The 71432-nt window shown below is 43.3% G+C and overlaps 5 protein-coding genes across 5 annotated transcripts in view; 3 read left to right on the plus strand and 2 right to left on the minus strand.

Annotated features, from left to right (window-relative positions):
• Nucleotides 1-6537: 6537 nt before the first annotated feature.
• Nucleotides 6538-17296, plus strand: LOC141651908 (uncharacterized). Its single transcript, XM_074459599.1, has 2 exons — nucleotides 6538-7501; nucleotides 16614-17296. Exons 1-2 carry the CDS (start codon nucleotides 6538-6540, stop codon nucleotides 17294-17296), a joined length of 1647 nt encoding a protein of 548 aa, XP_074315700.1.
• A 1405-nt stretch (nucleotides 17297-18701) lies between these two features.
• On the plus strand, nucleotides 18702-21004 carry LOC141651909 (uncharacterized). Its single transcript, XM_074459600.1, has 3 exons — nucleotides 18702-19632; nucleotides 19813-20471; nucleotides 20804-21004. The coding sequence occupies exons 1-3, from the start codon at nucleotides 18702-18704 to the stop codon at nucleotides 21002-21004; spliced, it is 1791 nt and encodes a 596-aa protein (XP_074315701.1).
• A 7358-nt stretch (nucleotides 21005-28362) lies between these two features.
• Nucleotides 28363-29159, minus strand: LOC141651910 (uncharacterized). Its single transcript, XM_074459601.1, has 2 exons — nucleotides 28866-29159; nucleotides 28363-28563 (listed from the first exon to the last, which is right to left on the minus strand). The coding sequence occupies exons 1-2, from the start codon at nucleotides 29157-29159 to the stop codon at nucleotides 28363-28365; spliced, it is 495 nt and encodes a 164-aa protein (XP_074315702.1).
• A 6606-nt stretch (nucleotides 29160-35765) lies between these two features.
• Nucleotides 35766-36854, plus strand: LOC141651911 (uncharacterized). Its single transcript, XM_074459602.1, has one exon. It carries the CDS (start codon nucleotides 35766-35768, stop codon nucleotides 36852-36854), a length of 1089 nt encoding a protein of 362 aa, XP_074315703.1.
• A 30429-nt stretch (nucleotides 36855-67283) lies between these two features.
• The window catches only part of LOC141653796 (protein IQ-DOMAIN 22-like), a 6120-nt gene continuing 1971 nt past the window's right edge, over nucleotides 67284-71432 (minus strand). Inside the window, exons 2-4 of the mRNA XM_074461649.1 lie at nucleotides 68802-69002; nucleotides 68301-68381; nucleotides 67284-68227 (exon numbers count right to left, since the gene is read on the minus strand). Of these exons, the coding sequence (XP_074317750.1) occupies nucleotides 67484-68227; nucleotides 68301-68381; nucleotides 68802-69002 (1026 nt within the window). The 3' untranslated portion in view covers nucleotides 67284-67483. The remainder of the gene's footprint in view (nucleotides 68228-68300; nucleotides 68382-68801; nucleotides 69003-71432) is intronic.

A 71432-nucleotide genomic window follows, 5' to 3' on the forward strand; every position in this document is an offset into this window, starting at 1 on the left:
ACCCAATAATAACATATTGCAAGATTAAACATTCACTACTCAATAATTAATCTTTGAAATCGGAAAATAGGCGAAAATGGTTGCCTAGGACTCAATGATTTTCCGCGTTTTGGAGAATATGAGAATAAAAGAATATCTATGGCGTATTTGGTGTTTTGAAAAATAAAGTAAAATAATGGTGTTTATCTAAAGTAGACGAGAACAGGAGAAAAAGAAAAAGCAACCGGTTCAACAGGTAGCATGTTCACTTGTTTTAATATAAGAAGAAGGGTGTAAAAGTTGGGTATATTGATAGTTAAAATAAGGTTTGGAGTATTTTGAGAAGCACCCCAATAGTTTAGAGTATTCTCATTAAATAATTCTAATTTAAACGAAGCACAGACATTTTAGTTGATAGATTTAGTGTTATTTATTTCTTGATAAAGTTTCTATCATTGTTGTGACGGATATATCGATCACCACAAGTTTGTCTTAGTTGAGTTTGTGACGGGTGAAGAACAAAAATAATCTAAATATTCCACGTAGCTTCAAAACTAAAGGATCCACTTCACAGCTGTTGGAAATTCCAAAGAGCATGCATGATATCATTCTCCTCACCGCGTGGCTCTTCACACCTCCTATCTTCAACTTTGTCTGTTTCTATCTGACAACTCAAAGTAATCTCAGAAAAGCATATTAAAAAATGAAGAGTGGCAAAAAAGTAAATAGTGACGTAATACAAGGACATATGCCATGCAAATAACTGTCAGGATATCTATACTACTTGAAAAGCATATTAAAAAATGAGGAGTGGCAAAAAAGTAAATACTGATGTCATACAAGGACATACGCCATGCAAATAACTGTCAGGAGACTATCCTCTTTTATAAATAGTATAGAAATGGATCAGTGTTCTAAAAGTTGGATCATTGCGATTGGCCCATCCTTAATCTCAAGGCAGTTTGAATTGAATTTAGTGGCCTTCTATCTGATGATCACAAAATCTGATGATAACACTGTAATCCGTAGTCCCTGATGTGTTACCCACTTACCCTTTCTTCATACGTTATCTATCCGTAACATATTCAAGTAAACCACATCTTGGGAAGATTATTGATTATTGTGTGATTTGTGTCCGTTGTCGGACCGCCACTGTAGTTAATCATGCATTCATGTCCACTACCACCGTACAAATTCTCAATAACGGCGCATATCCGTCTATAATTATAGACGGCCAAATATCCACCAACTTTAAGCAAAACGGTCAAATATCACCACCTTAACGCCAAATGTCACCAGTGCCATTTCCTAAGCTACAACAGGTAGTTTATCACATAGAAATGGTACTGGTGACATTTGGCGTTAAGGTGGTGACATTTGGCCCGTTTTGCTGAAAGTGAGTCGATATTTAGCCCGTCTATAGCTATTGACGGATATCCCCGTCTATAATAAGACGCTTTGCTACCACCGACAGTCATATAGATAAACGCAACTTAGATTTTAGTGGTCATTTTATGTTAAATAGTGATCATTTATTTTTGGAATTAGTCTTTCATTTACGAATTTTACTCTTTAACATACATTTTTCCATAAAAATTCCATAAACTACCCTTTACCTAAAAAAAGAAAATTCATTCCCTCTCTTCATTTCATCTCAAAATCTAATCAATTTTTATCCCCAAATACCAATCAAATGTTAGACTTTGTTAATTAAATTACACACAAGTTGATTTGTTATTTATGTTCAATTAGTGTTCTAATTCTATCCAAATTGATTTTTAATTAGGAGTGTTGGTGATGAATTATGAGTTTCCAAGTGTTTGTTGTGCGAATGTTTAGAAGGGAGGCTCCATTAATGGTGATGTTGTTAAGGACGAAGGGTAGGCAGATCTGGGGAAGGAAGGGTCAGATATGGGTCGTTGGATGGACGGTAGGGTAGTGGTCGGTGTTGGTCGGAGTAGGGGGTGCGGGGGAAGCGTGATGTAGAGGGAGGGGAAGTGTGGGGCAGGGGGAGGTCGGCCGAGGTCGGTCGGAGCGAGGTTTGTCGGAGACTGATCAGAGATGTTGAACGGAGGTAGTGATGGGGATGAGGGAAGGAGGAAAAAATTAATTAAGGGAATAAAAAAATGACAAGATAATATTGTAAAAGTTGTATGTGAAAGAGTAAAATTCGTATGTGAAAAAGTACGTCCCTTTATTTTTTGTTAAAAAGTGAAAAAATGATCGGTATTTACTTCATCATATTTTCTAAGATCTTTCACATTTCCTAAAACGATAAATTCATAAAGATGTGTCACTTTTCTTATTTGTCTATTATTTGTAGACTTGTGGTTATCAGGGTGTCTAAAAGTAAATGGAGGTCCGGTGCACCACATAAAAATGAAGTAGAGCTGATCAAATGGCCCAAGCCCATTGGCCCTACCCGGCCCGGCCCGGTTTTTTGAAGGGCTTGGGCCTTTAGTTTTGGCCCCAAAAAGCCCATGGACCGGCCTAAAAAGGCCCAAAATATTTTAGTAGGGCGGGTTTGGCAAAGCGTTTGGCCCAAATTTTGGCCCTTCTACCCGCCCATATTTATTAATAATGAATATTTTTCTAATAAAACCTATTAAAGTAGCGTTAAAGTTATACTCAACTCTTTACAAACTCAAGTATATTTTTTTAGATTTATAAAACAAAGTATACATAACATAAATCATATATAAGAATGCATGATTAAGCATTCTAAAGTGGCGATTTTTGTCATTATTTTATTTTAGAGAGCAATTAATATGCATTTCATCATATTTTGTGCAATTTTATACACTATGTATGTTTTAAAAGTTGTAACTGAAGGTATTACGCTAATTATTTCCTAGGGTAAGTCGTAAATTTTAGGGCCCGAAAAAGTCCATTTAGGCCCAAAGCCCGCATTAGCCCATAAGGGCCGGGTTTGGGCTCGCTAAATAAGCCCACGCATTTGGGCCGGCCCGGCCCGGCCCACACAAATGGGCCGCTTTTATTAGAAGGGCCCGGCCCAAGCCCGCATTGGCCCGGCCCATGATCACCTCTAAAATGAAGCGCCAAATATAAATGTATAAGTGTACTCTACACGTCGATGTTTGTATTGAATTTTATTAGTAAAGCCTATAAATTCGGTGGTCAAAATTGGAGGCCCGATTCCGCTGCCCGTGATCCCCGGGGCATTAGACGCCCCTGATGGTTATAATAACTTGTGACCCTCTTTCTTTCACTCTCATTTACATCGATATATCATCATACCACTGTTTTTTGTCCTAAACAAACGTGTAAACTCTTAGGAAATAGGAGCTAAGAATAAATAGAGAACATTTTACCATAAAAAGTGACTTCTTTTTTTCTTTATTAAAAATTGCACTTTTAAGTCACTTTTTGACATAAAATTGTCACTATTTATCATAATTTCTTTACTTTTCCTCCATCACATCATACAATAATGGCAAACAAGACCTACTGGCAAACTTTAGTTCATCAATATACACACTCGCTACCGAAGACGTCTTGATTTCGTGTTTAAGATGGAGGTATTGTCAACAATAGGTCTCAGGTTTGAATCTCCCCTACCCTCTATTATAATGCTACTAAGTGCGCGTTACATCAAAAAAAAAAAAAAAAAACGCTCGCTAAAAATGCTACCCCCTCCAAGTTTTTTTATCTTCCTCTTTCAATAAAATACTGCTCGCATATATTAGAGAAAAAGGAAGATAAAAAAAAATTTGAAGGGAGTATTATTTAATTAATAATCCTTTCATACCACACCAATGGTAACATTGACTTTTTCACACTTGTCGAGACACGTTTTGTAACGTGAATATCTTTCGTTATACATTACTAAAATTTATAAAAATTTGATATTCTTATAACATTCATAACGATAAATCAAACAAGATCTCACATGAATATATTTTATCTTATAGATTAAGAATAATATCGAAAATTCTCTACGACCATAAATAGTGTCAAGATTCTCAATGTTACCATGTTACCATTGATGTGATATGAAGGGAGTTGTTAGGGGGAAAATTTACAATTTTTCTGGGACGACACGTGGCAAGCTTCGATAGGTGAAGGTCAAGTTGAAAGGATGGGTGACGTGGCAAGAGCATGACCACAAGATTGAAAGCAAGGGAATATGCGCAGGAATAAAGAGAAACACAAGAACAAAAAAGGGAAACAACAACAAACAGGAGAGAGAAAGTCAATGCTCTTGAATGTCCTCTTGATTTGAGGAGCCGTTACCGCTGACCAGGGAGAAAAATCCGGAGGAGCCTGCTGGAAGAAACCCTAGGAAAGCAGCTATAAAAAGGAAAAAGATATACTAAAACGGATATACACAGCTAGTTGAAAAAACGCCATTGTATCACCTCACCTGCCAAATTACTCCGTTTATAGTGCAATTATTGGTGGGATACCGACTCCCCCCGCGGGTGTTCCCACAACGGGTTTTCCACGTCACCAAAGTTTCATCGTGTCATTTTTCTCTTTCGTCGTCTTTATTCATTTTCTCGCACGTAAATTTCTTATTTCATTAGTAGCAGGAAACGATCACTTTGACCCGTCAGACTAACATCTACTAGGTAAATTTTTACCAAAACAATTTGGCGCCCACCGTGGGGCCTCAGTGATCAATCTTTCATAAAATCAAAGTTCAGCAGTCCGCCCGTCACCATGTCGGGAGCCAGTTCAAGCTCATCCAGCACCCAGGGGGTGTCCTCCCAATCTTCTGGGGGAAGACCCCTCCCAGCAACCACAGGACCGGTCACCGCATCACCAGCAGCCAGCCAGATGGCCCCTGTCACCGCATCACCGAAAACCATGCCGCCACCTTTCAAGCCACCGCAAGTGCCTAAAGCATTAGCAGCACCCAGTGTGACGAGATCCAGCAGGGAAAGCAGTCCCAGCAGGATCCAGATTCAGGAGACTGCATCAGGGGGAATTCCCAAGAAATCAGGAGCCTCATCACCAGACCCAATGCGAGTGGTGTTAGAAGGAATGGATACTGTTAGGCCCAAAATCTGGATATGGGCTGACTTAGGGCAGCAGGCCTGGAGGCGTTACGGGATGCAGGATATCAGGGAGTCAGGGTACCAGCATCAGCGAGCAGCGCAGGAAGTGGGCTTTGGTCTACGCGGGAGAAGCTTGTGAGAGTCCAACATCTTGCGAGATCCGAAGAAGGAAAGTCCTACCCAGTGTTAAATTAGGAATAACTTGGTGGAGAAGTAAGAAACCCTAGCTCATCGACCTCCCCTATATAAGGAGCCTCAATGCAAAGAAGAAGGATCATCAGAGAATACGAGAATTACACCCTAACTTCCATAGCAAGCACACGAACTGTATTTCCTCTCAAATTATAGTAAAAATATTGGTGGGATTCCGTCTCCCCCCGCGGTTGTTTCCCACATTGGATTTTCCGCGTCACCAAAATCGCTTGTGTTGTTTATTTGCATTACTCATACAGGTTAACATACGACGCTCAAACAAATCATAATACAGACCTAACGCTAAGACCACTTTAACCCTAAATTGGTAGAAATTTACCAAAACAGTTTGGCGCCCACCGTGGGGCATAGTGGTCGTCTTCGTTAGATAGTCTACTCAAAGAATCGAAACATGTCGGGACACAAGGAAACCAACTCAGCAAAGACAGGCGGTGCCCCCAAAGAATACAGTACCGCCCCCAAAGAACAATACCATCTCCCTCGGCGGCAGCGGCAGCACGTGCAACTACGGTCCAGACCACCATTGCTTCTCAGATACCAACAGTCAAGCAGAGTCAAAGTCCCCAGGCAGCAGCAAGCCCATCTACGGGAGGAATCCAGACTAGAGATCCAGGAATCGATCAGGGACGGCAGGGAGTCACACCGTCTGACAGAAGAGCACAGTCCAAGCAGCAGGTTCAGGCACCTCCGAGTCCCACCAGCATCATGATAAGCGGGTTGGACACATTAGCCAGACCATCGGGACTATGCGGAACGAAAATAGAAGCATGAGATCCCGGATGGAGGAGGACAACAATCTCCTCCGAGCACGATCAATGAGTTAAGGAACAAGGCCGCTAGCTCGACCCCTTGGATGCAAGAAGACAGATCTGGAAGGCCGCCAGGAGGCGGGGATCGAAGGCGGACACGGGTATTACCACGCGAAGTAGCACTCAGCCGGGACATGGATGGAACACCACGCCCAAGAGGAGGCCTGGTCCCAACAGATCGGGGCATTAACACCGGACGAGGAGCCAAAGACGCAAGAGCCTACACCCACATCGGGCGCGGTGGGGGGACAAGCAGAGAAGCGGGGCTACGATTGCGGTCCCAATAACCGGGATGCCGATTCGAATCAAGTTGAGTATACCGGGAAGGCACTCGGTGGCGGCAACATCGCAGCGCGTCAAACGTAAGTCTGGAACAAAGCAAAACTTCGCACGAGGAGCGAACGTCAATCACGGGAGCATCTCGCGACCCACCGGAAGAGAGACATACATAGAAAGCCAGTGCCGGGAACTACGAAGCCTCCTCCGGAGGGTCCCCGCATGCCTCGCCTATGGAGATGGCTGCGCCAGAAAGCTACGCTGACTCACCGTTTACTGACGATATAGCCACAGTGGCCTTACCAAAAGGATTTAGCATCCCAACAATGACCCTCTTCGACGGAACCACGGACCCCTGTGATCACATCAGTCAATTCAAGCAGAAGATGATGGTTACTACAGCCACGGGAGCCTCAAAAGAGGGATGTATGTGTAAGGGATTTGGTTCAACCCTAACCGAAGCAGCATTACAATGGTTCGTCGGTTTACCTAACGGGACCATATCTTCATTGGCCGATTTGGTCAACGCTTTCAACCAACAGTTCTCCAGCAGCCGGAGAACACCCAAGCAGCCGAGTGATCTGTACAGGATCGTTCAGGAGATAGGTGAATCAATCAAAGACTACGTCACTAGGTTCAATGCAGAAAAAGTCTCAATACGAGGCTGTGATATGTCCACTGCCATCAACGCCTTCAGGCAGGGCTTGGATAAGGAGTCAAACCTCTACAAAGAATTAACAATGTATCCTTGTGAGAGATTCAAGGAAGTCCAGCAGAGAGCTACTGCAGCGTTAAGGTTGGAAGAAGATATACAGGCTAGAAAAGGTACAGCAAGCTTCGACAAGACAAGCAGGAAATTCGCACCAGAAAAGAAAGACGACAGAACTAAGCCATACAGCAGACCCAATATCAGCAGGGTAGCAGAAAAAACTCAGCAAATTGATGATTCTCCCCATCCTCCTAAGCTATCTGAATACGGATTCAACACGGGAATGGAAGGGTTGTTAAAAGCACTCAGAAGCTTGGGTGATCAGGTAAGGTGGCCAAAGCCTCCCACTCAGGATCGACCAAACGACGACAGAGACAGCAGCAAGAGGTGTGAATGGCATCAGGACATAGGTCACAGGACAGAAGACTGCTACAGGTTGCGAAGGGAGGTGAAGTTCCAGGTACGCAAGGGAAACTTGGACCACCTGTTATCAGGTGGGGGCAATGTAACGCCCCGTAATTTCGGACCGTTAATATATTTCGAAAATAATTAATTAATCAAGTAAAATTTGACATTATTGTATTTAAAGTAAAAATAATTCAAAGAAATATAATTTTATTATATTTTGAAGAAAAGTATTTATTTTGATAGTTTCGAGATGTTTAAAAATAGTTTAAACCGTGTAAAACTTTTTATTTCGAAATAAGGGCGTATCAGGGGGGAAAATGACAATTCTTTTGAACATTGGGTAAACGAATTTGGAAATGGGTCGTATGAGTATTCAATTTTCTTGTAATCTCGTGTTTAAAAACTTTGGTCTTGTCGGAATTTGCATTTGACTTACGGTTTTAATTATTATCGAAACGAGTCAAAACCGACTCGAAAAATCCCGACTCAAACCCGCTCTTTCCTTTCTTTCTCTCCTTTCTCGCGGACCAGTCCCCCTTCCCCTTCATTTTTCTGGTTTTCTTGTTCTTCATCCTCTAACATTTCCCAAATTTATCAAAACACCATTTTCATATACAATTCCTAGCTAAAATCGTCACATCTCCCTCATTTCTACTCGGATTTTCACGAAATTTACATTTCTGGAATCCCCTCGTCGAGATCTACAACCTTGTATGTTTTAATTTCAGTTTTCTTGAAGTTGTTTTAAGACGAATTTTGGGTAAATTTCGGTATTTGTGCTTATTTGTGTGTTTCTATTGTTTATTTAGGTGAAGAATTGGAGGACGAGTTTGGGGACTCGTATATTGTCGAGGATAGCGGCTAGTGCTTGTTAGGGTTTGGGTTTAAGGTGCTAATTGCTCTTTTTCTAGCTTAAGGTAACATATTTCGAGTTACTCGACGAAAGATCGTCACATGCTTTGTTGTTTTTGGATGTTTTGTGAGTTTTGGTTTGAGTAGAAATTTTCACATGTTAAAGTTTGATGCATGCATGCTTAATTTATGCCTTTTGTTATTTTAAGTTAACAAAGTTGAATTGGGAACGATTAATTAGTGTTCAGACGATGTTATAATGAACAAAAATGGAAAAAAAAGAGAGGTGTAGGGGGGCGGCAGCAAGCCCGGCAGGCCCACGGCTGGCCCGGGTCGGCCCGTTGCTTGTTTCGCGGTTTTTCGTACAATATTGGTCATTTCGGGTTAATTGATGTTAGAGTTGTATAAGTCACATATGAGTACACTTTTAAATTGAATCATACTAGTAGTAGAAATTATTCTTATATTGGTAGTTAGCATATGTTAGTATAGGTTATAAAATGAAATGGTAATAAAATGGCTTAAAATGAATAATGTTAGTAGTATAGATAGTGAGGTTGGTAAAATTTAGCTTATATTGATAATTATCACATGTTAGGATAGTTTATAAGATGAAATTGTAATGATTAGGCTCAAGGTAAATTTTATAGTAATAATTGCCATGTTTTGATGATTGTGCCGAAAATTGAGCCTTAGTCCCTTTGACTGATTCGATGTCAGTTAATTGAGCGATTGGTCAGCCGCAATTTAACCCGTACCTGTCGCAGGGCTGGGGTTGCGGGTAAAAATTCGGTTGGATGAAATTTTATATGAATTAGATAATCGGCCTTTTTCTTGTTTTAGGCCATTTATCAAGTTTTAGTTCACATGTATAGTTGATTGTATTTAATAGTATCTTATATTGTAGAAATGGCCCTAGATTCCCTGAAGCGTTTAACATGGTTAATATTGTTAGAAGTGGAAATTAGTATTGAATACTTATCGAGGATATTGTTGGATTGTTTGCTGAATAGACATTTATATAGCCTTTCACATGATAGAATGTTAGAATTTATGTTGGTAAGTAGGACTCTTTGCCCTCTTATGGTTAAGTGGGTGTCTTACTTGACTTGTGTGGTGAGTCTTGTGTGGTGTGGGCTAAAGTATTCAAGCTGGGACTAGCTGGGACTAGGTCCTAGGTGAGTATTTCGGCCTTCATCATAGATAGGTCTTTATAGTCTTTGACGAGTATATGTTCACTGCTTGGTAGCCTTTGTGTTCCTGACTAGTGGATTTATATCCAAGTTGGGGCATGACCTCGTTACTTATTTTGATAGTAAGTGGTCAGCTTATGTACTAGCCAACCCTTTGGTGGACTCCTTAGGGTACTCACTTTATTTTAGAAAAATTGTGGGTCTTGGGTGCGGTGGTGTGTATCCGCATGTCTAGGTCTGCGCAGATTTTAGGCTAGGGTTGTGTTGTGTCTTGGCCATGTTTTATTAATATTAACCGCTGAGCCAAGATACCGGTTCGATTACCTTCCTTACCTCGTGGTATAAACTCGAGTTACAAAGTGACTATTGGCCGTACTAAGAACTTATGCCTGTCTTTGATATATTGCCCTTTCTTGTATGGTGACTTTATGAATTGTAATAGGTGAGATGTAAGCCGGTTACAATTGATAAAGTTTGGATTATGCTTGTTATATGTTTCACATGATAGTCTAGTTTGGTGGTTTAGGGCTCGTATGTTAGAATACTTGATAATTGAATTGTTTATCAAATTGTTTACATGTTACATTACATGTTACATTAATTTTGACGATTCGTGGCTGGGAGGACTCGAAGTTACTCCCCACTGAATTGTGGCTTTCGTGTTTGTATAAAATGCGATTGACAGGTTGTTGATGCTATGTTGGGGTCACAGACGAGCTAGTGAGCATAAGGAACCTTGGACCTAGTTTTGGCTATTCTATTAGTAAACCTTTTAACTTTTGGTTTTGTATATAATTTGAAGGGACATATGTCTCCCTTTTCTATTTTGGGTTTGTATCATTACATTTTCTTATCGTTAGCTATGGCATGTAAATTAGTTCGTTAGCATTGCAGGTTTTGGCACTCGCCTCTTGGGAATGTTGGAAATGTTGTGATTGGTTTAGAAAATTTTTTGAAATTACAGGTTTTTATATAGTTGGACCAATTACAAACATATCCTACCAGTTTTTCTGTAGAATTTAAGTAATTAGATAACGCTAAGTTTAAGGGTGTCACAGTTGGTATCAGAGCTTGTTGCTCCCGACGCACGTTTGTGCACCCCACTTAAAACCACTTGACCTTTAAATAACAAACTTGAGAGATGGGTAGGATGGGTAGATTTAGGATTTTATGTGGTAGTCTGTTTGTGATTGCTAATTGTTAGGTACTAATTGATTTTCTCTTTTGTAAGATGGCTCTCCAATAGATGTAGATAATGCAATCTTACCTTAGTCTTCCAATCTCGTTGTTTATTCGTCTTTCAAATTCCTCTTCTCTCGCCTTGGTAACTACCTTTCAATTATTTCTCCCGATTCATCTTAGGTTCGTTTTCTTCTTATAATAAAGCCCATGTGAACATCTTCCTTTTATTCCGCAGGATAGTTCCCTTGTTCAAGAGAACCCGGTTTTGAGAGAATGTATCATTGGAGGGCGTGAACGAGTTGAGAAATTGATTGGTTAAGGTTTGAGTGGTATAGGAGAATATAACTTGGGATCCTTTGGTTAGACTTGTTAGTTGTGCATGATATGAGAGCCTAGTGAGTTGAGGAACACCTTTGGATTTATGTCTATTGAGAGCTTGTTTGTTATAGATGATTGAGCATGGGTACTACCTTAGCACATAAGATGGAATGAACCTGAGCTACTTCATTTGAGAGTCTCGATGTTTCTTATGGAGAATTAAAGGAATGATAGTTAGCCCTAATCCTTGTAGGCCTTGAAAGGAATACAATAGGACATTGACGTTGCTTAATGGTTTGGTATCGTACTTTGGAATTAGTTAGTTTGTTAAACCTTTTGAGTTGACCAAATTTAGTATAGAGTAGCCCTTGTTGACTTTATTAATCATATCTGAATTTGGGAATTTTGGTGGAAAGTTGTTCGATGTAGTTCGTGAGTTCAAAGATGCGATTCTAATTCATGGTATCGGAGACTAGAAGTATTAAGTGGTGAGATGAAGGAGTAAACAAGCCATGGTACTTGGGGATGACATAGCAAGTGAAGTTCGATGACGAGAATTGTAAAGGAGATACCTTGGGACTTGGATGGTAACAAATGAATATGTGTGGTGAATTGATTTTGGCTCTTGGAACCAATTGAGTTGAGGAAAACCTACCATTGTGAGTCCTTGTTAATCCTATGATATGGTAGACTTTTGAGTCTTTGTTGAGCACCTTAGTGATGTAACTTTATCATAGCAATCATAAGCTTTGAGGAGTGTTTGGGCTAAGCGGTAACCCTTTCATTATGCCGCTGTTGTTCTCCTCTCCTTCTCTTTAGCATTTGTTGAACCCTGTTTTTATGCCGAAGTTTACGTATCTTCTTCTTGCCCGAAATATCTTCTTAACTCGAGTACCTCTTATTTCTGTCAACCGTTATTTTTACGGTCCGACTCCTTAGTTTCCTAACTTGTCATGCTCATGCATCCTTCGAAAATATTTTACCGTTTCTCTATTCCGTTATAACTCCTTATCTACTTAGTATAGTTGGTACCTTGTTGACCATGTTTACAGAGTTAGTGGGATGTGATTTGAGGATTTTTGTATTTTGATTTTTGTCGGGAATTAGTGTACGAGTTTGTGTCTGTATTGGACCATGTGATATGAGAGCTAGATTTTTGGTGGAATTCTTATGATGGCAATGTTGTAGTCTCCTTGCGAGTTAAGGTTCGCGTGTTTTGGTGGTATAAGACCCACTTTGGTTTCAATTTGATGATGAGACTAATGGGATTAGTTTACCTGGGTGGAGTATTTCTATGGTTATTTTGGAATTGTTTTGGGGATTGTCGTTCGGGGATTGTCGTTTGTCATTTGATCCTTACTTCATGGAATTGGGGATTTATAGTTAAGTCTGTGGATTGTTATTGTAAATTTGGACCTTATATTTAATCCTTTGAGGAATCTTTCTATTGGAATTGGAATATTGTTGGGAAGTAGGATAGTGAACCTTGAGTAAACCGATCAGATGATTTGTGTGATGAACCCATTTACCTTATAGTTAGTGCTAATTATGGATTGGATAGTGCAACTTGTTGCTTGTGGGTTGGTTTCAAGCATGAATGCGTTTGAGAATATTGAATCTTGGTAAGGGTATAATATTGTTACTAGTTTCGACTTTGGATTTTGCGTTTGTTTGATGGAGAATACTGGTGGAAACATTTTGATTGGGAAACTGTTAAGTTATAATTGTAGAGGATAGGATTGTCTCAAGGATTAGCTTATGAGTAGACTTGTCGAGGAGTGGTTCAGATGGCTCTTTGGATTAGTGTGGCCTCTGGTTGTTGCCCTGTTGATGTTCGGAGGACCTAGTAGGATGACTCTGTGGTTGGATAATTGAGTGAACCTTTCTCGATGTACCGATCTTCCTAATTCCGATCTCCGACAATTGTCATTCTTGCTATTCTGGCTTGTTCCGTTGTGCTCGCCTTTATGGAATTCATTTGACCTCTTGAGTAAAGCGTCTTGTTCGTTGACATCTTTATTGACTTCATCCAAAAATTCCACCTTTAAAAGTTCAATTCCTTCTTGTGTCATTGGGTGTGAGTTCCCTATCGCGACTTGCACTTCTCGTTCCCGAGTTGTTTTCCGTCTTGCATAGATTCTATATAGTTTGAGTAAACTTTTGGTTCATTTACTTGGAGTAAATTTACAAATTGACCTTTTTCTATAACATTTGAAAATGATTTCTCACTCTCTTTCAACCCTAGTGTTCGATTGGACATCTAAGCTATTTCTCGTTTTGTGTAATGATTCCTTTTCTTACTCTTTTTCCGAGTTACTAAGCCTTATTTAATCATAATTAGTAAAGATAGTATTCTTACTATAGAACTCTAAACTAAGATTTTGGAAATACTTATATGATTTTTAAGGGTTTTAACATTAATGAGTGTTTAATCTCGTTGTTGGTGACGTCCCAATAATGGGTTTTCTCATTTATTGGTGTAGAAATATTTTTATATCTTGATATGAATATGGATGTTCTTGTCTGATCAACAAGAGTATCACCGTTTCATTGAAAAGATACCTATACTTTCTTATAACTATAATTTCTCCTTCTAAGTTTCGAGGGCGAAACTTTTTAAAAGGAGGGGTGATTGTAACGCCCCGTAATTTCGGACCGTTAATATATTTCGAAAATAATTAATTAATCAAGTAAAATTTGACATTATTGTATTTAAAGTAAAAATAATTCAAAGAAATATAATTTTATTATATTTTGAAGAAAAGTATTTATTTTGATAGTTTCGAGATGTTTAAAAATAGTTTAAACCGTGTAAAACTTTTTATTTCGAAATAAGGGCGTATCGGGGGGAAAATGACAATTCTTTTGAACATTGGGTAAACGAATTTGGAAATGGGTCGTATGAGTATTCAATTTTCTTGTAATCTCGTGTTTAAAAACTTTGGTCTTGTCGGAATTTGCATTTGACTTACGGTTTTAATTATTATCGAAACGAGTCAAAACCGACTCGAAAAATCCCGACTCAAACCCGCTCTTTCCTTTCTTTCTCTCCTTTCCCGCGGACCAGTCCCCCTTCCCCTTCATTTTTCTGGTTTTCTTGTTCTTCATCCTCTAACATTTCCCAAATTTATCAAAACACCATTTTCATATACAATTCCAAGCTAAAATCGTCACATCTCCCTCATTTCTACTCGGATTTTCACGAAATTTATATTTCTGGAATCCCCTCGTCGAGATCTACAACCTTGTATGTTTTAATTTCAGTTTTCTTGAAGTTGTTTTAAGACGAATTTTGGGTAAATTTCGGTATTTGTGCTTATTTGTGTGTTTCTATTGTTTATTTAGGTGAAGAATTGGAGGACGAGTTTGGGGACTCGTATATTGTCGAGGATAGCGGCTAGTGCTTGTTAGGGTTTGGGTTTAAGGTGCTAATTGCTCTTTTTCTAGCTTAAGGTAACATATTTCGAGTTACTCGACGAAAGATCGTCACATGCTTTGTTGTTTTTGGATGTTTTGTGATTTTTGGTTTGAGTAGAAATTTTCACATGTTAAAGTTTGATGCATGCATGCTTAATTTATGCCTTTTGTTAGTTTAAGTTAACAAAGTTGAATTGGGAACGATTAATTAGTGTTCAGACGATGTTATAATGAACAAAATTGGAAAAAAAAGAGAGGTGTGGGGGCGATAAAGAGCCCGACAAAGAGCCAAGAGCCCACGGCTGGCCCACGGCTGGCCCGGGTCGGCCCGTTGCTTGTTTCGCGGTTTTTCGTTCAATATTGGTCATTTCGGGTTAATTGATGTTAGAGTTGTATAAGTCACATATGAGTACACTTTTAAATTGAATCATACTAGTAGTAGAAATTATTCTTATATTGGTAGTTAGCATATGTTAGTATAGGTTATAAAATGAAATGGTAATAAAATGGCTTAAAATGAATAATGTTAGTAGTATAGATAGTGAGGTTGGTAAAATTTAGCTTATATTGATAATTATCACATGTTAGGATAGTTTATAAGATGAAATTGTAATGATTAGGCTCAAGGTAAATTTTATAGTAATAATTGCCATGTTTTGATGATTGTGCAAAATCGAGCCTTAGTCCCTTTGATCGATTCGATGTCGATTAATTGAGCGATTGGTCACCGCAATTTAACCGCACTGCCGCGGGTGGGGTTGCGGGTAAAAATTCGGTTGGATGAAATTTTATATGAATTAGATAATCGGCCTTTTTCTTGTTTTAGGCCATTTATCAAGTTTTAGTTCACATGTATAGTTGATTGTATTTAATAGTATCTTATATTGTAGAAATGGCCCTAGATTCCCTGAAGCGTTTAACATGGTTAATATTGTTAGAAGTGGAAATTAGTATTGAATACTTATCGAGGATATTGTTGGATTGTTTGCTGAATAGACATTTATATAGCCTTTCACATGATAGAATGTTAGAATTTATGTTGGTAAGTAGGACTCTTTGCCCTCTTATGGTTAAGTGGGTGTCTTACTTGACTTGTGTGGTGAGTCTTGTGTGGTGTGGGCTAAAGTATTCAAGCTGGGACTAGCTGGGACTAGGTCCTAGGTGAGTATTTCGGCCTTCATCATAGATAGGTCTTTATAGTCTTTGACGAGTATATGTTCACTGCTTGGTAGCCTTTGTGTTCCTGACTAGTGGATTTATATCCAAGTTGGGGCATGACCTCGTTACTTATTTTGATAGTAAGTGGTCAGCTTATGTACTAGCCAACCCTTTGGTGGACTCCTTAGGGTACTCACTTTATTTTAGAAAAATTGTGGGTCTTGGGTGCGGTGGTGTGTATCCGCATGTCTAGGTCTGCGCAGATTTTAGGCTAGGGTTGTGTTGTGTCTTGGCCATGTTTTATTAATATTAACCGCTGAGCCAAGATACCGGTTCGATTACCTTCCTTACCTCGTGGTATAAACTCGAGTTACAAAGTGACTATTGGCCGTACTAAGAACTTATGCCTGTCTTTGATATATTGCCCTTTCTTGTATGGTGACTTTATGAATTGTAATAGGTGAGATGTAAGCCGGTTACAATTGATAAAGTTTGGATTACTGCTTGTTATATGTTTCACATGATAGTCTAGTTTGGTCAGTTTAGGGCTCGTATGTTAGAATACTTGATAATTGAATTGTTTATCAAATTGTTTACATGTTACATTACATGTTACATTAATTTTGACGATTCGTGGCTGGGAGGACTCGAAGTTACTCCCCACTGAATTGTGGCTTTCGTGTTTGTATAAAATGCGATTGACAGGTTGTTGATGCTATGTTGGGGTCACAGACGAGCTAGTGAGCATAAGGAACCTTGGACCTAGTTTTGGCTATTCTATTAGTAAACCTTTTAACTTTTGGTTTTGTATATAATTTGAAGGGACATATGTCTCCCTTTTCTATTTTGGGTTTGTATCATTACATTTTCTTATCGTTAGCTATGGCATGTAAATTAGTTCGTTAGCATTGCAGGTTTTGGCACCCGCCTCTTGGGAATGTTGGAAATGTTGTGATTGGTTTAGAAATTTTTTTGAAATTACAGGTTTTTATATAGTTGGACCAATTACAAACATATCCTACCAGTTTTTCTGTAGAATTTAAGTAATTAGATAACGCTAAGTTTAAGGGTGTCACAGGCAAGCAGGATAGAAGAGAAGCAGCAAATCAAGTGCTTCCTTCTGCTCCACCCATATGCACGAAAATTATTAACGTGATAACAGGCGGATCTGAGCTGGCAGGTTTGACATATTCCGCTGCCAAAAGGAAAGCCACCGGAAGTAAAGGGGATCATCCAGAAACTTCGTACAGAGTAAGCCAGAGCAATTTACCCCCGGTAACTTTCGATAAGACTGACATAGAAAGCGGCGCAGAGCAGCACGACGATGCTCTAACTATAACGTTATCCATTGGCAACTGCACCGTACGGAAAGCATTGGTAGATACAGGGAGCTCTGTGAACCTCATCATGCTCGAAACCCTCAAAACCATGGGTTTTGATAAAGAGAACCTGATGAAGAAATCTGTGCCCCTGGTAGGATTCAGTGGTGAAACCGCACATTCAGTAGGCGAGATAACTATCCCAACATATATTGAAGGGGTGAATAAACTAGTAAGATACCTGGTCATCGAGGGTCCAACCACCTACAACGTGATACTAGGAAGATCTTGGCTGCATCAGATGAAGGCGGTGCCATCAACATATCATCAATGTCTCAAATTCCCAACACCATGGGGTACAGTCACAGTAAAAGGAGATCGAGAGGAATCCAGAAACTGCTATGCTCAAGCTCTCAAAGCTACAACTAAGCTCCCCTCATAGCAATTACAGAACCGGGGCACCTCGACAGAATATAAGGAGCCTCCCTCAGAAGAACTGGACCAGATACACCTGGAGGAGGCACACCCGGATAGGACAGTATTGATTGGGGCAACTTGCAGTGAAAAGCTGCGCAGCCAGCTGATTCAATTTCTCAAGAACAACATGGACTGCTTCGCTTGGTCTCACAATGATATGGTAGGCATAGATCCATCCGTTATTTCGTATAAATTAAGCGTGAACCCAAGCTGCACCCCAGTACAGCAGACGAGAAGAAAATTTGCGGCAGAAAGAAATGAGGTCATTAACAGAGAGGTAGACAGTCTCCTGACAGCAGATAAAATTAGAGAAGTCAGTTACCCTGAGTGGCTCTCTAACGTAGTAGTGGTGCCCAAGAAGAACGACAAATGGAGGGCGTGCGTGGACTTCACAGATCTAAACAAAGCTTGTCCCAAGGATCCCTTCCCACTGCCACATATCGATGCAATGGTGGACGCTACTGCAGGGCACGAGGTACTCACTTTCCTCGATGCCTGGAGCGGTTACAATCAGATCAAGATGCACCCACAAGATCAAGAGAAAACAGCATTCATGTCAGAAAGAGGCCTATACTGTTACAAGGTCATGCCCTTTGGCCTAAAGAACGCCGGATCCACTTACCAACGGTTGGTAAATAAAATGTTCAAGCAGCAAATAGGAAAGACCATGGAAATATACATAGACGACATGGTGGTGAAGTCCAAAAAAGCAGGAATGCACATGGAGCACTTAGCGGACACCTTCCAAACGTTAAGGGAGTTTAAAATGAAACTTAATCCGTCCAAGTGCTCGTTTGGGGTATCTTCAGGAAAATTCCTAGGGTATATGGTGACCCAGAGGGGAATTGAGGCAAGAAAAGAACAGATAAGAGCAATACTCCAGCTGGAATCGCCCCGGAAGCCAAAAGACGTGCAGAGGCTGGCAGGGAAAGTGGCGGCCCTAAACAGGTTCATATCACGGGCCTCGGATAGGTGCAAATTGTTCTATGATATATTGAGGAAGAGCCAGAAATTCGAATGGACTGAGGAGCATGAAAAAGCATTCGCAGAACTCAAGAACTACCTAAGCACGCCACCATTACTCGCGAAACCAGAGCAAGGGGAACCACTATTCTTGTACCTGTCAGTCACAGAAGCAGCTGTAAGCGCGGTCTTGGTCAAGGAACAGGAAGGAGTGCAGCATCCCGTGTATTACATTAGCAAGTCTCTGCTTCTTGCAGAGACCAGGTACACTTCCTTTGAAAAACTAGCGTTGGCTTTGGTTACTGCTTCTTATAAAACTGCGACCGTACTTTGAATCTCACACCATCCATGTAATAACCAACTACCCGCTAAAGACTATTATGAGGAAGCCCGAACTTTCGAGCAGAATGACTAAATGGTCAGTACATCTTAGTGGCTATGACTTGCAATTCGAACCCAGAACGGCGATAAAATCCCAAGCCCTAGCAGATTTCGTCTCTGACTTCTGCCCTGCTACCCGTGGGGAGGCAGAAGAAGGAATACTGACAATGATGGGAAGTCAGGATGGTGAGATATGGACCCTGTATATTGACGGAGCCTCAAATGCAAGAGGGGCTGGTGTGGGTTTGGTTCTGCGATCTCCTAAAGGGGATATGATAGTGCAAGCCATTAGGTGTGAGTTCAAGGCAACCAACAACGAGGCCGAGTATGAAGTCCTTATACTTGGGATGCAGATGGCGTCAGGGCTCAAGGTGAGGAACCTGAGGGTGTACAGTGTCTCCTTGCTTGTGGTAAATCATGTAAACAACGAGTATGTAGCGCGTGATTCGAAGATGATAGCTTACTTGAAGATAGCCACAGAGCAAAAATCAAAGTTTAGAACATTCAAGATAACTCAGGTGTCGCGGGAGCAGAACGTGGAGGCAGACGCTCTGGCCACATTGGGATCCACCTTCCAGCCCACAGAACTATCGAACATACCAATTACCCATGTGTTGACCTTAGCCATCCAGAGGGAGCCAGATCAGGGTCCAATGGAAAATAATGTACACCTACAGTGTACGCAGGGAGCCAGAACGCTGGTCTCCACAATAGGACAGCAGGATGCGGATTGGAGGGTTCCATACCTAAATTGGCTAAGGGATGGGACACTCCCTGAAGACAGAAAGGAAGCACAAAGTTTCAGAATAAAAGCTTCCAGATATATCATGATTGATAATATTCTCTTCATAAAGTCATTAGCAGGACCATGCCTCAGGTGCTTGAGCAAAGAGGAAGCAGAAACAGTACTGCAGGACGTGCACAGCGGAGAGTGCGGGAACCACGCTGGAGGGCGAAGTCTGTCAAACAAAATTTTGAGACAGGGGTATTTCTGGCCCACCATGCGCGCAGACACTGTAAATCATGCCAAACGTTGTGAATCATGTCAAAAGGCGGCTCCAGCAATCCACCAGCCAGCAGAACCAATGCATCCGATTATCTCTCCATGGCCATTCATGATGTGGGGCATGGACATAGTGGGTAAGCTGCCCAGGGCTCCGGGAAACAGAGTATATATGCTAGTTATGACCGACTACTTCTCAAAATGGATTGAAGCAGAGGCGATGACAGAGGTGAGAGAACAGCAGGTGATCTCCTTCATCAAACGCAACATCATAAGCAGATTTGGGATACCATCCGAGATCATATGCGATAATGGGTCCCAGTTTATATCAGATAACACTGAGGGCTTCTGTGCACGATGGAACATAACACTGAGAAAGTCAGCCCCCAGATATCCGCAAACTAACGGCCAAGCCGAATCCAGCAATAAAATCATTGTAGAGAACCTCAGAAAACGGCTGGAAGAGTTGGGGGGAAAATGGGCAGACGAACTACCACTGGTACTCTGGTCAGATAGAACAACACCGAAAATGGCAACAGGTCAAACTCCGTTTAGCCTGGTATACGGAGCGGAGGCAGTGATACCCTCAGAAGTTCTGGTACCCACACACAGATACGGTTGTCAGACGGCAGAACAGAACAAAGTCGAAATGGCTAGGAGCCTGGATACAGTTGATGAGCTGCGAGAAAGCGCTTACATACGTATGGCATCGTATAAACAATCCGTAGCAAGGACATATAACAAGAATGTCAAGATCAGGACCCTTGAAGTAGGGGACCTAGTACTCAGAAGGGTATTTGAAAATACCAAGAACCACAAAGCAGGCAAGTTTGCCTACAAATGGGAAGGGCCATATCAGGTCGAAAGCGTTATTAAGAACGGGGCATACAGGTTGATGACCATGCACGGTCAGATCCTGGACAAACCCTGGAACATCCGTCACTTGAAACGGTACTTTGTCTGACAAAGTGCCAAAACATTAGTGTACAAAGGACCTTTCGAAAGTCCGTGAAGCAAAAAATAAAACGTTTTCAAAAAAAAAAAAAAAAAAGGGGGAGGGGTTAGTATATGCTTTAGGTGTTAGTGTGTTTTAAAACTTTTTTTCTTTTCGTTTCTTCTTTGAAGTCAGAAGGAGTCGTTTTTAAACCGAGTAGTCCAGGCTGTGGCTTCCTAGATCCAGGTGTTGCCCTGGAACACCATGAGATAGCACCAGGTAATCTGCACTACTTTGGACTTTATAATGCTTCTACGAATAAAGGCTTTGGCACTAATGTTGGTTACTTATCAGATGAGGCACACTTTGAGGGTCCAACCCCTGCCATGTGAGGCTACGAAGACGCTTATCTTAAGTCAAGCCACATGGAGAGCATACGCCGAGGTAGCGCGCAGGGTTCGGCATACTAAGACCACCCATACCTTAACGTTAACTCAGTAATCCCATAGCTATGTCGTAGATCAATGAGTGCACGCACCGATTTCAACGTACGGAACCACAAGGAACGCAACATTCCTTGTTAGTCAGAAACATTCAATGAAGGTACGCTCTAATCAGCTAACCCTAGTGATAAGATATTTTACGTCATGGGTAAAATATGTTATCAAAAATCTGTCGCCAGAAACAGGAGCTGTGCACCTGGAGCCAGGTCAGCTTCCTGGGTATATCTATGTGGAATCTAAACTCCAGAAATCCAGGGCAAACACGCAAGTATAACAAAAGTAGGGCCTGGAAACCTGGGCCCAGAGCTACTTTAAAATAGGGCACCTTCTACCTTTAGCAGGCGCCATCAAAAGTTCAAAACCTGCACACCGGCAGGCACAAAACGGACCAAAGTAAAAAGAGTTTTTTACAAAACTTGCGCCACACAGGGCCAAGTCCCCAGATAATCTAAATTAAAATTTAAGAGAGGTCAATCCTCTCGACAACTGCACCCTGACCATTGCTCTGCTCCCCATGCTCTGTTTGCTTCTCCATTGCAGTGCCTGAACAGCCTCGGGAGTTGCGGTGGCATCATCACCGATCTCCCCCCGGGATCTCCTCGGCGGTCCCGAGAGATGGCTCCGAAATGTCCATGGCTGTGTACTCAGGCTCCGGGTTAGCAGCTTCAGCCTCAGGAGGAAACAGGGCACTCAGGTCCATGCCATTGGGAAATGCACGAGCAAACTCTGCCAGCTCCTCTTCCAGGTTCCAGGACGTGTGCCTCCCCTCGGTATAAGCACGGATGCAGTCAATCCGCCCCTCAAAAGCAGTATAGGCTCCCACATTCTTGGCCAGTTCGGCCATCTCTTCAGCACGGGCCTCTGCCTTTGACAGCCCAGAAGTCATAACGCAGTTAGCCTCCTGGGTCCTCGCCAGCTGGTCTTTAGCTGCCTCCTTTTCCTTAAAAGCCGCATGGAGCTGCTCCCTCAACTTGGCACAGGTGGCAGTGAGCTCCTTGTTCTTCCCCACGGAAGCCAGGCATTCAACCTTAGCCCTCTGCAGCATCTTACGAAGGTAGAGGGATGATTGAAGAGCCTGCAATAAAAACAAAAAAGAAGGAAACCGTTAGTCAGGGAAGCGCAGGGGCAAAGAAAGAAAAGAGACAGTGAAAGCAGGCTCACAAGGAAGCAGTGTTCAGCAGCCAGGTCGGTCATCTCTTGGGGGGCAGTCGAATCAAACGCCCTGGAACAAGCTGGAGTTAGGAGCCTCTCCAATGTAGGCCAGTAGTTGGCACGATCAGCGTCCCCAAAGTCAGCAGGGAGGCGTAGCAGCAATTCATCGGTATGGACAGGGGATCCAGGCGCTCGCGATATTGGAGTCACCTCGATAGGCTCAGGAGCAGGCCTCGAGGTGGACCTCCTTCTTGAGGAGACTGGGGAGCTGAAGGAGTCATCAGTTCTTTTCCTAGCATGACGCATCAGGATATCAGAGGCAGACGGTTTAGCACTTCCTGTAGCGACACACGGAGGCAGGAAATCAGAATGGAGAGCTAGTGAGGGAGAAATCCTTATGCAGAAATGGTGCTTACCAGAAGACATGGTTTCCTCGGTGGCAGAATCGTCTAAACCAGCAAGCAGGAGGGGAAATAGTCTGCGATCTTCAGGGATGGAAAAGAGTTTGGCAACAGAAGTATCCTCGTCCTCTGATTTCTCAGGGTTCTTGAGTTCTGCATCAAATCAAAGAGTAAGAACAGTGAGTGACGGGGGCAATTAGGAATGAACATGCAAATACACTTACTCTTGGCGAAAACCCAGTGCTCAAACAGGTATTCGGCACGAATGGGAAGAGATTCAAGCTTGACATAGAAGAAGTCCTCGTACCACCCATCGTCTTTCCCTTTTGCCGCCGAGAGAAGGAAGTTCTCAGTCTTCTCCACAGACCTAAAAATGTATTGGCCGTGTCCCAGTGACCGACACTCGAACCTATGGGCCAGGTCTGACAAACCAATCTCGGCGCCCATACTCTTGTTCAGAGCAACAGTGGACAGGAGAATCCTCCATGCATAAGGGGCGATTTGGGCCATAGGGAGAGAGTTCAGGCGGATGAACTCTTGGATCATCGGGGGGAAGGGAAATTTGAGACCAAGGACGAAGGGGTAGGTGTACAAGCAGATCCACCCCGAACGAAAGGCGTCTGCTTTCTGACCGGGTTTGGGGATGAAGATCACTACATCATCACCCAGGCCAAGCAGAGCTTTGATTTTGGGGATGTCCTCTTGGGTTAGGTGAGAATCACCGGAATGTGGTCTTTTGAGAACTCCCTGTGAAGGGAAGTCGTCGTTTTCAAGGTCGATGGGGGTAGAGGAGGATGCTGTGAAACGGTTTTTTGCCATGATAAACAAAGAGAGGAAAGCAAGAGTACCTGAGAAGACGGGAGAAGGCGGCGCTGACAGTGAAAGGACGCTGAAGGAAGAGGATTTGGGGAGACGGAAACTTGAGAGTTTTGAGGAGTTGAAATGATGATGAAAGAGAAAAAGGTGGACGGGTGAGATTAAATAGGAGAGGGTAGTTGGGGTTTTGGAAAATGTGAATCGAAATGGAGTATGCGAGAAGTCACTCAACGATACACTTCAATTTCCCGCTCAAATAATTAGGGTTGCGCTTTCGCGGAAAATTGGGGGCAAACTGTTAGGCCCAAAATCTGGATATGGGCTGACTTAGGGCAACAGGCCTGGAGGCGTTACGGGATGCAGGATATCAGGGAGTCAGGGTACCAGCATCAGCGAGCAGCGCAGGAAGTGGGCTTTGGTCTACGCGGGAGAAGCTTGTGAGAGTCCAACATCTTGCGAGATCCGAAGAAGGAAAGTCCTACCAGTGTTAAATTAGGAATAACTTGGTGGAGAAGTAAGAAACCCTAGCTCATCGACCTCCCCTATATAAGGAGCCTCAATGCAAAGAAGAAGGATAATCAGAGAATACGAGAATTACCCCCTAACTTCCATAGCAAGCACACGAACTGTATTTCCTCTCGAATTATAGTAAAAATATTGGTGGGATTCCGTCTCCCCCCGCGGTTGTTTCCCACATTGGGTTTTCCGCGTCACCAAAATCGCTTGTGTTGTTTATTTGCATTACTCATACAGGTTAACATACGACGCTCAAACAAATCATAATACAGACCTAACGCTAAGACCACTTTAACCCTAAATTGGTAGAAATTTACCAAAACAGACACCGACAAGGGCTATGTCGTCCACGAAAGGAGAGTCCGCGTAGCTATCACGTGTTGCCTTCTCCAGGGGTCGTGCTACACCCGGAATTCTGTACATCAGGTCCCTCAACTCCTGGTACTGCTGTTCCAGCAAGCTGCTTGTTCCTGCAAGAGGGTTAGAGACAGGCGGACAAAGGCCAACAGGTGTACCTCCAAGCCAGGCTCCTCCTGGTAATTGAATGCCTGGCTGGTTTGCCAAAGGTGTTGCATGGATGATGGTTCCTGGTTGCCATTCTGGGACCTGCTGAGAAGAGGCTCCTCCTAGCCAGGTACCTCCAGATAAATGGCCGCTTGCTGGGTTCAGCATGTTGGTGCTGGGTCCTGGGTTCCATCCTGCCACCTACTAGGCGGGTGTTCCTGCAAAAGACTGCAAGTTAGTCCCTGATCGACTTTTAGACAAGGTACTACCTGGGGTTGGCTGCAAGCTGAGTGGTCGATCGAAAGACAGGAACCCCAATCCACTGGGCTCGGTAGCTCCTCTGGGTGGTACTCTTTCAAGATCCAGTCTGGTGATCAGTTCTGATGGAATCTGCCGGGAGCCTGTGCTGGTGGCTGAGACTGGGGCCTCAGAAGGTGGAGGCAGCGCAGCTTCCGTGGTCCTGGACCAGGTTACCGTTGCTATCTGGTTTCTGAGATCTTGGTTGTCCTTCCTCAAGCTTTCGATGGCCCGGTGCAGGGTATCTGTTTTGGTAAATTTCTACCAATTTAGGGTTAAAGTCGTCTTAGCGTTAGGTCTGTATTATGATTTGTTTGAGCGTCGTATATTAACCTGTATGAGTAATGCAAATAAACAACACAAGCGATTTTGGTGACGCGGAAAACCCAATGTGGGAAACAACCGCGGGGGGAGACGGAATCCCACCAATATTTTTACTATAATTCGAGAGGAAATACAGTTCGTGTGCTTGCTATGGAAGTTAGGGTGTAATTCTCGTATTCTCTGATTATCCTTCTTCTTTGCATTGAGGCTCCTTATATAGGGGAGGTCGATGAGCTAGGGTTTCTTACTTCTCCACCAAGTTATTCCTAATTTAACACTGGTAGGACTTTCCTTCTTCGGATCTCGCAAGATGTTGGACTCTCACAAGCTTCTCCCGCGTAGACCAAAGCCCACTTCCTGCGCTGCTCGCTGATGCTGGTACCCTGACTCCCTGATATCCTGCATCCCGTAACGCCTCCAGGCCTGTTGCCCTAAGTCAGCCCATATCCAGATTTTGGGCCTAACAGTTTGCCCCCAATTTTCCGCGAAAGCGCAACCCTAATTATTTGAGCGGGAAATTGAAGTGTATCGTTGAGTGACTTCTCGCATACTCCATTTCGATTCACATTTTCCAAAACCCCAACTACCCTCTCCTATTTAATCTCACCCGTCCACCTTTTTCTCTTTCATCATCATTTCAACTCCTCAAAACTCTCAAGTTTCCGTCTCCCCAAATCCTCTTCCTTCAGCGTCCTTTCACTGTCAGCGCCGCCTTCTCCCGTCTTCTCAGGTACTCTTGCTTTCCTCTCCTTGTTTATCATGGCAAAAAACCGTTTCACAGCATCCTCCTCTACCCCCATCGACCTTGAAAACGACGACTTCCCTTCACAGGGAGTTCTCAAAAGACCACATTCCGGTGATTCTCACCTAACCCAAGAGGACATCCCCAAAATCAAAGCTCTGCTTGGCCTGGGTGATGATGTAGTGATCTTCATCCCCAAACCCGGTCAGAAAGCAGACGCCTTTCGTTCGGGGTGGATCTGCTTGTACACCTACCCCTTCGTCCTTGGTCTCAAATTTCCCTTCCCCCCGATGATCCAAGAGTTCATCCGCCCAAACTCTCTCCCTATGGCCCAAATCGCCCCTTATGCATGGAGGATTCTCCTGTCCACTGTTGCTCTGAACAAGAGTATGGGCGCCGAGATTGGTTTGTCAGACCTGGCCCATAGGTTCGAGTGTCGGTCACTGGGACACGGCCAATACATTTTTAGGTCTGTGGAGAAGACTGAGAACTTCCTTCTCTCGGCGGCAAAAGGGAAAGACGATGGGTGGTACGAGGACTTCTTCTATGTCAAGCTTGAATCTCTTCCCATTCGTGCCGAATACCTGTTTGAGCACTGGGTTTTCGCCAAGAGTAAGTGTATTTGCATGTTCATTCCTAATTGCCCCCGTCACTCACTGTTCTTACTCTTTGATTTGATGCAGAACTCAAGAACCCTGAGAAATCAGAGGACGAGGATACTTCTGTTGCCAAACTCTTTTCCATCCCTAAAGATCGCAGACTATTTCCCCTCCTGCTTGCTGGTTTAGACGATTCTGCCACCGAGGAAACCATGTCTTCTGGTAAGCACCATTTCTGCATAAGGATTTCTCCCTCACTAGCTCTCCATTCTGATTTCCTGCCTCCGTGTGTCGCTACAGGAAGTGCTAAACCGTCTGCCTCTGATATCCTGATGCGTCATGCTTGGAAAAGAACTGATGACTCCTTCAGCTCCTCAGTCTCCTCAAGAAGGAGGTCCACCTCGAGGCCTGCTCCTGAGCCTATCGAGGTGACTCCAATATCGCGAGCGCCTGGATCCCCTGTCCATACCGATGAATTGCTGCTACGCCTCCCTGCTGACTTTGGGGACGCTGATCGTGCCAACTACTGGCCTACATTGGAGAGGCTCCTAACTCCAGCTTGTTCCAGGGCGTTTGATTCGACTGCCCCCCAAGAGATGATCGACCTGACTGCTGAACACTGCTTCCTTGTGAGCCTGCTTTCACTGTCTCTTTTCTTTCTTTGCCCCTGCGCTTCCCTGACTAACGGTTTCCTTCTTTTTTGTTTTTATTGCAGGCTCTTCAATCATCCCTCTACCTTCGTAAGATCTTTGCAGAGGGCTAAGGTTGAATGCTCGGCTTCCGTGGGGAAGAACAAGGAGCTCACCGCCACCGTGCCAAGTTGAGGGAGCGGCTCCATGCGGCTTTTAAGGAAAAGGAGGCAGCTAAAGACCGGTGGCGAGGACCGGGAGGCTAAGCTGGCGTTATGACTTACGGGTCATCAAAGGCAGAGGCCCGTGCTGAAGAGATGGCCGAACTGGCCAAGAATGTGGGAGCCTATACTGCTTTTGAGGGGCGGATTGACTGCATCCGTGCTTATACCGAGGGGAGGCACACGTCCTGGAACCTGGAAGAGGAGCTGGCAGAGTTTGCTCGTGCATTTCCCAATGGCATGGACCTGAGTGCCCTGTTTCCTCCTGAGGCTGAAACTGCTAACCCGGAGCCTGAGTACACAGCCATGGACATTTCTGGAGCCATCTCTGGGACTGTCGAGGAGATCTGGCCGGGAGACTGGTGATGATGCCACCGCAACTCCCGAGGCAATTTTTGGGCACCGCAATGGAGAAGCAAACAGAGCATGGGGAGCAGAGCAATGGTCAGGGTGCAGTTGTCGAGAGGATTGACCTCTCTTAAATTTTAATTTAGATTATCTGGGGACTTGGCCCTGTGTGGCGCAAGTTTTGTAAAAAACTCTTTTTACTTTGGTCCGTTTTGTGCCTGCCGGTGTGCAGGTTTTGAACTTTTGATGGCGCCTGCTAAAGGTAGAAGGTGCCCTATTTTAAAGTAGCTCTGGGCCCAGGTTTCCAGGCCCTACTTTTGTTATACTTGCGTGTTTGCCCTGGATTTCTGGAGTTTAGATTCCACATAGATATACCGGAAGTCGACCGGCTCAGTGCACACTCTGTTTCGGCGACAGATTTTTGATAACATATTTTACCCATGACGTAAAATATCTTATCACTAGGGTTAGCTGATTAGAGCGTACCTTCATTGAATGTTTCTGACTAACAAGGAATGTTGCGTTCCTTGTGGTTCCAGACGTTTGAAATCGGTGCGTGCACTCATTGATCTACGACATAGCTATGGGATTACTGAGTTAACGTTAAGGTATGGGTGGTCTTAGTATGCCGAACCCTGCGCGCTACCTCGGCGTATGCTCTCCATGTGGCTTGACTTAAGATAAGCGTCTTCGTAGCCTCACATGGCAGGGGTTGGACCCTCAAAGTGTGCCTCATCTGATAAGTAACCAACATTAGTGCCAAAGCCTTTATTCGTAGAAGCATTATAAAGTCCAAAGTAGTGCAGATTACCTGGTGCTATCTCATGGTGTTCCAGGGCAACACCTGGATCTAGGAAGCCACAGCCTGGACTACTCGGTTTAAAAACGACTCCTTCTGACTTCAAAGAAGAAACGAAAAGAAAAAAAGTTTTAAAACACACTAACACCTAAAGCATATACTAACCCCCTCCCCCTTTTTTTTTTTTTTTTTTGAAAACGTTTTATTTTTTGCTTCACGGACTTTCGAAAGGTCCTTTGTACACTAGTGTTTTGGCACTTTGTCAGACAAAGTACCGTTTCAAGTGACGGATGTTCCAGGGTTTGTCCAAGATCTGACCGTGCATGGTCATCAACCTGTATGCCCCGTTCTTAATAACGCTTTCGACCTGATATGGCCCTTCCCATTTGTAGGCAAACTTGCCTGCTTTGTGGTTCTTGGTATTTTCAAATACCCTTCGAGTACTAGGTCCCCTACTTCAAGGGTCCCGATCTTGACATTCTTGTTATATGTCCTTGCTACGGATTGTTTATACGATGCCATACGTATGTAAGCGCTTTCTCGCAGCTCATCAACTGTATCCAGGCTCCTAGCCATTTCGACTTTGTTCTGTTCTGCCGTCTGACAACCGTATCTGTGTGTGGGTACCATAACTTCTGAGGGTATCACTGCCTCCGCTCCGTATACCAGGCTAAACGGAGTTTGACCTGTTGCCATTTTCGGTGTTGTTCTATCTCGACCGCAGTACGGTGGTAGTTCGTCGCCCATTTTCCCCCAACTCTTCCACCCGTTTTTCCGAGGTTCTCTACAATGATTTTATTCTTTGGATTCGGCTTGGCCGTTAGTTTGCGGATATCGGGGTGACTTTCTCAGTGTTATGTTCCATCGTGCACAGAAGCCCTCAGTGTTATCTGATATAAACTGGGACCCATTATCGCATATGATCTCGGATGGTATCCCAAATCTGCTTATGATGTTGCGTTTGATGAAGGAGATCACCTGCTGTTCTCTCACCTCTGTCATCGCCTCTGCTTCAATCCATTTTGAGAAGTAGTCGGTCATAACTAGCATATATACTCTGTTTCCCGGAGCCCTGGGCAGCTTACCCACTATGTCCATGCCCCACATCATGAATGGCCATGGAGAGATAATCGGATGCATTGGTTCTGCTGGCTGGTGGATTGCTGGAGCCGCCTTTTGACATGATTCACAACGTTTGGTATGATTTACAGCGTCTGCGCGCATGGTGGGCCAGAAATACCCCTGTCTCAAAATTTTGTTTGACAGACTTCGCCCTCCAGCGTGGTTCCCGCACTCTCCGCTGTGCACGTCCTGCAGTACTGTTTCTGCTTCCTCTTTGCTCAAGCACCTGAGGCATGGTCCTGCTAATGACTTTCTGAAGAGAATATTATCAATCATGATATATCTGGAAGCTTTTATTCTGAAACTTTGTGCTTCCTTTCTGTCTTCAGGGAGTGTCCCATCCCTTAGCCAATTTAGGTATGGAACCCTCCAATCCGCATCCTGCTGTCCTATTGTGGAGACCAACGTTCTGGCTCCCTGCGTACACTGTAGGTGTACATTCTTTTCCATTGGACCCTGATCTGGCTCCCTCTGGATGGCTGGGGTCAACACATGGGTAATTGGTATGTTCGATAGTTCTGTGGGCTGGAAGGTGGATCCCAATGTGGCCAGAGCGTCTGCCTCCACGTTCTGCCTCCGCGGCACCTGAGTTATCTTGAATGTTCTAAACTTTGATTTTTGCTCTGTGGCTATCTTCAAGTAAGCTATCATCTTCGAATCACGCGCTACATACTCGTTGTTTACATGATTTACCACAAGCAAGGAGTCACTGTACACCCTCAGGTTCCTCACCTTGAGCCCTGACGCCATCTGCATCCCAAGTATAAGGGCTTCATACTCGGCCTCGTTGTTGGTTGCCTTGAACTCACACCTAATGGCTTGCACTATCATATCCCCTTTAGGAGATCGCAGAACCAAACCCACACCAGCCCCTCTTGCATTTGAGGCTCCGTCAATATACAGGGCCCATATCTCACCATCCTGACTTCCCATAATTGTCAGCATTCCTTCTTCTGCCTCCCCACGGGTAGAAGGGCAGAAGTCAGAGACGAAATCTGCTAGGGCTTGGGATTTTATCGCCGTTCTGGGTTCGAATTGCAAGTCATAGCCACTAAGATGTACTGACCATTTAGTCATTCTGCCCGAAAGTTCGGGCTTCCTCATAATAGTCTTTAGCGGGTAGTTGGTTATTACATGGATGGTGTGAGATTCAAAGTACGGTCGCAGTTTATAAGAAGCAGTAACCAAAGCCAACGCTAGTTTTTCAAAGGAAGTGTACCTGGTCTCTGCAGGAAGCAGAGACTTGCTAATGTAATACACGGGATGCTGCACTCCTTCCTGTTCCTTTACCAAAACCGCGCTTACAGCTGCTTCTGTGACTGACAGGTACAAGAATAGTGGTTCCCATTGCTCTAGTTTCGCGAGTAATGGTGGCGTGCTTAGGTAGTTCTTGAGTTCTGCGAATGCTTTTTCATGCTCCTCAGTCCATTCGAATTTCTGGCTCTTCCTCAATATATCATAGAACAATTTGCACCTATCCGAGGCCCGTGATATGAACCTGTTTAGGGCCGCCACTTTCCCTGCCAGCCTCTGCACGTCTTTTGGCTTCCGGGGCGATTACAGCTGGAGTATTGCTCTTATCTATTCTTTGCTTGCCTCAATTCCCCTCTGGGTCACCATATACCCTAGGAATTTTCCTAAAGATACCCCAAACGAGCACTTGGACGGATTAAGTTTCATTTTAAACTCCCTTAACGTTTGGAAGGTGTCCGCTAAGTGCTCCATGTGCATTCCTGCTTTTTTGGACTTCACCACCATGTCGTCTATGTATACTTCCATGGTCTTTCCTATTTGTTGCTTGAACATTTTATTTACCAACCGTTGGTAAGTGGATCCGGCGTTCTTTAGGCCAAAGGGCATGACCTTGTAACAGTATATGCCTCTTTCTGACATGAATGCTGTTTTCTCTTTATCTTGTGGGTGCATCTTGATCTGATTGTAACCGCTCCAGGCATCGAGGAAAGTGAGTACCTCGTGCCCTGCAGTAGCGTCCACCATTGCATCGATATGTGGCAGTGGGAAGGGATCCTTGGGACAAGCTTTGTTTATATCTGTGAAGTCCACGCACACCCTCCATTTGCCGTTCTTCTTGGGCACCACTTCTACGTTAGAGAGCCACTCAGGGTAACTGACTTCTCTAATTTTATCTGCTGCCAGGAGACTGTCTACCTCCCTGTTAATGACCTCATTTCTTTCTGCCGCAAATTTTCTTCTCTTCTGCTGTACTGGGGTGCAGCTTGGGTTCACGCTTAATTTATGCGAAATAACGGATGGATCTATGCCTACCATATCATTGTGAGACCAAGCGAAGCAGTCCATGTTGTTCTTGAGAAATTGAATCAGCTGGCTGCGCAGCTTTTCACTGCAAGTTGCCCCAATCAATACTGTCCTATCCGGGTGTGCCTCGTCCAGGTGTATCTGGTCCAGTTCTTCTGAGGGAGGCTCCTTATATTCTGTCGAGGTGCCCCGGTTCTGTAATTGCTATGAGGGGAGCTTAGTTGTAGCTTTGAGAGCTTGAGCATAGCAGTTTCTGGATTCCTCTCGATCTCCTTTTACTGTGACTGTACCCCATGGTGTTGGGAATTTGAGACATTGATGATATGTTGATGGCACCGCCTTCATCTGATGTAGCCAAGGTCTTCCTAGTATCACGTTGTAGGTGGTTGGACCCTCGATGACCAGGTATCTTACTAGTTTATTCACCCCTTCAATATATGTTGGGATAGTTATCGCGCCTACTGAATGTGCGGTTTCACCACTGAATCCTACCAGGGGCACAGATTTGTTCATCGGGTTCTCTTTATCAAAACCCATGGTTTTGAGGGTTTCGAGCATGATGAGGTTCACAGAGCTCCCTGTATCTACCAATGCTTTCCGTACGGTGCAGTTGCCATTGGATAACGTTATAGTTAGAGCATCGTCGTGCTGCTCTGCGCCGCTTTCTATGTCAGTCTCATCGAAAGTTACCGGGGGTAAATTGCTCTGGCTTACTCTGTACGAAGTTTCTGGATGATCCCCTTTACTTCCGGTGGCTTTCCTTTTGGCAGCGGAATATGTCAAACCTTCCAGCTCAGATCCGCCTGTTATCACGTTAATAATTTTCGTGCATATGGGTGGAGCAGAAGGAAGCACCTGATTTGCTGCTTCTCTTCTATCCTGCTTGCCCCCACGTGATAACAGGTGGTCCAAGTTTCCCTTGCGTACCTGGAACTTCACCTCCCTTCGCAACCTGTAGCAGTCTTCTGTCCTGTGACCTATGTCCTGATGCCATTCACACCTCTTGCTGCTGTCTCTGTCGTCGTTTGGTCGATCCTGAGTGGGAGGCTTTGGCCACCTTACCTGATCACCCAGGCTTCTGAGTGCTTTTAACAACCCTTCCATTCCCGTGTTGAATCCGTATTCAGATAGCTTAGGAGGATGAGGAGAATCATCAATTTGCTGAGTTTTTTCTGCTACCCTGCTGATATTAGGTCTGCTGTATGGCTTAGTTCTGTCGTCTTTCTTTTCTGGTGCGAATTTCCTGCTTGTCTTGTCGAAGCTTGCTGTACCTTTTCTAGCCTGTATATCTTCTTCCAACCTTAACGCTGCAGTAGCTCTCTGCTGGACTTCCTCGAATCTCTCACAAGGATACATTGTTAATTCTTTGTAGAGGTTTGACTCCTTATCCAAGCCCTGCCTGAAGGCGTTGATGGCAGTGGACATATCACAGCCTCGTATTGAGACTTTTTCTGCATTGAACCTAGTGACGTAGTCTTTGATTGATTCACCTATCTCCTGAACGATCCTGTACAGATCACTCGGCTGCTTGGGTGTTCTACGGCTGCTGGAGAACTGTTGGTTGAAAGCGTTGACCAAATCGGCGAATGAAGATATGGTCCCGTTAGGTAAACCGACGAACCATTGTAATGCTGCTCCGGTTAGGGTTGAACCAAATCCCTTACACATACATGCCTCTTTTGAGGCTCCCGTGGCTGTAGTAACCATCATCTTCTGCTTGAATTGACTGATGTGATCACAGGGGTCCGTGGTTCCGTCGAAGAGGGTCATTGTTGGGATGCTAAATCCTTTTGGTAAGGCCACTGTGGCTATATCGTCAGTAAACGGTGAGTCAGCGTAGCTTTCTGGCGCAGCCATCTCCATAGGCAGAGGCATGCCGGGGACCCTCCGGAGGAGGCTTCGTAGTTCCTGGTACTGCTGTTCTATGTATGTCTCTCTTCCGGTGGGTCGCAGATGCTCCTGTGATTGACGTTCTGCTCCTCGTGCGAAGTTTTGCTGTTCCAGGACTTCTGTTTGACGCGCCTGCGATGTTGCCGCCACCGGAGTGCCTTCCCAGGTATACTCAACTTGATTCGTAACTGGCATCCTGGTTATTGGGACCGCAACTGTAGCCCTGCTTCTCTGCTGCCCCACCGCGCCTGATGTGGGTGTAGGCTCTTGGCGTGCTGGCTCCTCGTCTGGTGTTAATGCCCCCAGTCCTGTTGGGACCAGGCCTCCTCTTGGCTGTGGTGTTCCATCCATGTCCAGCCTGAGTGCTACTTCGCGTGGTAATACCCGTGTCTGCCTTCGATCCCCAGTTTCTCCTGGCGGCCTTCCAGATCTGTCTTCTTGCATCCAAGGGGTCGAGCTAGCGGCCTTGTTCCTTAACTCATTGATCTGTGCTCGGAGGAGATTGTTGTCCTCCTCCATCTGGGATCTCATGCTTCTATTTTCGTTCTGCATAGTCCTGATGGTCCTGGCTAATGTGTCCAACCCGCTTATCATGATGCTGGTGGGACTCGGAGGTGCCTGAACCTACTGCTTGGACTGTGCTCTTCTGTCAGACGGTGTGACTCCCTGCCGTCCCTGATCGATTCCTGGATCTCTAGTCTGGATTCCTCCCGTAGATGGGCTTGCTGCTGCCTGGGGACTTTGACTCTGCTTGACTGTTGGTATCTGAGAAGCAATGGTGGTCTGGACCGTAGTTGCACGTGCTGCCGCTGCCGCCGAGGGAGATGGTATTGCTGCTGAGGGGGGCGGTACCTGTATTGCTGGGGCACCGCCGGTGCTGCCTGAGTTGGTTTCCTTGTGTCCCGACATGTTTCGATTGCTGAGTAGACTATCTAACGAAGACGACCACTATGCCCCACGGTGGGCGCCAAACTGTTTTGGTAAATTTCTACCAATTTAGGGTTAAAGTGGTCTTAGCATTAGGTCTGTATTATGATTTGTTTGAGCGTCGTATGTTAACCTGTATGAGTAATGCAAATAAACAACACAAGCGATTTTGGTGATGCGGAAAACCCAATGTGGGAAACAACCGCGGCGGGAGACGGAATCCCACCAATATTTTTACTATAATTCGAGAGGAAATACAGTTCGTGTGCTTGCTATGGAAGTTAGGGTGTAATTCTCGTATTCTCTGATGATCCTTCTTCTTTGCATTGAGGCTCCTTATATAGGGGAGGTCGATGAGCTAGGGTTTCTTACTTCTCCACCAAGTTATTCCTAATTTAACACTGGGTAGGACTTCCCTTCTTCGGATCTCGCAAGATGTTGGACTCTCACAAGCTTCTCCCGCGTAGACCAAAGCCCACTTCCTGCGCTGCTCGCTGATGCTGGTACCCTGACTCCCTGATATCCTGCATCCCGTAACGTCTCCAGGCCTGCTGCCCTAAGTCAGCCCATATCCAGATTTTGAGCCTAACAGTGTCCCAAAAGGATGCGTGCCACCAGCCATGACACTCTACGACGGGACCACGGATCCTCTTGTCCATATCAACCACTACAAGCAGAAGATGATGGTGATCACCACGACGGGTTCCTTGAAAGAAGCATGTATGTGTAAAGGGTTTGGATCCACCCTGTCTGGAGCAGCCTTGCAGTGGTTCGTCAGCCTGCCCAATAAGAGTATAACCTGCTTCGCCGACTTAGTCAATGCCTTCCACCAGCAGTTCGCCAGCAGCCGCAGACCAGAAAAACAAACCAGCGACCTGTACCGGATAGTGCAAGGACCTGAGGAGGCTACCAGAGATTTCTTGAACAGATTCAACAGGGAGAAGGTGGCAATCCCCCGGTGCGACATAGCCACGGCCATAGAAGCTTTCCGCCAAGGGCTCCGCCAGGACTCAAGACTTATATAAAGACCTGACCAAGTACCAATGCACTACCTTCGAGGAGGTACAAACAAAGGCAATTGCAGTCATGCGGCTGGAGGAGGACTCAGGGCCCAGGAGAGCAACTTATGGCACAGATCCTACATCCAGAAAGGCGCGTGTAGAGAAGCAGAGCGAAAGAGCCAAACCCTGCAGCAAGCCTGTGAACAAAGTTTCTGGGGGCCCAGGGGAAAAGAGTAACTCAGAGCCACCTCCGAAAGTAAGTGAGTATAAATTCTCAACTAACCTTGCAGGCGTACTCAAGGCCCTAAAGGAGATACGGGGAGTCAGATGGCCTAGGAAGCGGGCTGACGAGCGTCCTAACGATAAAAGAGACTTCATCAAGAGGTGCGAGTACCACGATGACATAGGCCATGATACCGATGAATGCTACACCCTGAGACGGGAGTTCAAATTCCAGTATGATCGAGGAAACTTAGACCACCTGTTGCCAGGAGGCTCCACCAAAGTTAATTCCACTAATCAGGTTCTGCCTTCTCCTCCACCTGTTTGCACTAGAATTGTGAATGTTATTACAGGTGGCTCGGAATTGTGCGGCCTGACTTATTCAGCAGCCAAAAGGCACGCCACGCAAACCAAAGGAGACAAGCCAGAATTCTCCTGCAGAATCAGCCGCCAGGACCTCCCAGCAGTCACCTTTGATGAAACGGATGCACAAAACACTCCAGAACAACACCACGACGCTCTGATCATCACCCTCCCCACAGGAAACTGCGAGGTAAGAAAGATCCTGGTAGACACAGGTAGCTCCGTCAACCTGATTATGCTGGAAACACTAAAGGGCATGGGGTTCAGCGAAAAGGACTTAGCAACGAAAGAGGTACCTCTGGTCGGTTTCAGCGGCAAAACAAAGCATTCTCTAGGAGAAATCGTCATCCCGACCTATGCCAAAGGAGTCAATAAACAGGTAAGGTATTTGGTTATCGATGGGCCCTCTACTTACAATGTGATTCTTGGCAGGCCCTGGATCCATGAAATGAAGGCGATACCTTCAACCTACCACCAATGTCTGAAATTCCCAACACCCTGGGGAGTGCAAGAGATACGTGGGGATCAAGAGGATGCTAAGAATTGCTACAAGATAGCCCTGAAGCCAACAACCAGGCCACCAGCGTAGCAATTACAGAGCCAGCGGATCCAGGAGGAATATGTCGAGCCACCTCAGGCAGAGCTGGACGAAGTCAGCCTGGACGAGCTGCAACCAGAATGAACCATACTTATTGGGTCAGAATGCACAGGTAAAATCCGCCAGGAACTTGTTCAATTGTTGAAAACTAACATGGATTGTTTTGCTTGGTCCCACAATGATATGGTAGGGATAGATCCTAGTATAATAACGCACAAGCTGAGCGTGGACCCAAGCTATAAACCTGTCCAGCAGAAGAGGAGGAAGGTTGCCCCAGAGAGGAACCAGGTCATAAATCAGGAGGTAGACAATCTGCTCGCTGCTGGAAAAATCAGGGAAGTCAAGTACCCGGAATGTTTATCTAATGTGGTGGTAGTCCCGAAAAAGAACGGAAAATGGAGGGTTTGTGTTGATTTTACGGACCTAAATAAAGCTTGCCCTAAAGATCCATTCCCGCTACCGCACATAGACGCCATGGTGGATGCCACAACAGGTCACGATATGCTCACATTCCTGGATGCTTGGAGTGGCTACAACCAGATCAAGATGCATCCTGATGATCAGGAGAAGACAGCATTCAGGTCAGAGCGAGGTATTTATTGTTATAATGTGATGCCTTTTGGTCTAAAGAATGCAGGTTCCACCTACCAACGGTTGGTAAACACGATGTTCAAAGAACAAATAGGCCGCAACATGGAGGTATACATTGACGATATGGTGGTGAAATCAAAGCAAGCTGCACAGCATGTCGAACATCTGGCTGACACTTTCAGCACCCTGAGAAAATATAAAATGAAGCTGAACCCATCAAAATGCACTTTCGGAGTCTCCAGTGGGAAGTTCGTAGGATATATGGTCACCCAGAGGGGGATAGAAGCCAGTACTGATCAAATCAAGGCCATACTCCAGCTGGAGTCACCTCAAAAGCCGAAGGACGTGCAGCGCCTGACAGGACGGGTAGCTGCTCTGAATAGGTTCATAGCAAGGTCCTTAGACAGATGCAGGTTATTTTACGACATCCTAAGGAAGAGCCAGAAGTTCGAGTGGACGGAGGAACATGAGGCAGCACTCAGCGAGCTGAAACGGTATCTGAGCACTCCACCACTCCTATCAAAGCCAGAATCCGGAGAGACCTTGTCCTTGTATCTCTCCGTAACTGAGGTAGCTGTCAGCGCCGTGCTAGTTCGAGAGCAAGAAGGAGTACAGCATCCAGTATACTACGTCACTAAGTCTCTGCTACCTGCAGAGACCAGGTACACCTCACTTGAAAAACTTGTACTCGCATTAGTCACAGCTTCCTATAAGTTACGACCTTATTTTGAGTCACATACTATCTCTGTGGTAACTAACTATCCACTTAAGACCATAATGAGGAAACCGGAGTTATCAGGTAGAATGGCCAAATGGTCCATGCACCTAAGTGGCTACGACCTAAAATTCGAACCCCGAGCAGCAATAAAGTCCCAGGCTCTGGCAGACTTTGTCTCCGACTTTTGCCCCTCCCTCCAGACGCCGGCTCAAAAGGACATCCTCTCTCTGGGGGAGGATAAAGGGGAGCAGACATAGGAGCTGAATGTAGATGGAGCCTCCAATGTAAAGGGAGCAGGAGTTGGTTTGGTCCTTAAATCACCCCAAGCGGACCTCTTGGTCCAGGCAGTTCGGTGCGAATTCAAGGCTACCAACAACGAAGCCTTAATCTTGGGTCTGCAGCTAGCTTTGGATTTAAAAATCGGGCACCTCCAGGTATACAGTGACTCCCAACTTATCGTTAACCATGTAAATAACTCTTATGCAGCTAGGGACCCCACTATGATGGCCTACCTAGAAATAGCGCAAGAGTTGAAACTCGGGTTCAAAACCTTCAACATTAAGCAAATCCCCAGGGATCAGAATGTGGAGGCCGGTGCCCTAGCTGCCCTGGGGCAACATTCAAAGCAGGTACAATCTCTACCATACCCATCGTCCACGTACTAGAACCTGCAATATCAAAAGCGGGATAAGGCAACGAAAGCACAGTTGGCTCACTGCAATCGCAGGAAGAAGGAGTGTTAACCAACACCACCAGTCAGGAGGAAGCTGTAGACTGGAGGAAGCCTTACCAAGTTTGGTTGCAGAATGACATACTTCCAGCAGATAAACAAGAGGTAAGAAGCTGTTTTATCCATATTTTGCGCAAGGCTGGAAATACGATCAGGGTAGAATAGTATGGGGGTTAACTAGTATTATCCTATTTTGATATATCGTAATTGTACCTAGGCAGGATTGATTATAATAAAAGTAATGCAAATTAAGTAAATAATAAGACAAAGGAATTTGTACGCGGAAAACCCTTGAATGGGAAAAAACCACGGGCACCAAGCCAGGAGAGGATTTCACTATGATATTAAGAGAATATAAGTATGATAATGACAATATTTGTAATATTTCTCTAAGTGTTGTGTGGCTTGTAATTTTGTAGAGCATATGTTGTGTACGTTGAAGTATGCCTTGTCTTGTCAAGTGATCTTCAAATGCTCCTTATATAGCCAGGCTGAATGGCTGCCAAATCTTTGTACTTAATGCTGAATATTCCTCCTTAATTGCTGTCTTTATTGCGCATTAATGCCTATTAATGCTCCTTATTTATGACAGAATCTTCATCATCAATATGATCTTAATTACCATATTAATGTGGTAATAATCCTATATAATTATCCATGAATTGGTCAAATGTTGACCTTACACTTGACCGTTGTCCTCTCCGGCCTGGCGCCTGTCTCCTGATACCCTGATAGCCTGACGTCCTGACACCCTGGTGGCCTGATGTCCTGACACCCTGATTGTCAGGCCAGGGTTTAACTTGATCCTGAAGATGATGTGGGAGTCTAGGCTCATCGACTGATGCCAAACTTAGACTACCCTGACGGCCTGCCCTGATCGTCAGGCCAGGGTAGAATTCTATCCTGTCTGTAGTGCGAAATTCCAGGCCCAACAATTGCCCCTTATCTCCTTATTATCGCTGGGTCAGGCCAGAAATAAGGAGATAACCTTCTCTTTTCATCATTAAGAAAACGGCTAGTTGTAGTAAATCCCAATCTTTACCGTCTATAAATAACTTCTCCACTTCATGCTTTATTATCCACCAAAACTTGATCAATTCCTCTATAATTCTCCCAATCTTTCTTCGATCTTTGTCTTCAACCTTCGTCTATTTTCCCAAAAATTACCAGAAAATCTAACTATGGTTGTAAAAAAGAAAATATACCAGGGTTGCCATTGCTCCTGGCACACCTTTCGTCTCAAACTCTGAAAATATTTCTGAAAATAAGCCTGAATCTTCTGGAAATCAACCCATCACTTTTGGAAATGCATCCTAGCTCTAGTTGTTGATAATGTCACCATCTTCTACAAAAATTTGAGCCGATGAAGGTTCTCGATGAACAACACTTTTTCCTCAATCGTCTCAAACCTAAGTTTGAGAAAATTTTGAAGGATGAAGGGATCATTTCTGCTGATTCTGGCGTATGGATTCCTGAAAATTCTCTCATTTGGGTGGACTGGTTATATGTATCAGGGCCAACTTGGTTGGGCCTGACCTGGTGTATCTTAATTTCGATGCATGCGTTGGTGGTGAGTACCCTTCGATTTTTTGTTTGCCCTGCATAAATTCTGTTAGTACAAAGGAAAGCAGGAAAGTTCACAGGTGGTTGGCATGTCTTCAGTACTGGAGCTGATCTTGATAAGCTAATTGATTTGACTGATGCCCCTGCCATTCCTACTTGGTATATTCAGTATGTTACCCTGTACGTATGATTCAGTCATGTAGCCTACGTACAGTTGACCTGGATTATCTTTGCCCCACCATATGAATCAGTAATGTTTGCTTTTTTATCAAGTGTATTTGCGGAGTGTTTGAGTCAATGTTCATTGCTGCGACAAGGCAGGGTAAGACAAGGATTATATTGAAAAAGTATCCTGAGCCGATGAAGGCTAGTATGTTTCTTGAGAAAGAGGAATTATGGCGCTCGGTCAGGCGAGGAATAATTTCTGATCGGTGTTAGTATCTAGCCCTGACAAGAGGGATGTCATTCGCAGAAATGTCAATCAATGGTATTTTGCCCAACCAAGGAGAATGTCCTTGGTAGAATCATTAATCATTTTGTACATTTTCCCCGGGGGAATGTCCTTGTAAAGACAATTTTATATTTTGTTGGTCCTAGTCAGGGAGATTATCCCTGATAGGATGGATATACATTTTGCTACCTTTGCCCCAGAGGGTAAGGGTTTTATTAATGATATAAACTTCGTCTTTTAGGCTTGCTTTGTTTAATCCCGTCATTCTTTTCAAACCTGTTAACCTGTTTTCTTCAAACCTGTTAACCTGTTTTTTTTTTAACCTGTGAACTTTGTTTTTCCAATCCTGAGGACCTGTCAAAATCTTAACTTTGTTAACCTGTAGGACATTTTTGAGCTTGTCCTGTCATTTGAGCTATCGTGAGTAATTCAACCATGTATGGTTTTTGCCATAATGGTTGAAGGGGTGGGAAAACCGGCCTGTCAGGAGGGCTTATGTCCCCTGCCTGGCCGGAGGGCTTGGTATTCGGCCTGTCGAGAGGGCATTTAGACTGATGGTCGGGATAAAAAAACCCTTGCACCGTCTTGCTGCGTCCAGCCGGTTGTAATCCGTGGCAGTAAACCTAGTCAGGTCAGGCAATTATTTCATGCCCGATTGGTCCTGACTTTTTACTGTATCTGGTGGCGGTTACCAACTTGTCAGGCACAGTTAAGTGCAGAATTTTGTTTCAGAAATTGATAGTAGAGTAGCCCTCAATCCTGAATATTTATGCATATAAACATTTATCATGTATAATTGTTCAGGATTCAAGTAAAACAAATTTGGTTAGAACATCCAGCATGTGAAATGCAAACACGTAGGCAGTGATACCCGTCGTTGTGAGTACCAAAGATAAAATTTATATTTCCTATTAAGACTAACCTAGGCTAGTGGTAACAGGGTCGAACCACAAGGAGGCAGATGTAAACTTTAGTTGATTTATATTCAGTCTAAGGTAACTAGTGTGGGGGTTGATTTGAATTGGTCTAAGACTAAGAGTAAATAAAGACAATAAGCTAAAAATATGATTTAAACAGATAAAAGAAGGGTACTAGGATGATCGGTTCATTATAGCTTCGGCGGCAGCAAACTAGGTCGGTCTGAATCAAACTCAGGTAAGGCGGGAAATAAAGAGGTCCTCTCGGTCCACTCTTAACAAATAGCATCTCTCGATCTCGCTATAGGTCCCTAATGTCACTAATACTAACTTTCGTCCTGAAAAGTGACTAATGGTCCAAACTATACCTATCTTTCGATCTTAGCACAGTTTAGTCGATTTAATTGACGGTCAAATAACCTTCCCTATCTTTCGATCTAATGGGTCAGTCACAAATTAGGTATCTAACTGGTCGCATGCATTCGATTCGTTAAATACAACATTAAAAGCAATTAAAACGATGAATAACCTTACAAGGTCAGTCGATCGACCAACATTGTTAGTCGATCGACCAACACGCGGGTCATTCCGTGTATAATCTAATGTCGCCTATGCTACAACTCGCCTACATCCTAGCACAAACTATTTAGCTACTCATGGCAATGATGAAAACTATAACAACATTAAAGATTAAGACTAAGGAATTCATGCTTGAATTGACGATATAAAGAAATTGCATAAGATGATAATTACGGCTTTCGGGAAACTAACTAGCAAATCTATCTCTACGAATGCAATAAAGATGAACTGAAAATAAAAGTAAATTGAAATAGGGCAGAGTAATACCAAGATTGCAGAGGAACGATTAAAAACAAGAGCAAAATTCTGATGCTCACAATATTCCAAACCCTAATTAGTAAACTAAAACTTAATGTAATTTCTGATAATGAAACTTGAATAAAAACTGAGATCCCTAAACTGAAAGTTTTATGTTACGTTATATAGCAAATACGTAACAATTATTATCAAAACCTAAAACTTAATGGGCTTCAAGATTCACGGTCTTTTGATTCACGTCTGGAATAGCAATCTGGTCGATCGACTAATGGGACTGGTCGATCGATCGCTGGCGATGAAACGTAGCTTCATTACCCGATCATTGGTCGATCGATCGATGGGTCTAGTCGATCGATTGCTTGAGCTGCTACTTGACTTCTTTATTCTCGTGGATTTGTCTTTTGGGCCTTGGATTGCGCACCAAACTCGTTCCTTAAGTGATTCCTTTACGTCAAATGCAATGCAGATTACTCGGGGACGGATTTGGCTTGATTTCCCGTTGAATTCTTCACATTTCTGCAATAATGTACAAAATACGGAAGTAGACGGAAATAGGGAGAAATGTAGCATAAACTACAAGAATGAGCTCTGAAATGCGTGTAAAATGGGATGTAAAACATCATATAAAAGACACGCATCAGGCAGGAAGAGAATGCACATTGTCACGTAACATGTTCAGGAAAGGCACGACATAGCACACATTCAGATGAAATAAGTTTGGAATTTTTTACCTAGAACATGCAGGGCAGATATTACCACAAGTATGATTGTGCATTTAGGTGGATGACATTCCAAGATATTTAGAATCATGTCTCCTTACAGTGTTTGTAGCATGTAAGATTCTTCAATCTGTTAGGGTCAGGCTGATATTTGCTTCAAAGATATTCGAACCATATTTACATGGATTTCAGCAGGGATGGCTTCTTCACAACCATAAACCTATGAATAAGGAGTTTGGCCAGGCTGGCAATATAAATATATATATATATATATATAATTTTTTTTTTTTTTTTAGAAACTTACTAATTCAGGCCTGACAGAATCAGGGGAGTGAGATCTTATTAGGACATGCATGTCAGGGTACTCATGCAGGGCTATCTTTAATCTTGTAATTGCTAGGTGAGAAGCTTACCTGACTCGGAAGGCTTTAAGGTTTCAAAATAACAATCCAGGGCTGATTTTTGTTCAGGTCAGAATCCGCCTGTCGTTTTAGATGCCCCTGACAGGTTTTGGTAATTTGGAACTCCAGTATTGCTTGAATCCGTTCAGGGCTGACGGTTATGTCTCCTTTGGTCACCATGTAACTCATAAACTTACCACATGTCACATAAGGTTGCACTTGGTAGGACATTGCAGGAATACTTGAATACCTTTATGATTCATTTTTGCGCTATGGCGGTAGAAGGATTGACCTGACCCGATCAAATCTTACAAATAATCAGGCTAGCATTCCCTGCCTTGAAAGTACTGACCTGTCCTGATCAGATCTTAAGAATAATCAGGCTTTGGTATAATCGTTCAGGGTTGAACTAAATGTTCAGGCTTGAAATGATGATCAGGCCTGCACTGATACTATTCATAACTGACTTGGAAGCCTGTTCCAGTCAGGACTAAGTTTTCCAGCCAGGCTGGAATTCTTCGAAGTTTAAGGTTACATTTCCTAAAAACATCAAATTATTATAATTAGGAAAATTCACCATAAAATAAAAGCAAGTACAAAAATTTTAAGATATATTTTTTATACTTTGCAAAACATATATTAGGTATAGGAAAAACTTATCTTTGAATTTCTTTAGTGACAAATATACCCTTGAATTCCACATTCTCCTTAGGCAACACCGGAGGTTGTAACACTTATGATCGGTGGAAGAACTTTTGACTTGTTTTAGTAATATTTCCCTCGGATCTAGCATTTCTTCATTTGAGAATTATGGAAATTCTTGTATCAATTTTTCCCAAGGCTCTCAAATTTGTGAGAAGAGAAAATCTCGTGAACTTTATTATAGGATTAATAAACTAGTTGCCCCACGGTGGGCGCCAATTATTTTATCCATATTTTGCGCAAGGCTGGAAATACGATCAGGGTAGAATAGTATGGGGGTTAACTAGTATTATCCTATTTTGATATATCGTAATTGTACCTAGGCAGGATTGATTATAATAAAAGTAATGCAAATTAAGTAAATAATAAGACAAGGAATTTGTACGCGGAAAACCCTTGAATGGGAAAAAACCACGGGCACCAAGCCAGGAGAGGATTTCACTATGATATTAAGAGAATATAAGTATGATAATGACAATATTTGTAATATTTCTCTAAGTGTTGTGTGGCTTGTAATTTTGTAGAGCATATGTTGTGTACGTTGAAGTATGCCTTGTCCTGTCAAATGATCTTCAAATGCTCCTTATATAGCCAGGCTGAATGGCTGCCAAATCTTTGTACTTAATGCTGAATATTCCTCCTTAATTGCTGTCTTTATTGCGCATTAATGCATATTAATGCTCCTTATTTATGACAGAATCTTCATCATCAATATGATCTTAATTACCATATTAATGTGGTAATAATCCTATATAATTATCCATGAATTGGTCAAATGTTGACCTTACACTTGACCGTTGTCCTCTCCGGCCTGGCGCCTGTCTCCTGATACCCTGATAGCCTGACGGCCTGACACCCTGGTGGCCTGATGTCCTGACACCCTGATTGTCGGGCCAGGGTTTAACTTGATCCTGAAGATGATGCGGGAGTCTAGGCTCATCGACTGATGCCAAACTTGGACTACCCTGACGGCCTGCCCTGATCGTCAGGCCAGGGTAGAATTCTATCCTGTCTGTAGTGCGAAATTCCAGGCTCAACAGAAGCTTTAAAATGCGAGCTTCCAGATTTGTGCTAATAGATGGTATCTTGTTCAGGAAATCCCTCGCAGGACCCTACCTGAGGTGCCTGGATAGGGAGGAAGCTCAGGCTATTTTGCATGATATTCACAGTGGTGAATGTGGAAACCATGCAGGGGGCAGGAGCCTGTCTAACAAGGCCCTCAGGCAGGGGTACTTCTGGCCCACGATGCGTAAGGATGCTATGGAATACGCGAAAAAGTGTGATGCTTGTCAAAGGCATGCACCAGTCAGCCACCAGCCTGCAGAGCCTCTGCACCCAGTTATTTCACCCTGGCCCTTTATGAAATGGGGAATGGACATAGTGGGACCACTGCCCAAGGCACCAGGAAACAAGGTCTACATGCTCGCCATGACAGACTACTTCTCCAAATGGATAGAGGCAGAGTCATCCTCCCAGGTTACTGAGGCCCAGGTGATATCTTTCATTAAACGCAATATCATATGTAGGTTTGGTATTCCATCTGAAATAATATGCGATAATGGATCTCAGTTTATTGGCAATAAGACAGAAGCATTTTGTGCTAGATGGAACATTTCATTGCATAAATCTACTCCCAGGAACCCCCAGTCCAATGGTCAAGCAGAATCCAGCAACAAAATTATAGTGGAGAACCTAAGAAAGAAGCTGGAAGAGATTGGGGGCAAATGGGCGGAGGAGCTACCACTAGTTCTATGGGCTGACAGGACCACCCCTAAAATAGCAACGGGACAAACTCCTTTCAGCCTGGTATTTGGAGCGAGGCGTTATTCCTTCGAGGTCGGGTCCCTACCCACAAATATGGGTGCCTAACAGAGGAACGAAATCAAGTGGAAATGGCAAGCAGCCTAGACACCGTGGATGAACTCAGAACCAGCGCCCAGATCAGGATGGCCTCATACAGGCAAACAGTAGCCCGAAGCTACAACAAAAATGTAAAGGTCAGGACCCTGCAAGTAGGGGACCTGGTCCTGAGGAAAGTCTTTCAGAACACAAAAAACTAGCGAGCAGGCAAATTTGCCTACAATTGGGAAGGACCGTACCAGGTGGAAAGTATCGTCGAAAATGGAGCCTACAGGCTCATGACAATGGAAGGGCAAATAGTCCCCAGATCATGGAATATCATACACCTAAAGAAATATTATATCTGTGGAGATTAGAGCAGTCAGCAACCAGGCACGTAGTCCGCCAGATACAGCACCATCAGGTTCCAGGTTTTGCTAAGTGTTCTTGTCTTTCTAAGAACCCTGGTTTTTGTTCATTCTAAAAAGTAATTTCTTTTTTCAAGCTCCCAATCAAACCTTTGTATTTTAACTAATGTGTTCAAACTTACTTTTAACCATAAGTAAAATTCTTTAGCATGTCTTAACGTTATAAATCTCAAAACCCAAGTTTATCGGTAGAATATTTTTCGATCTACTTAAATCTTTGAAAATCATGTGTTCCAAGAAAGAAAGGCCTACAAAGCGATGCGGTAGAGTTTTGTATTTCCATACAGAGAAGCATGGACTCATGACCAAGTACCCACAGATCAGACGAACTAGGCTCTTGCAGTACTTAGTGACCATGCAAATGAGGTTCCTCTAAACAGAGGGGCAATCAGATCCCAGAGCCTCCAATCAACGAAAGCCGGCAACAAAACAACGAAAAGGTGCACGCACGATAAAAACAAAGGTACGCCCGAAGACGACAGGATACTAATTAAAACGCCTGAAATGGCAAAGTATCGAAATACGCCTCGCTCCCATGAGCAAGACCAAAATACACCAAGATTATCCGAAAATTTAACAATGTTTCATGCCACACAGGGCCCAGAAAGTAAAGCAAGAAAGCAGAAAAGAAAACTAATTTCAGGAACCTCCTCAATCCAGCAGGACGCGTTCCACCTCCTTAGCGGCCGGCACTGATGCAGGAGCAAGGGGATCAGGCAACCATCAAGACAACCACAAGGAGCTTGGCCTGACCAGGCTTGGGAATTACCCTGATTCTCTAAAGAAACTATCCAACCAGGGGCTCCAGCTAATTTTCAGTCAACATTAAGGGTCCAAGCTACAAAATCATCCTGGAGAAGTTCCTCAAATTATGCTAAGAAGAATAGTTAATCAGGCTCACAAAGTCAGGGTCCATTCAGGGAAGCAGGCAGCATTACCCTTGTTAATTCAGTGATATTTCCTTTATTTTCGTTAAGTAAGTCTCATTACCTAAATAAGGATCTTGGAGGGTCATAGTAGTCCCTATCAAGCCAGGAGACAAGCAACAAGAAGGCCAAACAAGAGCTTTAAATACTTGAGAAAAAGCATTGCCATTTCAGGAAACAAACAAGAATGCTTTATTGTGCTTTTATGAACTTTTAACCGATCTGTTTTTTATTGCTTTGTTATTTCGTCCTCATTTGTGGACTTCTTGCTGTTATTTTAACTTCTTTTGTAAGGCCTTCTGAGCCATTAGATGATAGTTTAATCAAGGGTAGAGATCTCTTTGTAAACTCTATTTAAGCCGCCTGATATCCCACTTTTACAGGCAGACTTTGAATGAATGAAAACCTAAGAGTTTACTCTCCTTACCCTGTTAACTTGTGCTTTGCTTAGTTAACAAAACATTTCAGTGGCTTGTGCTTTGCTTAGTTGCTGGCCTAAGTTTAGTTTAATCTCCTTGTGCATTGCTTATGGGACTGAATTAGTCTTAGGATTCACTGCTCTTAGAATTCTATGTGCTTTGCTTGAGGATTTTTAAGTTCAGGGTTTTATCTTCCTATTTCGTGTACAATCCTGTCAAAATGAAGTGAGACGCAAAACCCTTCCCCAAACCAAATCGCACAATGTCCCCATTGTGCAAAATCATGTAATGAAAGAAAAGAGAAATGGGAATTTGCGAGAAAATAAATAAGCAAGACACAAAGGAAAGATATGGAACTCACAAGACTTTAAGCGCAGCAAAGGAAACCTCCCCAAACCAGCGTGAGCTAGGAGGTTTCAGTAGCTAGCAGTGCTACTAACAAGAGTGCCTGAAAGACAGAAAACACCACGCATAAGACCGAAGAAAACCATTTTTGAGGCGGTAAAAATTGTGCATAAAAGAGAAAATTTGAAGAAATAAGTAAAATGACGGAAAGTAAAGCGGAGTGGAAAACTCCCTTAGGTCCGCATATCGACCAAACACAGCAGGGGAGAGGTCGTGAACGAATATAGCAGCAGCAGTGGTCGATCGACCACTCAACCCAGTCGATCGACCAAGTGAGCGTGAACAGTAGCTCCTGTAAACCTGCAGATCAGTCGATCGACCATATAGGCGATCGATCGATGAAAGCATTTCTTTGCAACGTCTTATTTCTTCGTATTAACTCAACAACTCGAGCTACCGAGGTCTAAAAACCTGCAAATGCACAATAATACGCGCCCAAAATTGCGCAAAACCCAAAATAAAGCCTAAAGTGCATAAAAATCTTAAACAAAACGAAATAAAGGCGAAGTTTTCGCGCACACAAAAAGCAATAAAAATGTCTTAACAAAGTAAATAAAATGAAGTTTATAACGAGCTCGATCAACTAATAGTTGATCAAGAAGGACCATGGTATGGCCCACTTCGTCGGCTTCTGGCTACTAGAGGTAGCCTCAACGGTGCTCACGTTATCAGTTGCACCTTCTTAGCTTCAACAGTCGGAGAGCTCAGCTGATCAACTTCGTCATCTCCCCAATCAAGGACTTCCTTGGAATCGTCAGACTCCAAATCAGACCATCTCACCTTGACTGGCTCATCTTCCACTTCCTCATCAGTCCCATAGCTTAGGCATCCAAGACCGCCTCTTGAAACAATCTGCTATGTCGCAGCTGGAGCATCCAACGGCTCTTCCTTCCCCAACCCAACTCCTGCAATGTCTAAAGCAACAAATTCTTCCTCCTTTTTGCTCCCAGTCTGGGGCGGAGGTTTTAATACAGAAGTAGTAATAGAGACAGGCAATTCAGGGAGCACAAAGTACGATTTCTTTTCAGAAACCGTGTTACAAGTGACAGGCCACATGGGATCCTTTTTCTTAGCCGGCTGGGCAAAGACAATAGAGTGCTTTCCCACTTTGAAAGTCAAGGTTCCTAGACCGACATCTATAATCGCACCAGCGGTGTGCGAAATGGCCTACCCAAAATAATGGGAATATGGTCATCCTCGGGCATGTCAAGGACAACAAAGTCAACAGGAAAGAAAAACTTCCCTATTTGGACGGGTATGTCCTCTAGGACTCCTATAGGCTCGACCGCAGATCGGTCGACCATCGAACTGTCATTTCGATTATTGCAAACCTGGTCAACTTAAGCTTCCTAGCTAGACTCAAGGGCATGACACTTATGCTAGCTCTTAAGTCACATAATGCCTTTTCGATAGAAAAGGTACCTATCTTTGCAAGGAAGCGAAAAACGCCGGGTCTTCTAACTTATGGGGCGAGTGTGAGACAAGTAGGAGCAAGACTCTTTAGTTAACGCAACAGTGTGGACATGTTCAAGCGATTTTTTCTTTGACAACAACTGTTTCATAAATTTAGTGATATCTTTGGCACTTGGTTAACTAACTCAAGGAAGGGTACCTGAACATTCAAGCTACGAATAACTTTATCAAACTTACTGAAAGATACCTGTTCCTTCGTTGGTACGAGTCTCTCCGGATATGGGGCTGTAAGGAGTACCTTAGCCCTCTCCTCTAAATCGCGCGTGCCGGTATCCGTGGACTTAGGTTGGAAGTCCATCACCTTTTCCTTGTTGAAGCTCGACCCTTCCTCAGACCGTCTCAAATGAGAACCATTGACCGTCATTGGATCGAACTTCGGAGCCGGGACTGACCCATCAGCACTCGGGTCTGCCCCCAAAATTTTCGGGACCGTGGTACCCCGAAACAAGTGGTCTCTTAGATTAGTTGGCATTCAAGGACGAAATTCCTCGACTTCAGCAGTAATCTTGGTCGATCGACCGCCCTCCTCAGTCGATCGACTGGTTTGCACAGTTCCAGAAGCTCCTGTAACCCGTGATTCAGTCGATCGACTAGGTAAGTCAGTCGATCGACTGAAATACCTGGCAGACGCCTTTTTCTTTGAGTTATTCGTTACAGCTTTGTTTTGACTCGGATCTGCCTCATTCTTTTCAACAGCATCCTCGACCATGGCAGGACCTTCAAGGGTGGACCCGCTCCTCAAAGTGATGGCGTTAAGGGTCTCCTTTTGTTCAGGTTGAGTCGGTAAGTGTCCGGGAGCTCGAGCGTTACTTTTGCTAGCCAACTGAGCAATTTGGCTTTCTAGTAACTTCATCCCGGCCTCTCTAGCTTGGGACTCCTTCAGCAACAAATTCTTTAGCTCGGAAAATTCAGAATTCTGCGATTGTTTCTTCTTTGTGGCTATAGGGAGGTTTCTGATATTGTTGTTGCTTTTGATGAGGGGGCACATAGGGTTGCTGTTGCGGCGGAGGTTGAGTTGGGTTCAGGACATTCTGGCTTCTCCAACTCAAATTTGGATGGGGTGGCTCGTAGTAGGTGTTTGTCTGCCTATAGTGTTGAAAGGCAGCACAAGACTCAAAGGGGCTAGGGCAGTTTTTCGAGACATGGCCCTCACCTCCACACCTTTCACAGACGAAGGGACCGTCTGACACAGCATTGACTTGGTATATCCCACCTTTAGAGGCTCCTCCTAGCTCATATTTGTCAAATCTCGCAGTGAGAGCCTCAAGCGCAGCAGAATGAGAGGAAGATTCATTGAGCTCTCCTCCGGTTCCCTCGGAATTCCCATACTCGGCCTTATGGGTAGCTAGATCGTCAATGATCTTCCACCCCTTTGTTGCTCCCAAATTGTCAGCAAATCGGCCATTAGCTGCAGCATCCAAAATGGCCCTCTGATCATCGTACAACCCATTGTAGAAATGATTGCACAAACTCCACTTTTCGAACCCATGGTGCGGTATGGTTCGCACCAACTTCTTAAATCGGACCCATGCCTCGTAGAATTTCTCATCTGGCCCTTGTTTAAAGCCCGTGATTTGAGCTCTAATAGCAATCGTCCTTGAAGCAGAAAAGTACTTCTTGTAGAATGCTAATGCCAATGTATTCCAATCGGTGATCCCTTGAGCAGTTCGGTCCAAATCTCTATACCACTCCCTTGCAGCATCACGAAGGGAGAAGATGAACATAGTCTCCTTGATCTGATCTTGGGTCACGCCAGCTGGTGGGGGTATGGAACAACAGTAGTCAATAAAGGTCTCCATGTGCTTAGCTGCATGTTCATTTGCGACTCCCGAATCGGTTTCTCTCGACCATAGTAATGTAGGCAGGCTTTGGTTCGAACTTCCTGGCATCCCTGGTAATTCGAACCCCTTATATAAGTTGTCGGCTCAGAATAACTAGCTATACTTGCTTCCTCGGCCATGACCGAAATTTCGGAGAAGAATCGTCTCGGTGAAGAAGTGGAAACGGGTGAAGACTGTGGATCTTCTTCGAACAGATCGTTCTCGTAATAGCTTGACAGAGTACTCAGCTCTTCCTCTGTCTGTTGCTCTTGAAATAATCTCCTCTTTACGTGCAAGGATCTTTCAATCTCAGGATCGAATGGTAGTAATGGACCACCCTGTGACCTGCGCATAAGAGGAAACTACAACAAAAAAATAAGAAGAGTTTAAGGAACGGATGTTCCTTAAACTAAGAAAGACTAAAATTAAAACAACTAAAATTAGGACTATTGCCTCCCCGGCAACGGCGCCAAAATTTGATACCCGTCGTTGTGAGTACCAAAGATAAAATTTATATTTCCTATTAAGACTAACCTAGGCTAGTGGTAACAGGGTCGAACCACAAGGAGGCAGATGTAAACTTTAGTTGATTTATATTCAGTCTAAGGTAACTAGTGTGGGGGTTGATTTGAATTGGTCTAAGACTAAGAGTAAATAAAGACAATAAGCTAAAAATATGATTTAAACAGATAAAAGAAGGGTACTAGGATGATCGGTTCATTATAGCTTCGGCGGCAGCAAACTAGGTCGGTCTGAATCAAACTCAGGTAAGGCGGGAAATAAAGAGGTCCTCTCGGTCCACTCTTAACAAATAGCATCTCTCGATCTCGCTATAGGTCCCTAATGTCACTAATACTAACTTTCGTCCTGAAAAGTGACTAATGGTCCAAACTATACCTATCTTTCGATCTTAGCACAGTTTAGTCGATTTAATTGACGGTCAAATAACCTTCCCTATCTTTCGATCTAATGGGTCAGTCACAAATTAGGTATCTAACTGGTCGCATGCATTCGATTCGTTAAATACAACATTAAAAGCAATTAAAACGATGAATAACCTTACAAGGTCAGTCGATCGACCAACATTGTTAGTCGATCGACCAACACGCTGGTCATTCGTGTATAATCTAATGCCGCCTATGCTACAACTCGCCTACATCCTAGCACAAACTATTTAGCTACTCATGGCAATGATGAAAACTATAACAACATTAAAGATTAAGACTAAGGAATTCATGCTTGAATTGACGATATAAAGAAATTGCATAAGATGATAATTACGGCTTTCGGGAAACTAACTAGCAAATCTATCTCTACGAATGCAATAAAGATGAACTGAAAATAAAAGTAAATTGAAATAGGGCAGAGTAATACCAAGATTGCAGAGGAACGATTAAAAACAAGAGCAAAATTCTGATGCTCACAATATTCCAAACCCTAATTAGTAAACTAAAACTTAATGTAATTTCTGATAATGAAACTTGAATAAAAACTGAGATCCCTAAACTGAAAGTTTTATGTTACGTTATATAGCAAATACGTAACAATTATTATCAAAACCTAAAACTTAATGGGCTTCAAGATTCACGGTCTTTTGATTCACGTCTGGAATAGCAATCTGGTCGATCGACTAATGGGACTGGTCGATCGACTGCTTGGCAGTGAACAGTAGCTTCTGTTACCCGATCATTGGTCGATCGACTGATGGGTCTAGTCGATCGACTGCTTGAGCTGCTACTTGACTTCTTTATTCTCGTGGATTTGTCTTTTGGGCCTTGGATTGCGCACCAAACTCGTTCCTTAAGTGATTCCTTTACGTCAAATGCAATGCAGATTACTCGGGGACGGATTTGGCTTGATTTCCCGTTGAATTCTTCACATTTCTGCAATAATGTACAAAATACGGAAGTAGACGGAAATAGGGAGAAATGTAGCATAAACTACAAGAATGAGCTCTGAAATGCGTGTAAAATGGGATGTAAAACATCATATAAAAGACACGCATCAGGCAGGAAGAGAATGCACATTGTCACGTAACATGTTCAGGAAAGGCACGACATAGCACACATTCAGATGAAATAAGTTTGGAATTTTTTACCTAGAACATGCAGGGCAGATATTACCACAAGTATGATTGTGCATTTAGGTGGATGACATTCCAAGATATTTAGAATCATGTCTCCTTACAGTGTTTGTAGCATGTAAGATTCTTCAATCTGTTAGGGTCAGGCTGATATTTGCTTCAAAGATATTCGAACCATATTTACATGGATTTCAGCAGGGATGGCTTCTTCACAACCATAAACCTATGAATAAGGAGTTTGGCCAGGCTGGCAATATAAATATATATATATATATATATAATTTTTTTTTTTTTTTTAGAAACTTACTAATTCAGGCCTGACAGAATCAGGGGAGTGAGATCTTATTAGGACATGCATGTCAGGGTACTCATGCAGGGCTATACTGGGTACTGTAATTGCTAGGTGAGAAGCTTACCTGACTCGGAAGGCTTTAAGGTTTCAAAATAACAATCCAGGGCTGATTTTTGTTCAGGTCAGAATCCGCCCTGTCAGTTTTAGATGCCCCTGACAGGTTTTGGTAATTTGGAACTCCAGTATTGCTTGAATCCGTTCAGGGCTGACGGTTATGTCTCCTTTGGTCACCATGTAACTCATAAACTTACCACATGTCACATAAGGTTGCACTTGGTAGGACATTGCAGGAATACTTGAATACCTTTATGATTCATTTTTGCGCTATGGCGGTAGAAGGATTGACCTGACCTGATCAAATCTTACAAATAATCAGGCTAGCATTCCCTGCCTTGAAAGTACTGACCTGTCCTGATCAGATCTTAAGAATAATCAGGCTTTGGTATAATCGTTCAGGGTTGAACTAAATGTTCAGGCTTGAAATGATGATCAGGCCTGCACTGATACTATTCATAACTGACTTGGAAGCCTGTTCCAGTCAGGACTAAGTTTTCCAGCCAGGCTGGAATTCTTCGAAGTTTAAGGTTACATTTCCTAAAAACATCAAATTATTATAATTAGGAAAATTCACCATAAAATAAAAGCAAGTACAAAAATTTTAAGATATATTTTTTATACTTTGCAAAACATATATTAGGTATAGGAAAAACTTATCTTTGAATTTCTTTAGTGACAAATATACCCTTGAATTCCACATTCTCCTTAGGCAACACCGGAGGTTGTAACACTTATGATCGGTGGAAGAACTTTTGACTTGTTTTAGTAATATTTCCCTCGGATCTAGCATTTCTTCATTTGAGAATTATGGAAATTCTTGTATCAATTTTTCCCAAGGCTCTCAAATTTGTGAGAAGAGAAAATCTCGTGAACTTTATTATAGGATTAATAAACTAGTTGCCCCACGGTGGGCGCCAATTATTTTATCCATATTTTTAAAGGTGGAAATACGATCAGGGTAGAATAGTATGGGGGTTAACTAGTATTATCCTATTTTGATATATCGTAATTGTACCTAGGCAGGATTGATTATAATAAAAGTAATGCAAATTAAGTAAATAATAAGACAAGGAATTTGTACGCGGAAAACCCTTGAATGGGAAAAAACCACGGGCACCAAGCCAGGAGAGGATTTCACTATGATATTAAGAGAATATAAGTATGATAATGACAATATTTGTAACATTTCTCTAAGTGTTGTGTGGCTTGTAATTTTGTAGAGCATATGTTGTGTACGTTGAAGTATGCCTTGTCCTGTCAAATGATCTTCAAATGCTCCTTATATAGCCAGGCTGAATGGCTGCCAAATCTTTGTACTTAATGCTGAATATTCCTCCTTAATTGCTGTCTTTATTGCGCATTAATGCCTATTAATGCTCCTTATTTATGACAGAATCTTCATCATCAATATGATCTTAATTACCATATTAATGTGGTAATAATCCTATATAATTATCCATGAATTGGTCAAATGTTGACCTTACACTTGACCGTTGTCCTCTCCGGCCTGGCGCCTGTCTCCTGATACCCTGATAGCCTGACGGCCTGACACCCTGGTGGCCTGATGTCCTGACACCCTGATTGTCGGGCCAGGGTTTAACTTGATCCTGAAGATGATGCGGGAGTCTAGGCTCATCGACTGATGCCAAACTTGGACTACCCTGACGGCCTGCCCTGATCGTCAGGCCAGGGTAGAATTCTATCCTGTCTGTAGTGCGAAATTCCAGGCTCAACAGAAGCTTTAAAATGCGAGCTTCCAGATTTGTGCTAATAGATGGTATCTTGTTCAGGAAATCCCTCGCAGGACCCTACCTGAGGTGCCTGGATAGGGAGGAAGCTCAGGCTATTTTGCATGATATTCACAGTGGTGAATGTGGAAACCATGCAGGGGGCAGGAGCCTGTCTAACAAGGCCCTCAGGCAGGGGTACTTCTGGCCCACGATGCGTAAGGATGCTATGGAATACGCGAAAAAGTGTGATGCTTGTCAAAGGCATGCACCAGTCAGCCACCAGCCTGCAGAGCCTCTGCACCCAGTTATTTCACCCTGGCCCTTTATGAAATGGGGAATGGACATAGTGGGACCACTGCCCAAGGCACCAGGAAACAAGGTCTACATGCTCGCCATGACAGACTACTTCTCCAAATGGATAGAGGCAGAGTCATCCTCCCAGGTTACTGAGGCCCAGGTGATATCTTTCATTAAACGCAATATCATATGTAGGTTTGGTATTCCATCTGAAATAATATGCGATAATGGATCTCAGTTTATTGGCAATAAGACAGAAGCATTTTGTGCTAGATGGAACATTTCATTGCATAAATCTACTCCCAGGAACCCCCAGTCCAATGGTCAAGCAGAATCCAGCAACAAAATTATAGTGGAGAACCTAAGAAAGAAGCTGGAAGAGATTGGGGGCAAATGGGCGGAGGAGCTACCACTAGTTCTATGGGCTGACAGGACCACCCCTAAAATAGCAACGGGACAAACTCCTTTCAGCCTGGTATTTGGAGCTGAGGCAGTTATTCCTTCAGAGGTCAGGGTCCCTACCCACAAATATGGGTGCCTAACAGAGGAACGAAATCAAGTGGAAATGGCAAGCAGCCTAGACACCGTGGATGAACTCAGAACCAGCGCCCAGATCAGGATGGCCTCATACAGGCAAACAGTAGCCCGAAGCTACAACAAAAATGTAAAGGTCAGGACCCTGCAAGTAGGGGACCTGGTCCTGAGGAAAGTCTTTCAGAACACAAAAAACTAGCGAGCAGGCAAATTTGCCTACAATTGGGAAGGACCGTACCAGGTGGAAAGTATCGTCGAAAATGGAGCCTACAGGCTCATGACAATGGAAGGGCAAATAGTCCCCAGATCATGGAATATCATACACCTAAAGAAATATTATATCTGTGGAGATTAGAGCAGTCAGCAACCAGGCACGTAGTCCGCCAGATACAGCACCATCAGGTTCCAGGTTTTGCTAAGTGTTCTTGTCTTTCTAAGAACCCTGGTTTTTGTTCATTCTAAAAAGTAATTTCTTTTTTCAAGCTCCCAATCAAACCTTTGTATTTTAACTAATGTGTTCAAACTTACTTTTAACCATAAGTAAAATTCTTTAGCATGTCTTAACGTTATAAATCTCAAAACCCAAGTTTATCGGTAGAATATTTTCTGATCTACTTAAATCTTTGAAAATCATGTGTTCCAAGAAAGAAAGGCCTACAAGAACTGATCTGGTAGAGTTTTGTATTTCCATACAGAGAAGCATGGACTCATGACCAAGTACCCACAGATCAGACGAACTAGGCTCTTGCAGTACTTAGTGACCATGCAAATGAGGTTCCTCTAAACAGAGGGGCAATCAGATCCCAGAGCCTCCAATCAACGAAAGCCGGCAACAAAACAACGAAAAGGTGCACGCACGATAAAAACAAAGGTACGCCCGAAGACGACAGGATACTAATTAAAACGCCTGAAATGGCAAAGTATCGAAATACGCCTCGCTCCCATGAGCAAGACCAAAATACACCAAGATTATCCGAAAATTTAACAATGTTTCATGCCACACAGGGCCCAGAAAGTAAAGCAAGAAAGCAGAAAAGAAAACTAATTTCAGGAACCTCCTCAATCCAGCAGGACGCGTTCCACCTCCTTAGCGGCCGGCACTGATGCAGGAGCAAGGGGATCAGGCAACCATCAAGACAACCACAAGGAGCTTGGCCTGACCAGGCTTGGGAATTACCCTGATTCTCTAAAGAAACTATCCAACCAGGGGCTCCAGCTAATTTTCAGTCAACATTAAGGGTCCAAGCTACAAAATCATCCTGGAGAAGTTCCTCAAATTATGCTAAGAAGAATAGTTAATCAGGCTCACAAAGTCAGGGTCCATTCAGGGAAGCAGGCAGCATTACCCTTGTTAATTCAGTGATATTTCCTTTATTTTCGTTAAGTAAGTCTCATTACCTAAATAAGGATCTTGGAGGGTCATAGTAGTCCCTATCAAGCCAGGAGACAAGCAACAAGAAGGCCAAACAAGAGCTTTAAATACTTGAGAACAGCATTGCCATTTCAGGAAACAAACAAGAATGCTTTATTGTGCTTTTCTGAACTTTTAACCAGTCTGTTTTATTGCTGTTATTTCGTCCTCATTTGTGGACTTCTTGCTGTTATTTTAACTTCTTTTGTAAGGCCTTCTGAGCCATTAGATGATAGTTTAATCAAGGGTAGAGATCTCTTTGTAAACTCTATTTAAGCAGCCTGATATCCCACTTTTACAGGCAGACTTTGAATGAATGAAAACCTAAGAGTTTACTCTCCTTACCCTGTTAACTTGTGCTTTGCTTAGTTAACAAAACATTTCAGTGGCTTGTGCTTTGCTTAGTTGCTGGCCTAAGTTTAGTTTAATCTCCTTGTGCATTGCTTATGGGACTGAATTAGTCTTAGGATTCACTGCTCTTAGAATTCTATGTGCTTTGCTTGAGGATTTTTAAGTTCAGGGTTTTATCTTCCTATTTCGTGTACAATCCTGTCAAAATATATCAACCCCTGGGTTGGCATATCAAAGTGGTAATCAGAGAAAGGTTTAACACAATCCCATCTTGTGTTAATCTTGGGTTGATCTATATCTTGAGAGTTCATCTTCCCCTAACTACATTAAAAACTACAAAAAATAACCATGAGTGTAGAGAGAATTACTGAGTTGGAAACAAAGATAGATGCCATGGCTGATACTGTTAATGTTATGGCAGAAGCAGTGAATGAGCTGATGAACCAACATCCTGGATTTGCAGGCAGAGGCAGAGGTCGTGGGAGAGGATACATACCACAACCAAGAAGAGGGCCACGTGAGGATGAGGAGCAGTCTGATTCAGATGACAGCACAAGAAGCAGGCTTTCCCTCAACAGACACACTGATAAGCATCTTAAGGTAGAGATCCCTAAATTTTCTGGTAGCTTGAACCCAAATGATTTGTTAGAATGGTTAAGAGATGTTGAAAGAATTTTTGAGTATAAAGGATATAATGATACCAAAGCCTTTAAAGTTGCTACTTTGAAACTTAAGGGCTATGCATCATTATGGTATGACACCATGAAGAGTCTAAGGGCCAGGGAAGGAAAGGACCCCATTAGATCTTGGAATAAACTGAAAAAGAAGTTGCTTGCTAAGTTTGTTGCCAAAGACTACACCCAAGACTTGTTTATTAGGCTGTCTAAATTAAAACAAAATGAAAATTCTGTAGAAGCCTATCTGAGGGATTTTGAACAGTTGACACTGCAATGTGATATCATTGAAAAACCTGAGCAAAGGATGGCTAGGTTCCTAGAAGGGCTAAATTATAACATTGCAAAGCAAGTAAGGTTACAACCACTGTGATCTTTTGAGGATGTGGTCAATTTATCCTTTAGAGTTGAGAAAATGAGTAAGGAAACACCCAAGTCTTATGCTAAAGCACCCCCTCCTAAGCCTTATTCTGGGGTCAGGATTGGTGAGAATTCTAGGCCTCCTTTAGTTGTAAACAAGAGTGTCTTGGATAAAGGCAAGACTCCAATGGGACATAAGTCCACTCCCACAGCAGATGAGAGAAGGAAATGCTACAGTGTCAGGGGTATGGGCATTTCAAAAAGGATTGTCCTTCTAAGAGGACCCTAACTGCTACAGAAGTCCAAGAATGGGAAGAAGAGGGATTGGTAGAATATGAACCAGAAGAGGAATATGGGAGTGAGAAGGAGGATGACTCAGATAAGACAATGGTTGTGACCCCTCCTGATACAGGCCACAGCCTTGTTCTTTGGGGAGTTATGCATTCACAGCAGCAACCACTTGAGGAGGATCAGAGATCCTTAATTTTCAGAAGCAGGTGTACCATTCAAGGCAGGGTGTGTAATGTGATCATAGATGGGGGTAGCTGCACCAATGTGGCTTCTGTCACTATGGTTAACAAGCTCAATTTAGAAACCAAACCTCACCCAAACCCTTACAAACTCAGGTGGCTCAGTAAAGGGGCAGAAGTCAGGGTTGATCAGCAATGCCTTGTACCATTTTCCATTGGGAACACTTATAAAGATGAGGCAACTTGTGACATTGTTCCAATGGATGCCTGTCATTTACTATTGGGCAGGCCTTGGGAGTTTGACAAGGATGCCTTACACAAAGGGAAGAGCAACATCTACACTTTTAAGCATGGGAACCAGAGAATAGTGCTCACACCTTTACCCCCAAACACTAAGGATTATGGCAGTCCTAACATGAGCAACCATAAAGGAGTACTATTCCTCTCAGAAGCAGAAATACTTAGGGAAATGCAGGAAGAGCAGTCTGCTTTCATTCTACTATCCAAGGAAGTTAAGGGTACAACAGACATTCCCAGTGAAGTCATGGAACTGATTCATAACTATCAAGAAGTATTTCCAACAGAACTGCCATCAGGGTTACCTCCATTGAGGGGGAATTGAGCATCAGATAGATCTAGTGCCTGGTGCAATGCTACCTAACAGGCCAGCTTATAGAAGTGACCCAAGGACAACTCAGGAGTTGCAAAAACAAATAGAAGAACTCATGTCCAAGGGGTTTGTTAGGGAATCCTTGAGCCCTTGTGCAGTTCCAGCTCTCCTTGTTCCAAAAAAGGATGGCACATGGAGAATGTGCATTGACAGCAGGGCAATCAACAATATTACTGTGAAATACAGGTTTCCAATTCCTAGATTGGATGATATGCTGGATGAACTTTGTGGTGCTAGGCTATTTTCCAAGATAGACCTCAGACAGGGCTATCACCAAGTAAGGACAAGAGAAGGTGATGAATGGAAAACTGCTTTCAAGACCAAGCATGGCCTCTATGAGTGGCTTGTGATGCCATTTGGCCTGTCTAATGCCCTTAGCACTTTCATGAGACTTATGACAGAGGTGCTGAGACCTTATTTGGGTCAGTTTATTGTTGTATACTTTGATGACATCCTAGTATATAGCAAATCCGAACCTGAACATTTGGAACATCTGAAGTTGTTGTTTATGAAATTAAGGGAGCATAAGTTGTTTGGGAAGTTAGAAAAGTGTTCCTTCACGACTAGGGAAGTGAAATTCTTGGGATATGTGATAACTGAGAGGGGCATAGCTGTGGATCAAGAAAAGATTGTAGCTATCAAGTCATGGCCTGCTTCTAAAACCATTACTGAGGTGAGAGGGTTCCATGGCTTGGCATCATTTTACAGGAGATTTATCAAAGGATTCAGTACAATCATGGCACCTGTGACTGAAGGAATGAAAAAGGGAGTGTTTACTTGGACAGAACAGGCTCAGCAGGCCTTTGAACTTATCAAGAAGAAACTGTGTGAGGCACCTATCCTGGCCTTGCCTGATTTTAATCAGTTGTTTGAGGTGGAATGTGATGCTAGTGGTGTAGGGATAGGGGCAGTGCTCATTCAGGGAAGGAATCCAGTGGCCTTCTTTAGTGAGAAACTCAGTGGAGCCAAGCTTAACTACTCAACATATGACAAGGAGTTTTATGCTTTGGTCAGGTCACTGATGTATTGGAGCCACTATCTAAAACCAAAGCCCTTTGTTCTTCACTCTGATCATGAGGCACTAAAGTATATCAATGGCCAGCATAAACTAAATGCCAGGCATGCTAAGTGGGTTGAGTTTCTCCAATCTTTTAATTTTTCCAGCAAGCATAAAGAGGGAAAGCTCAATGTTGTAGCAGATGCACTTTCTAGGAGGCACTCCATGTTAGTCACAGTTCAGCAAAGAGTGTTGGGGTTTGAGTTTATGAAGGAGCTCTACAAGGATGATCAGGATTTCATGGAGGATTGGCTGACTTTGCAAGGCAATCCAAACAGCCCAGGGTCCAAGTTCACACTGCAGGAGGGGTATCTATTCAAGGGGACAAACTGTGTATTCCCAGAGGCTCCTATAGAGATTTACTAATTAAGGAGGTTCACTCTAATGGTTTAGCAGGACATTTTGGGGTACAGAAGACCCTGGATATACTTCAGGATCAGTTCCACTTGCCCAGAATGGAGAGGGATGTTCAAGCCATAATCAGAAGATGCTCTACCTGTCAAAAATCAAAAAGCTCATTTCAACCTGGGGCTTATACTCAACTGCCTGGTCCAGATAAACCTTGGGAGGATATAAGCATGGATTTTATAGTGGCCTTGCCAAAAACTCAGAGAGGGAAGGATTCTATCCTGGTTGTGGTGGATAGGTTTAGCAAGATGGCCCATTTTGTGCCATGCCAGAAAACTGAAGATGCCTCAGGGGTGGCTGACTTGTATTTCAAAGAAATTGTGAAGTTACATGGTGTTCCAAAAACAATTGTATCTGACAGGGACACCAAGTTTATGAGCTACTTTTGGAAGACCCTTTGGAGGCTCCTCAACACCAAACTGCTCTTTAGCACCTCCCATCACCCTCAAACAGATGGGCAGACAGAGGTCACAAACCGAACTTTGGGTAGGATACTCAGGTGTATTGTGAAGAGCTCACTAAAAGACTGGGATCTCAAGCTAGCTCAGGCAGAATTTGCCTTCAACAGAGCTCCTTCCTCCAGTACTGGACATAGCCCATTTGAAGTGGTATATGGAAGCAACCCTCTCATGCCCATTGATCTATCCAATGTCCCAAGAGCAACAGTCAATTATGATGCAAAGAAAAGGGTAGAACAGATGAGGCACCTGCATGAGCAGGTGAGGAAGCAAATTGAAAAGGCAAATGAGCAGGCTAAGAAGAACAGCAAGCCAACCAAAGGCAGAAAAGAATTCCAACCTGGTGATCTGGTGTGGGTGCACATGAGGAAAGAAAGATTTCCTGGCAAAAGAAAGAACAAGCTAATGCCAAGAGCTGATGGACCATTTGAAGTAACAGAAAGGATAGGGACTAATGCTTACAAAGTTGATCTTCCAGGGGAGTATGAGGTTCATGGGACATTTAACATTGGAGACCTCAGTCCCTACTATGGCAGTGATGAAGAGGAGACTGAGGATTTGAGGGCAAAGCCTCTTCCACCTGAGGAGGATGATGCAGGAGCAAGGGGATCAGGCAACCATCAAGACAACCACAAGGAGCGTGGCCTGACCAGGCTTGGGAATTACCCTGATTCTCTAAAGAAACTATCCAACCAGGGGCTCCAGCTAATTTTCAGTCAACATTAAGGGTCCAAGCTACAAAATCATCCTGGAGAAGTTCCTCAAATTATGCTAAGAAGAATAGTTAATCAGGCTCACAAAGTCAGGGTCCATTCAGGGAAGCAGGCAGCATTACCCTTGTTAATTCAGTGATATTTCCTTTATTTTCGTTAAGTAAGTCTCATTACCTAAATAAGGATCTTGGAGGGTCATAGTAGTCCCTATCAAGCCAGGAGACAAGCAACAAGAAGGCCAAACAAGAGCTTTAAAGACTTGAGAACAACATTGCCATTTCAGGAAACAAACAAGAATGCTTTATTGTGCTTTTCTGAACTTTTAACCAGTCTGTTTTATTGCTGTTATTTCGTCCTCATTTGTGGACTTCTTGCTGTTATTTTAACTTCTTTTGTAAGGCCTTCTGAGCCATTAGATGATAGTTTAATCAAGGGTAGAGATCTCTTTGTAAACTCTATTTAAGCAGCCTGATATCCCACTTTTACAGGCAGACTTTGAATGAATGAAAACCTAAGAGTTTACTCTCCTTACCCTGTTAACTTGTGCTTTGCTTAGTTAACAAAACTTTTCAGTAGCTTGTGCTTTGCTTAGTTGCTGGCCTAAGTTTAGTTTAATCTCCTTGTGCATTGCTTAGGGGACTGAATTAGTCTTAGGATTCACTGCTCTTAGAATTCTCTGTGCTTTGCTTGAGGATTTTTAAGTTCAGGGTTTTATCTTCCTATTTCGTGTACAATCCTGTCAAAATATATCAACCCCTGGGTTGGCATATCAGGCACGCTCTCAGAAGCAGGTTCAGCAGCAGAGACAGGCCCGCCAGCAGAGTCGTTCTCAAGAGCCAGATTATCACCAGTGTTGGTTCCCCCCTGAACTTCTTCCTCCTTTGCAGCAGAAAACCCATCATCCTCCTCCAGAGCATCAATCTCGAAGTCAGAAAGAACTCCCAGATCGATCTTTTCAGGGAAGGAGTCAGCGAACAGCCTTTCCTCCTCCTCCAGGTCCCAGGATACATGCTTCCCTTCTTTGAACTCCTTGATGCAGGCAATCTTTATCTCCCAGGAGGAGCATGCAGCAGCATCAGTCAGGGCCTTGGAGAGGTTGGCCTTCTTTTCCTTTAGGATCCTGTTCTCAGCGGTCAGGGAGTTATTAGCCTCCAGAACCTGAGCAAGCTGCTCCTCGGATTCCTTCAAACTGTGACGGACCGAACCAATTTCTCCTCTGAGTGCAGCCTTCTCCTTCCTCTCTGCGTCCAGATGACCAAGGAGCTCCCTCTTCTCCGTCTGAAGGAGGCACACATCTTCTCCCTGATGAGGAGAGATATCTGCAGTGACTGATGGGCAAAAAGAGAAGGGAGAAGTCGTCAAAAAAAAAAGAGAAGAAAAAGAAAGAGGGCAATTATCAAGTAAAGGAAGCTCCACCTCGAAAGCGTGCTCGGCCTCCATATCAGCCATCTCCTTCAGAGGCCTCCTCTCCAGCGAAGAGCGAGGACCAGGGAGCATCAGACGCTCCAGATAGGGCCAGTGCCCGAGGGCTCTGGAACGTCCAAATCCCTCAGGGAGTTTCAGTGTCATCTCGGCAGGAGTAACATTGGGAATCGCAGGGCTGGGAGTCTCCTTATTTTCAGGTGGCAAAGATGCCAGAGGAGTGATTTCAACAGGGATGGAGTCAGAAGAAGTAGCCGGCCTCTTCGAACATGCAGCCTCAGCCTCGGAGGGAGGATCAGCCCTCCTCTTGGAAGCAGGCTTAGGGGCAACGCCAGCTGCTCTCTTCTTCCTTTGAGCGAGTATCATCTGAAGGGTAACCTTGGGTCTAGCAGATTGTGGAAACAGGAAAACAAGAGTTGCAGACGTCAGGAACCAGGACACACCATGAACCCAAAGTAAAAGGAGGAAAACATACCAGACATGATGATTTCCTCTTCCTCTTCCCCGTCAACAGAAAGTGTCCCACTGGATGAAGAACCAAGTAAGCGGTAGAAAGATCTTTGATCAGGGGGCAGGCCGAAGAGCTTGATCAGCGAGGCAGTCTCGTCAGGTGAGGGGATAAGGCGGTTCAAACCTGCACAAAGAAGCAAGTAAGGAAAGTAAGCGAACAAAGGTAAGCAACGAAGCAAAAACGACAAGTACCTGCAGTAGATCTCCATTCAGAAAACACATAATCAACTGGAGAGGGGAGAGAGTTAATCTCCACAAAAATAAAACGGCGGAACCAGTCAGCATCGTTGGGTTTAGGAGGAAAGACTATGCAATGCTCCTCATTTTCCCGGACACGCAGGGTCACTTGACCATGCCCCAGGGATCTCACCGTGAAAAGGTGACCCAAATCCCCAAGAGTAATTCCAGAATCATGCAAGTCATTCATGACGCAAAGAGGAATCAGAGTGCGCCAAGCATAAGGGGCAATCTGGCACACGGCAAGGTTATTGAAACGGAGGAAATCTTGAATTAACTTTGGGAAAGGAAATCTTAAACCCAAAGAGAAGGGGTAGTAATACAGGCAAGTCCAATCGGGTCTTCGAAAATCGGCTCTTTGACCCGGCAAAGGGACATGTATCACCACATCATCCGAGAAACCGAACCACTCCCTGATAAGGGCAAGGTCGGTCGCTTCAAATTCAGAATCACAAGAGTGCGTTGGAGTAAGGATGGAGGTAGAGGGAAAAAGGTTATTTGGATCGGGATTAGAACCCGAGGCAGGAAAACTAGAGGATCGAGTGCTTTTCCGAACCATTGCAAGAAAAAGGGAAGAAAAACGAAAGGGATACCTGAGAAAGGGAACGGCTTGAGAAGGGAAGAGTGAGGAGAAATAAATTTTTAGGAGTTGGAAAGTAAGGAAGGTGAAGGAAATTAGGGGATTAAAAAGAGAAGTTACGGGAAGTGGGAAAGGTGGACAGGCAGTTGAAGAGAGTAAATGGGGCACGACAGTTGAGGAGTCAGGAAATCACAAAAGGCGTGCACAATCATATCAGCAAATTTTGACGGCTCTAGGATGACAAATTCCCGCCCAAGTACACTTGCACAGGAATTTGGGGGCAATTGTTAGGGGAAAAATTTACAATTTTTCTGGGACGACACGTGGCAAGCTTCGATAGGTGAAGGTCAAGTTGAAAGGATGGGTGACGTGGCAAGAGCATGACCATAAGATTGAAAGCAAGGGAATATGCGCAGGAATAAAGAGAAACACAAGAACAAAAAAGGGAAACAGAGACAAACAGGAGAGAAAGTCAATGCTCTTGAATATCCTCTTGATTTGAGGAGCCGTTACCGCTGACCAGGGAGAAAAATCCGGAGGAGCCTGCTGGAAGAAACCCTAGGAAAGCAGCTATAAAAAGGAAAAAGATATACTAAAACGGATATACATAGCTAGTTGAAAAAACGCCATTGTATCACCTCACCTGCCAAATTACTCCGTTTATAGTGCAATTATTGGTGGGATACCGACTCCCCCGCGGTTGTTCCCACAACGGGTTTTCCGCGTCACCAAAATTTCAGCGTGTCATTTTTCTCTTTCGTCGTCTTTATTCATTTTCTCGCACGTAAATTTCTTATTTCATTAGTAGCAGGAAACGATCACTTTGACCCGTCAGACTAACATCTACTAGGTAATTTTTTACCAAAACAGGAGGAATAGATAAACCCCGAGATTTACCGCGAGTAAAGTCCCACATAAGTTCACGAAAATCAAAAACAACCAGACAAATAAAACAAGGTGACCTTATTTAGATGAGTTTTGAGCGGGAAAGAAGTGTATCCTAGCTAAAAATGCTATACCTTTTTATCTTGTTTTTTCAATGTGTTTCTTCGATTTATTCAATATTTTCTTCTGTTTTCCCCTAGTCACACCAACTTTCATACTCAGTTTCGGACATCCTTCCAACATCGAGTAACATTAACTTAAGCAACATAGAGAGAACGAAGCATTATAGCTTACGCTACATGTTTTGATCACAAGTGCACAATCCTAGTCTCCTAGATCATGCTTAATTAGTGAAAACACACAAGTAATTAGCTCGAATACATAGGTTAGACTAATCAGTAGAATCATTCAAAGCATCGTCTCTAGTTCAAATACCCACTGTAGTAAACTACTGTACTATCCCTAACAGGCATCCCAAGCCTATCCAGTCGACCCGAACCAGGGTATGCTTTGCTAGTGAAACTGGCTTGCATCATCGACATCCTTGGCTCGTTTGACCGAGGGTGGTGCTCACCTAAGCCATGAACTGAATACCTCTTAGTTGACCTCGTTGGTCTCTCATAATGAGGTCTTTGCTTAGGGGCACTGAGAGACCTCGCCTTTGCCCTTGATGACTCCGTGTAGGCCATATAGCTAGGGCAGTCTGAGTACCCACTAAGGAAGCTTCTAGAACCATCTAGAGAGGTAGCTGAGTTGAATTGTGGGCTGTTTTCGGCTGTACAGTAGGGCCCGTCATCAGTCTCTTCAGCAAACTTGAGAGGGTTTAGTGATTGGACTACTTCACATGAACCCGATGGGCTGGGAACCGTATGGTGAGCCGTTGAGTCCTTTGAGGTAGTGTAACTGTGGGTAGGTTGGTCTGAGGTTAGAAGTCCAGAATGAGGAGACTCAAAGAGAGGTCTTCTTCTGAGGTTCCGGGGTCTCCCTGTGTCTATCTCGAGTATTCTGTCTGCTCGATCTTCGTCCGTCTTGCATGTTCTAGTAGAGGAGGTGACTAATGGGTCGGATGTCAGATCATCCATTCTAGGGTCCGACCATGATGAGCCGAAGTTGGATTTATCTTGGTGGATAGTATTTGTCCGGCTACTTGATCTCGAACCGTTTCTCTGATGCAAGGAAATCAAATCAGTAAGACACTATCTTTATAAGCCAGTATGGAAGGGAGGAAATAAGTTGTACCTTGATCTTTGGTGATTGTTCCTGCTTTGTACTTCTACCGCAAACAGATTGCTGCTCTAATTGTTCTGGCGTTAGCGGCCCCTGAATTTTTAATTAATCAGTGAACTGTAAAAGGATGACAAAATATCATCCGACGGATATTCCCATATGGGTTGCGACAGATATGCCCGTCACAAATGAGAATTTGTGTTAGATATCAGCCTGTGTTGGGTGCTTCGTTGCTTTTAACCGAGTTTGAATAAAAACATTACATGAAAGCGAACTAGGTAAGTGATAAAACGATGGCCTGTGAAGTCGATCTTTACATGAAGAAAGTCTGTCAAACCAAGTGGGGTTTTTTGCGCTTCAACAAGTCAACAACCACTCTCCACTTTGCTACTTACTACTGCACTTACTGCTAGTGCTAATTGTATTATTGAGTTCCCATTTTAATATCCGAAAGATATTGAAAACCTAATCCATACAGACATTAATAAATTGGTATATGATAATAATGCTTACAGGTTGGTGAAGTTGGCCAGACTTGCTGCTCGACTGGGGTGACTCGGGAATGTAGGCTCGCACTGACCTTGCTCGAGCCTGAGCTCGCAGCATGGCTTGCATACATCGCATAGTTTCAGCTGTTTTTCTCCTCATAATGTGACCCCTTACTAGAGCCTGTAGCTTAACCAGTCCTTTCAATGCTCGCAGTGCCCTCCTTGCCTGTGAAACAAAATAGATGATTGCTTTTAGTATTTCCTAATGCTTATATTATTCACCAAAAATATGATTTCTTAGTATTCGAGTGTCGGACCCGGCTATTTATGAAAAATTGTCAAGTTTTTTTGGTCTAAAATGGCTATTTTATGAAATATTGTGAAATTTTTGGTCTAAAATGAAGTGTCTTGAGTGTCAGTGTCATACCAGTGTCCAAGGATCCAGTGTTTGACACGGGTACGTGAGCTCATTTGAAGTGTCGAAGTAACATAGGTGTAATGTATTAACATTGTGAAGAAAATATTTGCAGCAAGTCTAAGGCCTCGTTTGACAAGACATTTCAAGTATTTTATTTGACCTACTTATTCACTATTAATTTTCACCTACATTTTCTGATTTCAGTTAGCTTTTCAATTATAGTTATCTTTTCAAGTTTCAACTACTTTTACAGTTAGTTTTACCAAACGAAGACTAAGCATAATTAAAATCGTAAAGAATAAAAGGTACTCCCTCCTATTCTAAATAACTGTCCCATTTGCCATTTTCGTCTATTCACATAACTATCCCATTTGCCATATTTGGACATGGTTTTTTACTTTCCTACCCTTAGCTATTTTCTTTATTTACCACCTCAACCACCCATAACCCATCATATTCAATACTTTTCATTATTTAACTCATATATTCTTACCCCTATACAATAATTTTCATTATTTTAACTATATTCCTTAATTTTCGTGCCATTGTCCAAATGGGACACTTATTCGGAATAGGAGGGAGTAATTGAGATATAAGAAGAACAGTAAATCTCCCTTGTGACGAGTATATCCGTCACAAGCTTGTTACGGGTCAAATATCATCCAAATAGTTAGATAAGACAAAATTAAAGTGTCTAGGGAGTCACAAATAATTTGTCGTTGTCTACCAATGTAGAATTTATTTGACGAGTTACAAACTTGTAACGGATATTGTCCATTGAAATTGAGAATTTGGGTATGAAGAAAGAGTTAGAAGAAGCAAACAAGGAGCCAAAAGGACTGAAAAGAGGGGAAAAGTTGAAAGTAATAGAAGATAGAGACATATCGCCGGCCTGATGGGAACTCTGCAGTAGAGAAAAGTAAAGGCACGGGGTTCTGACTTCTGACCACTAGATTCTCTTATTAACCAAAGCAAACCCTCACACATCTTATTGTCCAACTCTAGTTTTTCTAGACTTGTCTTACTAACCCTTCACTAACCCTTCACTTAAAAGGACTCGTAATATATGTGAGGAGTATTTTATTAAAATAGGAGTAAAAAAAGTTATGCGGGGGGAGCGATAAAACATAGGAAATAAGTTTCGAAGATTAGTGGACCAACAATCCAACATCCATAGTTCAATAAGAACCATCACTAATAGAGCATAAAGAAACAATAGTAAACATGCAAAGGGCAATAACATTTTACAAATATGATTATAAATTACCGCAAAACACTGTGTATGATTTCTAAGATGTTACGTTAATCCGCGTCTAGCAAAACACAGTTAATCACACAAAAAAAGTTTTCATGGGTCCACAAGTTTAGGAAGTGCAAGCTAGAAGAAGGCAGTAGAGCAAAGTAAAGTGAGCTACAGATACGGACTAATCAATGCATTTGTTCTGTACTTGCTTTGAAAGTAACAACCATGTGCTTGGATTTACCAAATCCCACTCTATTCGTGTCATCAACGCTACTTATAGAGTTATAGCTGCTAAATAAAGTATTCAGGCTTGGAAAAATTTACTCGTGTGCCATCAATTTATCACAAACACACTTTAAGATAGGGGCATAGGGCTGTCAATTATATGAGCCCTCGGAATTGGCTTGGTCAAAACTCTATTTGTGCTCGGTCAAAATGAGCTTGAGCTCGAGCCGAACTTGGCTAAATACGAGTCAAGCCCGAGCTCAACAAGGCTTGGCTCGAAAGCTCGTTTGGCCTCGTTTATAACTTTTTTAGTATTTTATAATTTAGTTGTTTTTCAAAAATATTTATATTTAATTAGATTTAAAAGGTGAAAAAGTGAAAATATATAATGACAAAACGAGCTCGATTCGAAATCGAGCCCCGAGCTCTCGAGTTTTTCCCGAGCCCGAACTCGAGCTAAAAAATTCGAGTCGAGCCCGAGCCCACTCAGCACGTTTGAACCCCTAATTTAAGACAGGTCAAATTATTAAGATTTTTTTCAAGTCCTACACGGCCACGGCTACTCCTACTATTAAGTTCGGTTCTTTTGGTTCATTCCAGTTCTTTCAATTTTATTTAGTTTAATTCAGATTAAGTCCGAATTCTCTCCATTATTTTTTGGTTAATGTCATCTCAGTGATCTTACCCATTAAACCTTTTTTTTCTAATTAAATTACGGATTAATCCAGAATTATATCTACACCATTAAGGCCCTGTTCTTTTGGACTTAA

This window comes from Silene latifolia, chromosome 4, assembly GCF_048544455.1.
Source record: "Silene latifolia isolate original U9 population chromosome 4, ASM4854445v1, whole genome shotgun sequence".
NCBI classification, from domain to species: Eukaryota; Viridiplantae; Streptophyta; class Magnoliopsida; order Caryophyllales; family Caryophyllaceae; genus Silene; species Silene latifolia.

Excerpts from the sequence above, each read along its gene's own strand:
- LOC141651908 (XM_074459599.1), top strand. The coding sequence starts at position 6,538 with ATGGCTGCGCCAGAAAGCTACGCTGACTCACCGTTTACTGACGATATA. Across the intron at positions 7,502-16,613 it reads CTTGGACCACCTGTTATCAG|GCAAGCAGGATAGAAGAGAA; the intron begins GTGGGGGCAATG and ends AGGGTGTCACAG.
- LOC141651909 (XM_074459600.1), top strand. The coding sequence starts at position 18,702 with ATGACTAAATGGTCAGTACATCTTAGTGGCTATGACTTGCAATTCGAA. Across the intron at positions 19,633-19,812 it reads GAACCACGCTGGAGGGCGAA|TGGGTAAGCTGCCCAGGGCT; the intron begins GTCTGTCAAACA and ends GCATGGACATAG. Across the intron at positions 20,472-20,803 it reads GGGACCTAGTACTCAGAAGG|TCAGAAGGAGTCGTTTTTAA; the intron begins GTATTTGAAAAT and ends TCTTCTTTGAAG.
- LOC141651910 (XM_074459601.1), bottom strand. The coding sequence starts at position 29,159 with ATGGCAACAGGTCAAACTCCGTTTAGCCTGGTATACGGAGCGGAGGCA. Across the intron at positions 28,564-28,865 it reads TACCAAGAACCACAAAGCAG|TCAGAAGGAGTCGTTTTTAA; the intron begins GCAAGTTTGCCT and ends TCTTCTTTGAAG.
- LOC141651911 (XM_074459602.1), top strand. The coding sequence starts at position 35,766 with ATGCGGCTGGAGGAGGACTCAGGGCCCAGGAGAGCAACTTATGGCACA.